This window comes from Rhipicephalus sanguineus, chromosome 1 (assembly GCF_013339695.2).
Source record: "Rhipicephalus sanguineus isolate Rsan-2018 chromosome 1, BIME_Rsan_1.4, whole genome shotgun sequence".
NCBI lineage: Eukaryota > Metazoa > Arthropoda > Arachnida > Ixodida > Ixodidae > Rhipicephalus > Rhipicephalus sanguineus.
The window spans coordinates 130,413,017-130,485,105 of NC_051176.1; the positions used below are offsets into that span (position 1 = coordinate 130,413,017).

General features: G+C 47.6%; 2 protein-coding genes across 3 annotated transcripts; one reads left to right on the plus strand and one right to left on the minus strand.

Annotated features, from left to right (window-relative positions):
* Positions 1-19,713: 19,713 nt before the first annotated feature.
* On the minus strand, positions 19,714-39,698 carry LOC119386723 (uncharacterized). 2 transcript variants are annotated; one of them, XM_049416451.1, is made up of 4 exons: positions 39,574-39,698; positions 30,527-30,724; positions 24,041-24,300; positions 19,714-19,926 (listed from the first exon to the last, which is right to left on the minus strand). In XM_049416451.1, the coding sequence occupies exons 2-4, from the start codon at positions 30,611-30,613 to the stop codon at positions 19,887-19,889; spliced, it is 387 nt and encodes a 128-aa protein (XP_049272408.1). In that variant the 5' UTR covers positions 30,614-30,724; positions 39,574-39,698; the 3' UTR covers positions 19,714-19,886. The 2 variants fall into 2 exon arrangements, with proteins under 2 accessions (XP_049272408.1, XP_049272407.1); XM_049416450.1 differs by having other exon boundaries at positions 39,523-39,698.
* Positions 39,699-66,212: 26,514 nt separating this feature from the next.
* LOC119397988 (uncharacterized) lies at positions 66,213-71,829 on the plus strand. Its single transcript, XM_037665269.2, has 3 exons — positions 66,213-66,394; positions 69,517-69,647; positions 71,491-71,829. Exons 1-3 carry the CDS (start codon positions 66,274-66,276, stop codon positions 71,827-71,829), a joined length of 591 nt encoding a protein of 196 aa, XP_037521197.2. The 5' UTR covers positions 66,213-66,273.
* Positions 71,830-72,089: the final 260 nt, after the last annotated feature.

Genomic DNA, 72,089 nt, shown 5'->3' on the forward strand with positions numbered 1-72,089 from the left:
ATAACGGGTGCCCCAGCTATCTTTAGCCAAGGGTTAAAATACAATATTAGAGGCAGGCGAGTGAAATCAGTTGCAAATTGCTGACAGTCATCTTGTGCACTACAGACAATTTTTTGTTTGGTAATTAATTTGTTAATTAGGATTATTCAACTAAATCGCTAAACATTCACTTTAGGCAGGAATTGCGACTTTCAAAGTTCGAGAGCGTCTTCAAAAACCCCAATTGCATTATTTGCTATAAAGAAAGTCACGTATACCATTTTCCCAAGCTGCAAAGGAAGCCCGCAAAATACAAAAAGAACCACATGACTAGCGCATTCGCGCGCAGCGAACATGCTGCTCTCAGCAGTGGTTTGAGCTAACGAAATCTGCTGTGGCCGCGACACGCCGGCTCCGTTGCAGCGGTAGGCCGATAGGTTAACGGTGGTTTCTTGGCCGCGTCAGCCACTTGGCGCGCGTGACGGTGCAAGTTGTACCGAGTGCGGGCCAAGAAACCACCGTTAACTTATCGGCCAGAATACAATCTGGCACGCATCTACGAAGTTTAGTTCTGGGTGACCATCTAGTCTTTGTTCTTTGCATGCAAGAGATGATTTCAACTTCGTGAAGTGTGCAATACCTTCCTGCATGACGAAAAATACCAGAGGGGCACTAACGCACCTTATCGTACCTAATTTGTAGAGCACTACATGCACTTCAATCTATTTCCAGTGTATTCCACAGAATAGAGAATTTTCATTACACTAAAGGGTTAGTTGATTCGGCGCAAAATGCTTATGTTCTGCCATAAAAAACAAACTAGCGCGACTAAGACGACTGGTCGACGGCACTGAACCTGCGGTCAGATTGTTTCAATGTTTGCCAACGGTGCGGCTACATTTATCGGCAGTGGTAACAGATATGCACCATATAAAGGAAACCACGCCAGGACAAAAGTTACGGCGCCGATTTCTAAGCTTTGGAACTCGCAGAATCCGCGAAAAGAGTGCAAACACGCGACTACCTTCAACCAAAACTGAAGTGAACACATCACGGTATCGCAGTCAAGTTACCTTACTCGGTAGGCTTTGAACACATTTCTTGTAATCGTTGGCGCAAATGTCACGGTATCGCACTCAAGTTACCTTACTCGGTAGGCTTTGTGATGTATAGGACGGCAACATGCTAGGTGTCGACGGAAGCCGGTCGAGTTGAAAGAAGCGTCCCAAATTCTTCGCAGGAGCAAATAAATGAAAGAATAACAGGACTACTGTGTATTATTAAAGCACTGCTCTCATCGTCAGATTTCTTTCTCTACGAGAGTAACTATGTGCTGCTTTTTTGTTGGCCCGTTATCTGTTACTATACTGAAGCGCGTTCCTCATATTAATATTGTGGTTCTGGCACGTAAAACCCGATGAATTGTTATTACTCTTGAAGGCTTTTTATGCTAACGTCAAATTTTTGTATTACCACTCTACTCTGAACAAATGAAACTTCGTTGCCACCTGCAGCGGAACACGAGTGCTCCAACTAAAATATTACAACGCATAACTCACCTTCATTTAGAGCGCTGTTGGTGGAACCATGAGGCCTGGCTCCTGGTACGCAGACACCAAGCCATGACGATATACGCAGATGCTCGATCGGTGAATCGGTCGTCCAAGCACATCTGCAGGAACACGCGAAGTGCCCACCGCGGGAAGAAGCCGCACGGATCGTTGCCAACACCGAGTTAAACCGCTGTTACTTGTCGACTATGCGGCTTTGCCTTTTATACCAATGTCGCTCTCACACGCATGCGCAAACTGCTTCAAGAATGGAACATTCGTCACGCTTTTTTTTTTTGGCTGCTGTACGCAAAGTCTGGTTTGACATGAACGCTGTCAGAATCCAGTCGTAATTTGTTTTTTTTTATTTAAATTTTCGTTTTTATTTGCCCAGCAAGTGTCACAATTTCTTTGGGCTGATCAGCTGCCGATGTTGCCTGTACGCGCGACTGAAGAACAACGCACGCGCTTTTACGTGACCGTAGTATAACTTCGTGCAGTTTGCATGTCTTAAAGGAGGGGTGACAGAAAATTTGTGAACCTCTTTTTTTTTCTCCCAATCAGAGGTGACAGTCTCGTTAATAACGGCAACGAAACTCATTTGCCCCAGCGCGAGACGAATGTTTATTTATATGCTCGTATATTAGGACTTGAGGCAGTTTCGATTTCGAAAAGCACTCCAGGGTCCCGTGACGTAGCCGGCCTACTCGTTAAAGAAGTACTGACATGAATTTTAAACATTTTCGAATGGTTGCTCCAAATAAAAATTCGGCAGATCCCATGCTTTCTGGGAATCGGTTTCATGCGAAGCAGTCAGCGAGTACTTCTATGCTGTATTTTATGGCTTTGAGCCAAGCGTTACGAGGTTGATCAAGGTGATTTGTAAGTGTAGTAGCTGTGTGCACATATTGGGCTTACCAGGCACGTCGACAACACTGGCGTTTAAAGTGTAACTTATGGTGCGACGTAACGTCAGCCCTCACGTTAGAGTACATACGCCAGTATTATCGAAACTAAATGCACTTTACGGTGCAATCATGAGAATATCATACGTAACTTTCCTTAATGTATTCTTCCGGGGTCGAGCAATCCTTCATTATAGCTTGCTGAACCATGGGAATACAAATGTAATGTTTATTAGACTGCTATAAAAGCGGAGCCAACACTGAAACCAGAGACGTTAACCTGACATGCCGCCTGTATCGTAGGAGTACATGTTTATTGCATTGTTATACAATCATATACCCAGCACCACAAGCACAATTCATGTTGCACCGACATTACGCCTGCATTGGGTGTTTTTCCAAAGTAGCTTCTAGACCTGGCGTGGCTCTGTGGTAGAATGCCTGGCTGCCACGCAGAATCCTTGGGTTCGATTCCTGCTGAGATCCTAACTTTTATTATTTCCATTCGAGGTCAACGCTGCCGATGTCGGTTTTTTTTAATGCTCCGGCATTTAAATTACTAATGTGTGTTCTCGCCGTTCCTGGGTAGATATGAAGTGGCAATCACCTGTGGCGCATACCATTACACCGCGGCCCGTGGTAAACGGGTGTGTGCCACACGTGTCTGGAGGAAAGGGTTTGACGATGTACGCGACAGGATTTTCATAGTATTCATGTCATGACCCGACAGTCATATTCGTCACACGCAAAAAAAAAAATAATATATATATATATATATATATATATATATATATATATATATATATATATATATATATATATATATATATATATATATATATATATATATATATATATATATATATATATATATATATATATGTATATATAACGCCATAAATTTCCTTCAAGTGCTGTAAAACGCTCCTGCATGAAACTGGGACTCTGTCAGTATTTTTTCGAGGAGTTATATACTACTGCCTGTAGTGAGCCCGCAATGAGAAAAAAAAAACGACGTGTCGAATCACCTTACCCCGAAGAAACAAAAGCGGAGGAGCAGTGATAATCAAAATATTTTTTCCTGTGTCTGCAAATTTAACCGTGTTGCGTGCTCGGCTGTTTTGAGTCCTTAGAAGATCTCAAAATTAGCAACCAGTGTTAGAACCTGCGCGAGAGCATGTACATCGACACCAATAACTAAAAGGATAACCTACTCATGAAACGAAAATTCGCCGATGATGGGCTGGAGTGCTTGAGATAGACATTCCTAAGTCATGACAGGCAATTCACCGCTATTCGTAAAGCGGGATGTATACAACAATTGCGCATAGGTCGGCGAAAAAATTGGAGCTCACTCAAACTCTCTGAAGAAATACATTTTGCTCCGAAGGCTCACTCGGACTCAGATTCACTAAATGTTTTATCAACCGGACTAACTCGGACTCAACCTCACCAACATATTACGCAGCCGGACTCTCTCAGACTCACACTCACGGCTTGACCTGTGTCTGAGTGAATCTGAGTGAGTCGATTCATGAGTCTGTTAGCGTTAAATTAGCTTTTTCGGTCATGGTGCCGATGCTCTTTAACGCCAATATCTCACGTAATCAGTGCTCTACGATGCGCCTTTTGATCTTGCACCATCAAACACGTATTATAAGTGGCTGAAATCATGCAAGGACAGTTTTATGAAATACTCGACTCACACGAGATATATTATCAAGAACTTCCCGTGAAAGAGTTTCCACGGGGAGGGAGACCCCCCCCCCCCCCCACACACACACGCCTCAAACCTCTGATCAATAAATATTGAGGTGGCGCATTAACGCTCGTGCGTTGACATATGTGTGAATAGACTTGGGTATAATGGTAAGCCGATATAAGACTGGTAGTAATGCTGAAGATGAGTAGATATGACCATAGGTCGGCATTAGACGGTCTAGCCCACTCAGACTCAGTCAAGAAATATATTTTGTGCTTAGGGCTCACTCGTACTCAGACTCGCCAGTATGTTTCTCAACCGAACGCACCTGCACTCAGGCTCACTAAAATTTTCCTCAGTCGAACTCACTCCGACTCAAACACACCAAAACATTACTTACCCGGCCTCGCTCAGAGTCAGACTCATGGCCCGATCTGAGTCTGAATGAGTTTGAGTGAGTCGACTCATAAGTGAGTTTGCCAACCTGTGCAATATCGTATTATTGGTAGTAACATACGGGGCTGAAAACTTGAAGGATAACAAGGACACTCGAGAAAAAAGTGAAGTACCACGCAATGTATGACGGAAGAAAAAAATCACCCGCATTAAGACACCGAACGATACGTAGAGAAAATAAGGGAACAAACAGGCGTTGCCGACATCCTAGTTAACATCATCAGAAAAAAGTGGACTTGGTCAGGTCACTAATACGAAGGACCGATAATTCATTTGCCGTTAGTGCGGCGTAATGGATACCAAGAGAACAGAAACGAAGTCAATGACAGCAGAGTGTTAGGTCGAGTTGATGAAATTAAGAATGTCGCAGGAATAAAGTGCAATCAACTGTCACAGGATAGAGCGAATGGGAGATCGTTAGAGAAAACCCCAGTTCTGAAGTGGTCACTGAATAGGCTGAAGATGATGACAATTATGTTTATGATATGCTCACAGAGGCGTTTCTTGGACTGACCAAAAGAAGGCTTAATCACAGCTGAATGAACAGTGTGCCCTAGCTGTTGAATATACAAGTTAACTGGATTTAACGTAACCTAGCGTTCTAAGCTTAGGCCCTGATGAAATACGTCAAATCAGTTAAAACGGTCGTTTTTTAATTGTCAACTCAAACTTCTAATGTGATAGTTTACACTTAATTGTAATGGCAAAAATGAAAGCTGAGAAGCTTTCCATTGAAGCTGGTTCAACATTGTCTGCTCGGTGCACCGGTGTATGAACAATGAGCTACACAAGTATTGAGCCTCTAATCATGCTGTGGATTTCCCAACCTATGGCGCGAGGAAGAAAAAGAAACGCGGATACCATGAGAATAAATTGCTTGACTCGTATCCCACGAAGTAAAATGCACTGCATTGAAACATTTCACGTGCAACAGCAGCGCCAGAAGACAGCCTATATAGGGAGCAGAAGCAAGATTGGAGGGGCGGGATAAACATCCGCCGTGATGACTGCAATACGTTATCGCGAAGCAATAGCGTCGGTAATCTGGAAAAGTTCACATGCGCATAGCATGTGCATGTGAAATTTTCCAGATTACGTGCGGACTAACTTATGCTTGCAATAGAACATTCCCAAGCTTAATTTCGGCGAAGCTAAGTGCGTGACACTCCTGCGTTAACGACGAAGCATAAATGTGTGGTCGTGTTCAACGGGTCGTATCTTTTTGCCCTCCAGTGGCCCATGTCGGCGACTTTTCACTAATAAATGTTAGTACTGCCCTCTGAATTTTGTGAATTGCTTATTGGTAGTATCGCATGACTGAATTTGTGAAGATGAGGGACAGCGTAGTCAAAGGCACCGAATAGGTGTGCTATAGAGGTTGTCTGAACAGGAAAAACTCAGAGGGTCCCTTATGCAATTGCCTAAGAAGACTCGAAGGCGAAAGCCATTTTCTTGTTCTTTTTCTTCTCGGTCGACGTGCTGATCCTCCCCTCCACCGTAACATTCAAAAGCTTTCCGAGTTCAACGTGCTTTTGTACTGCCTCCCGGATCGGAGGCACTACAAGCTTTCTGCTCCTGACAGGGTTTTGCAGAGCCTCCGTGATCGGCCCGCCTTTAATCAAGTGACGATGCCCTTCGATGTCGCCACTACGATGTGTCAAATTCTGGCGATATGTGACGTCATGCTGACGTCATGTTACACTGAGGTCATGTGGCTTTTGGTACGCCGACACACACACACACACACACACACACACACACACACACACACACACACACACACACACACACACACACACACACATATTCACTTGAGTATCATGTAACGCTGAACCCACATTTATTACTTTTTTTTTGCATCCTTCAACGCCAACGCCGGTCTCGGGAAGTATCGAGAGATATTGCCAAATCTCGAAGACGCCGACGGTCAGTTTTCGCGTTTGATGAGGCATCTAAGGCTTTCGCCATAATAGGGGCCTCATACCGGTTAGCTGATATTTCGATGGGTGGTATATTCGTCAAAGGCACCATATGTTTGGAAGGGTTGGTCATTGACGCCTTTGACTAAGATAGGCTCACCTACGAAAACATCGGCTAGCCTGCCTTATGCCCTTATTCCTCCCCTGCACTTCGGATTTTCTCACTATGATCAGTGCGCACTACAAATAAATGGGTAGTACACATCATTCTGTAGTGATTGTGTCTACAAAACATGAGTGGCTGCTTCGCAGAAGGGCGGCCAAAATTTGATACAGAAGGTCATGCCTTTCTGAGGGAGCCGGGCTTTCTGCGAATGTGAGCCACGGGCTGCAGCGCAGTGATCGAGCCACTATGACACGCAACTTCAGTTAACCCTCTTATCTGAGACGCTCAGTAACAACACTAGAATGGTGCCGCAATGAAAAATGGCGATAAACACATGCGGGGCCCATCACGTGAATATTACAACGTACTGAGGCTACAGTGTCCACAGGAAAGCAGGGAAAAAAAATACGCTTGCGGACTCTTGCCGAGGCAAAGATATAGAGTGCCTGAGTTGTCAGTGGCGCTGATCTTCTGGAAATGCGGTAATAGGACAGTTCAACATCTTGCAACTCTTCCTACAATTAACTAATTTACAAAAAAATCATTCTTAAAATCTCAGCTAGATGGCATCTACAACTTTAGGTGCAATCGAAACAATGTCTTGCAAAGAACACGCACTTTTTTCACGGTAAACAAGCATTCATCATAGAGAAGAAGAAGACATGCATTTCGAGATTCTTGCAGTTGCCTTGTTTACATAAGCAACAGAAAACTTTCAAAATGTAACAAATGTTTTCAATGGATTTCGTGAAGGGCCTGTTGACGTACGTTGTCACGTAAAGAAACATGTTTTTGTTTCCGTTTTTTTTTTCCTGCTTTAAACAGGCCGCAATAGCTTGGTTTCAATCCATGACTTCGCACAAATCTGCAGACTAGCTAGCAGATATCCATTGAGGCATTTAGGTGGGATCTGTCAGTTTATTTTATTTAATTTCATTTTAAGAAACACTGAGAAGAAAGGCGAGGGCGGGCTGTAAATTTTGTACTGTGCTTAGGAACATAAGTTATTTAGGGCGTATTTTATTATAAGTTTGAGAAAGGAAAGCCACACGGTTCAAACTATGGCGCCTAATTAAAATACTTCAACGAAAGCTACTGAATAATAATGAGTATTCAAATAAATTTGTGCCTTAGTTCTGTCGCTTATTGAACACGAAAAAGCGAAGTCTAGCGACTGTACCACACGGCTTGGCGCTTTCACCCAGTTGAGCAATATAATGGGTTTGTAAACTGACGCCAACGAAAATGAGGGAAGTCAAGCCTGAGTATGCACAGTCCGAAACGCACGACCATCATCATATTTTAAGATGGTATTATTTCTCAAAATTAGCTTCTATGATTCAAAACATGGCAGCGACAAAAGGCGTGCTCGCCCCGCCACGGTGGTCTAGTGGTTATGGCGCTCGACTGCTGACCCGAAGCTCGCGGGATCGAATCCCGGCCGCGGCGGCTGCATTTTCGATGGAGGCGAAAATGTCTGAGGCCCGTGTACTTAGATTTAGGTGCACGTTAAAGAAACCCAGGTGGTCGAAATTTCCGGAGCCCTCCACTACGGCGTCTCTCATAATCATATGGTGGTTTTGGGACGTTAAACCCCAGATATTATTATTATAAAGGCGTGCTCGCCAACTTTAAAAGGAACGAGGGGAGGCCAACGGCAGTACGATCGAACGAAAAATATTGAAGAAACTCGGAAAATATTCAAAGAAAAATGAGAGGAAGGGCAGGACGCCTTTTCCAGATTCCGTCGTCTTGAAGAAGGACCGAGCCACTTTGCAACAAAACTAGTGCCGATTCACAGTTGAGCAGCGCGCCGCCCGCTCGTCGCATGCATTGCGGTTATCAGTCGGCGATTGCCGGTTCGCGCGCGGTGGTGAAAGCTGATATTGTCGTCTGTCTTTGTGTCCGCTACGCTGTCGGAGTCATAGCGGGAATTACGAATCTTTAAGGTCCGTACGCCACGTGGTGCCAAAAACCGCGAACTGAAAGCGATGTCCGGAATTGCTGGGTATGGTTGTAGCTATATATAGATAACGTTCCACATGAGTTTGTCTGCGGCACGATTTTAATATCGATCTTTTGCTTCTCATTACGCGAATTTTCGAAGGTTGTCACACGTACAGTGCATCTTCGATCGTTACCCAGCCACATCGGGATGAAAATTTTCGACGATTGACTCCGTTATCCGCCAATCGCGATCGAAAAATACGGTCCCGATCGGGCTCGATCGCTATAGCAAATGCACCGTGTGCCGGCCAGCCGTATTACTTTCGCATTTGAATGGCAATGCTGCAAGGTGTAGCTTACCGTGGTCTAAATGGCAATTTTATGTTGCAGTGAAAATACCAGCGTCCAGCATTTATAAAGCTTCATTGAAAAGCAGTATGACACTTCGCGGCTACTGTTAGAAGGTGAATCAGTGTTTGAAGCTGGCCATGTTTTCGCCTGTAGCGTAAAACAACATAGAAAAGAACAAGTGACACTGGCTATGGACTCATTTTACAGAAATAATCTATAAGTAAGAAACCCATGAGCTGAAGTCAAGAGTCTGAAGGAAACCTGTGTGGTCGGGAAAAGACACGAGGACAATTAAAATGGACATGAGCGCGAGGGGATGGGAGGGGGGCGCAAATTGCGGTGGAAGTTACATCGGCGAGACAGGTAACTTTCAGCAAAGACTCAAGTAGCACATGTATGACGTAAGAAATGTTTCATCTAACTCGCTGGCCGAACACGTAGAAGCACTGACCACGAAATAGACCGGGAGAAGGCAAAGCTAACGGAAAGAGAAATGAACTGGACTTCTCGGCTTTATCTTGAATCTCTGACAATCCAGACAACGGCGCGCACGCTTAATCGTCATGATGGCAACTTTCCACACATGTCCGCACGTTGCCTACGTCATATTTTAAAACATACATAACCGAACTGTTTGCGCATTCATTTTTAACTATGAACAAGGCTCCCGTGCGGGAGCCGGAACGTCTTGCTTTTATAAATATTCGTGGTCGGTGTCCATTTTAACACCATAAACTTGAAATAACGAAAAAGAAAGACAGGTGATTGCGGCATCATGCTCGTGAAAAACAGGGTAGCGGTAAAAGTGAAAGCTCACTCCTGGCCACTCGCGTACGTAGTGCATGCACTGTGGCACGGAGCAGAAATGTACCAGGCCGCCGATATATTTACTGCACTTTAGCGGATTGTGTAGTCTCTGGGGGTCCACACACAAGAAGTGAAAGCAAAGCAGCGCTGTTCAAACGCGAAAACGCCGCGAAATTGCGGTTAAAAACAACGAATTCAACCGTCCGCTTCCCTTCGCCAGAGCGAGGCGAGGTCACGTGATCCAACCCCTGCATGTCACAGCGATTGCAGCGCCCGCGTCTCCAGTGGTGGGCCTCGCGCCCAATACTTCTAGACATATACAGGCGCCAGACAGTTCGTCGGCGTTCCAGACGAGATGCCCAGACGTGATAACAGCGCCCGCGTTGATTCTGCTAAACTTTATGTGCTTTTTCTTTATGAACCGGCGAGACCAAGGGCTTTCACATACGCCGACGTTCTGCTTTCTCAGTTGCCAGTGGAGTCGGCATGATTTGTTAAGTGTGGGCACGAACAAAAATAAATTAACGCAGCTCGCACAATGTCGCGCAAGGCTGGGTCACAGCAGAGCTGGTGGACTGGTGGTGGACAAATCGGCGCACGTACGTGTTCTGGGAGCGAAGCAGAAGAGGAAGAAGATAATGAAGAGAGAGCGTGCCGGTTCACGAGTGAGTGAGTAAAAACTTTATTGAACATGCCCGGCGTCATTGAGCGGGGTGGGGCTACAAGCACCCCGGCCTAGGTGACGGCCTCGAGTCCTTGGACCCGGGTTCATGAAGAAGATAGTTTTTCTACGCCACGCAGCAGTTTATACTTGCTGTACTTTACTATACATGGCTATGCTTTCTCTATTTTTTTTTCTATCATCTTTTTTTGTGTTTGTTGCTTTCTATCTCGTTCTCTCTCTCTCTCTCTCTCTCTATTTTATTGCGATAGCAATTATATGGACACTCTCGGCTGATTTTTGCCGTCGCCGTCGCCATCATGCCCCGGATATGTATATGTATGTATATATAAATAAAACCAACAACAAAATAAATCACAAGAAAAAAAGTGCGCCACCGGGACTTGAACCTACGACCCCTGGCTCCTCAGTGCACCACTTTAAACAACTCGGCCACGTGCCACCAGTTGTGCAGAGTAGTAACGGTGAGCTATTTATATACACCATTTAAAGCTGGCGGTATGCAGACCTCGGAGGTGCTTCCGCGTGTGCAGTATCACCCGTGAGATTGCTCGCAGGGTGCGCTTTAAAGCAATGATAGATTTTGCTTCTGTTTGAAAACTGCCCTTGAGACGCACATTAAAAAGTGGCCCATTTCTCTACCCACACGCGAAGTGGAACGCCGGGTAAACAATGCGTTGAACGCCACCGCGCGGCAGGAGACGCGGAGGGGCCACACCACGCGTCGCAGTTTTCAAGAAAACAAAAATGTCTGAGAGCGTTGGGTTGTAGCGCGCCGCTCAAACACGAATAAGTAACTGGGATAGTTGTTAGTTCGTGCTCGTCCTGTGTATACTTGTGCGTTCTTTTCGAGCGTCCCTCGTTGTGTTTGAGCAGCGCAGCGCGCTGCAGGTGTCGAGCTGTTACCGTTGTTAGTTCGTGGTCATCCTGTGCGTGTTCTTTTCGTGAGCCATTTGCGGTTGATGGGCGTGCTGCAAGTATCGAGCTGCTTGGCGTTCTTCTTGTGACTTCGTAATTTGTTGCTACGCATTCATTGCTTCGGCTTTGCGGCAAAACTGTGACTTTTCGTTCTCTGTCTTTGTCTTTTTCTCACTTTCTTCCCGCTTTTCTTTTTTTTCCCTTTCTATGTTTTTGTTTCTCTATCTCTCATGAACTTTCTCCTTCTATGTCTTCGTTTCTCTTATCTCTCAAGCATGCACTTTGATCGGCCGGGCACCGTGTCGCGCGCCGTATCTTGACAGGGATCAGCAGACGGCTCATACCTTTGAGCGTGCCGTGTAGTTTGCGTTGAAGAGAGAGACAGCGCGAAGGTCGCTTCGCTCGCTGCAGCGGCCGTGTTACGCGAGCGTTTTGTTGAGTTACGCCAGATTTATTGTAAAAGAGTTAGCTGCTAGCCTTCATTCGTACACCTTCCTATTTGTTGCTATCGCATTTCTTGCTGTGCCCTTGCGGCGAAACTGACTTTTCTTTTCTGACAAACACACCCTGAACACGCTAGAATGACGCCGCTTATGCTCCACACATTGCAACCACAAGATGTGGAAATTGCTTAATTACTGCTATGATCTGATCCTCAAGGACACATACTCGTAGGGCGTTGATGTGTAGCACACACAGTCGACCTGACAATCTGTATGGATTTTTTTAACGCGATAGCGTTAAAGAGCTCGTTTAGCTGAAATTGCGGTGTGGGCGTCGGTGCCGGTGTCGGCGTCGTGGGTTGTGAGCGAAAAATCAGCGTTGTCCGCGACCGAAAAATGGAGAAACATGCACACAAAATAAATAATAAAAAACTTCGGTTCAAGTCAGAATCGAACCCAGGCCTGCGCGGCAATCAGGTGTTCTACCACAGAGCCAAGTCATTACTTAAAACCAACGTTTTTAGATTATTTCAGTTTGCAAACTAGCTTCGAGAGGCGGCCAGGTTTTGTCGCCGTCGCGAAAGGTGGCGCTGGCCTAGCGTTGAGACTAGAGTCACTGGAAAATCAGAGTACCGCAAAGGTAGGCTGCACGCGGGCAACATCGGGTGGCGGCGGCCATGTCCCTTCCAGACCGTCCGGCGCGTTGGTAGCGTGTGTTGAGAAGTGACCGATCTTTTAGCCCCAGTGCCGTGTTACTCGGCAGAACGGCGTTATATGTGTGTGTTTCTTCAAGAGGATATTAGAAGTGATTTCGAGTCATCGACAGGTATGGATCGACTGCGCGGTTAGCGGTGTAACTATATAATGAAACATACGGCGAATGTTGCCATGTGCTCGCGAACTCTTCATGGCTTCATTGGTCTCTTTTCGTGTCACGCCCGGGCGTGTTCGCTAGGTCAGGATCTGTAAACATCGTTGCATTAGAGCAGTGACATCGTGCGAGATGTCATTTACTTCGACATTTGGTGAATCTTGATTGTTTGCGCTAGCCTTGCAGTCGGTGTTCAGGTTCACTGCACTAGAGAACGTTATCGAACAACATCGAGAACATTCAACATTGCGTCCTTCAACTGATCGCTGACGCATAGCTTGCTTGTGCACCGTGCTTGCTGTTCAACTGGTTGATATGTGTAATAGAAGTTGTGTGTGTACGGTAATTGGAAGTTGTGCGCGACGTCTTGATTCGGAACGCCAGCAGCCGAACGCACGGGCGAATCGGCGTGCGGTAGGTAAGGTGCATCTTATCTTACGATACGTAGAAAATAGGCCATCAAAAATGATTGACATTACTACCTAATTGTTTCATTTCGTGTTTCTTGTCTCCTCAATATTCCCAACGTTGCAATGAATTTGCAAATATTTTGCTGTTTCCGACAAGACATTTCTTTTTTTTGGCGTTGCCAACGCGTAAACAGCTGGGGTTCGGTTTCTGCACTGCTACACTTTTTTTTCATCATGCACTGTTATTAAAACTTCCTCGGCACGGTGCTTTATGTTCTTTTGATCAGAAATAGCACATCCCGGAATTTTCAAAGCGCATGCTACTGCAACACAGTATGTATATAGACCTAGGGCTCGCATAAAATCGACTCCCTCAATGCGTGGGATCTGCTTTTTTTTTTTTTTTGCTGTGACGATTTCTCCCCAACTATACAGTATTTTAAGGGTACGCTCGGTGCAATGCAGCATTAGCGGCATTTTTTTTTTTGCAACAAATTTAAAAATACGCTTGATAACATTGCCTTATACCAAGTTTATCAACGGAGTTCCACGCTTCTGTTTTGTGCAATGCCAAATATCATGCCACAATTGCCTTCAAGGTATACCAGTAAACAGTTATTATTTTATTAAGTCTTCGACTTCGCTCTCGTGCGTGGCACGCTTATAACTCGGATAGCATGCGTAATCTGTTCAACAGATCGAGATATAAACGGCCGAGCAAATAGAAAGGTATGTAGTTTGCAATATCGCTGACCATAGCGAACCGAAAAGGTGAAATATCCTGTCGCATAAGATCTTTTCCAGCAAAATTAATGTAGTTCACTGCAGGAAGGAGTGTTATTCGAGGGGGGCGAATTCGTTCAGGCCAACTATGCAGCCACATAGAACGGCTATCTTTGACATTAATCTTTCCCACACGGCAAACGAGATTCCCAGAGTAGCTCACCAGTAACGTTCGATTGATGGTGAGCTACTCTCTTCTGGCATCTGCATGCAGTGGCGGATTCATGGGGTGGCACACCGAGCCGTGCCCCCCCCCCCCGAAAAAAATGTCTCCTTGCGCCCCTGTCTGCATGACGCGTTTAAAAAAGCGACGAAGTACTTCTGGGGACCGCGGTACTGCTAAATGTCCGGCCACGCTCTGCATTGAACGCGCCTGCACCCAAAGCGCTTGGAAGGGATATGGCGGCGAGAGGTCACGTGATGCGAATAAGCCAATCGCGGCGGCGGCGGCGCGCGGAAAACAGATGCGATACTCTGAAAATTTTCTAGTGACTCTAGTTGAGATCGGTTGAGATGCGGTACGAAGGGCGACGCTTGCTTCAGCCGCATGCTTTTGCTGCGTTGTTCGTGCTCGCACGTTAATCACTCATGTATTCTGAGGTTTCTCGCGTTCCACCAATGCACGTTGCTGTGATAGTGCGTACGTATTTGAGTAGATACCGCGAAATGTAAGCGCCGATTCTCGACATGCCGAGGTGCAGCGCGCCGTGTTGTTCGGGGTACGCTTCGGCTTCGGCAAGTCCCGTACCGCGACATTTCTTCATGCGAGCTTTTTTTATGTTTAGAGGGATTAAAACCAAGTTGTTTTCAGGTTAGCTGCAAATGAACTGGGTCTGTTTCGACACTTTTTGAACACTTGTTGGCGCACTTCGGGACTGTGATGTGACAAAATAAGTGTCTGTTGTCCCGTTCACAAGGACACCATTGCTAGTAATTTGCTACAATAATATCTGGGGTATTTACGTGCCAAAACCACGATCGACATGATAATGAAGCACGTCGTTGTATTGCCTCCGGAAATTTAGACCATCAGGTGTTCAACGTGCAGTGACATCACACATCACACGGTCCTCTAGCACATCCATCGAAATGCGATCGCAGCGGCTAGGATCGAACCCGCGACCTTCGGGTCATCCGTCGAGCACCATAACCACTGCACCACCGAGGCGGACCACCACTGCTGCAGAGCATTTTGCTGCCAAAGACGCTTGCAAACGCCTAAGGTCTTCAGAAAAGGTCGCATCCGCAAAAAAGAAATTAAAGCTATATAATGTGAAGGCTTACCGTACAGTTCCGTCGTCGTAACCAGCTTGAACCGACGTAATGGTTGCGGGGTGTGCGAATAGTGATTTTTGAGGCCGAATGGAATATTGACAGAAGCGAATAGAATTGAACAAGGTATACTTTTTGAATAAGCCACGAATTCATGAAACAGCCGTTCTTAATTAGATTAAATGTAAATTGATGTTCACGTCCTCGTATTCATTCATTCATTCATTCATTCATTCATTCATTTCGCGCTGTTTATTATCGGTATGAATATCCAACCAGCCCAGTCAGCTACCTTAGTAACTCGGCAAGTTTCAGGAAATTATAATGAGCCAATGAGGTGAAAATTTATTTATTTATTTATTTATTTATTTATTTATTTATTTATTTATTTATTTAATTATTTATTTATTTATTTATTATACTCAAAGGCCTCAAAACTAGACATTACATGAGAAGTAATTTCAGAAAGAAAGGTCGGTTAGGACGATGGCAGATAGAAGTGCATTCCATTTTTTTTTTTTTTAAGTATACAGCAGGCCCTTCACGGCCCGTGTGAGTGGGTACATAAATACATGAAAGTATATACATCGCCCAAAATTCATGTTGAAAATTTTGGTTTCGCCCACACTCATATACAGCTTTGCTGTAAAATAAGGTCGATACGTATTAGAATGGGCACATGCTATAGGTGCACAGCATTTGTAGGTGTATGGCGGGAGGAACGCACTGGAATAACAGTTACAGGGATGACAGTTATGGTACTCTTGCGCCAATTTTGACCTTGAGTCATTGCAGTTGACATTTTGAAATATTCATGAAATATTCGGGCTTACAAATGACTGCTATTCGATTCGATGGTAGAATCGAAGAAGGCACTGTGCCATTTCAATATCGAAATTTTCGAATACTCGCACACACCCGTAAATACGTCACTGCAAATAATGTACCTGTTGCATTCTGTTTCACGAAATCGAATGAAAACGACAGGACGTGTTTTTCTGGCTTTCTTGTTGGTTTTTCATTTGCTGGCTTTTCAACAGCAGGCGTAATACATATTCGGGTAATTTTGGAATGTGATTGAGCATTACGGGAGCCTAAGATGATTTGCGCATATACTGGCGAGAAATTAATGCCGGTTACAACGGGTAACGGAATGAAGGTAAGCGCACTGTGCGTGTGTACTTTGTCTTTATAACTTTTTTTTTTTTCATGTCCTGTCTTACATGCTGCTTGTTTCTTGTTATAATGCTCAGATACAACTAAAACGCGCGTTTCACTCGATCCAAGTGAAATGAGAGCCACTATCACATCGAGTTAATCGTTGTGGTAGTAGCTTGTGGGCCCCTTTCAGTCAGTAGAGCAGTAGCAGACGACGCGCCGAGACCAATCCTAACGCGAACGCAGCGCCCCCGCCTGGTTGGCGATCGCGGCGAGCCGCTCCGCGCCACTGGAAAGCCGCGCTCTTTGCCAACTGAAGTAATCTAAAAACGTTGCTTAAAACTGCTTCAGAAAAAAACACAAAATGTGAATGTCATGTAGTGGGAGGAGTCTCCTTAACGCGTGTAATATTGCGCGGAAGAAGCGTAGAACCGTCCCAGGCGTCGAAACATATGAATTGTGCAACGAGTGGTTGTTTCAAAGGCCCACCCATTACAAAACGCTCAGGTATATTTAATCATCATCAGCATGCAAAAGCATCAACAAAGGCAGCAGCTGCGTACGTTGACGTGTTTCTTTCCGGGCGCGCAGTAAAAGGAATCATCATTCGCGAAAGGAAGAACTATGGTGTAGTGCTAGTGGGCATTTCGCAACAGTATACTTCCAGCAGGCAAACAGCCAATGTTAGGCGCACAGACGCTCGTTTCCTCGCGGCACGGTTGAGGCATGCACCGAGCACCGAAACCAAGCTAGCAGGGCCCGTATTCTCAAAAGGCGACAATCGCAAAAGTATCGCCTTTGGTGCGCGCTGATTGGCTATTGAGCAAACCGGAAAAGTTAGCGCGCCCTCTGGTAATTCCGCCGACGTCAATTTTGCGTCATGGTGCTCGACGGTGCTCTCGACATGTTTGCAACAAACGAAGGCACCGTTAACCGTCGGTTCGTGGTGAAGTCTAGCATTTCAGTGATGTAGGCGGTAGCTTCTAGTATTCAATCCTCGGTGGATATACGCAGCATTTTTTACGCTGAAGCTTCCATCGAGCATTACCTTGGGGTGTTATCAGCACTCGTTCTTTGCCAGCGCGTGTTTTTTCGTGGTTTGAACGTCCCAGGAACATGAACCGTGCGTTGCTCGCGTGGCTTATCGCGAGCCGGCTACATGTTGAGATCCTGAGGCGATGTCGGTGCGGCGGCACGCTACAGCTGAACTCTCCGAGTACGCCGTGTTAAATTCTCAACGAAAATACGTTTCAGGCAAAGTTGCGTTCTTTAAATATTATACTGTGCATTAAATAATCGAACAAAAAAACGTTGAAAGCACTTTCAACACGTCTTATACTTCAAGTAGCCACAGCCAAGCCGGCCAAGCCTGGCCACTGCGTAGAAGCAGCAGCACACGCTCGAAAACGCCGCACTCGGGTTGCTCTGCGCTCGTACGGTGCGCTCACTCCTGTGTTGTGAGACATTCGTAATACCAACGGCCAGTTGCAACAATGACGTCACAGGCAAGTGTTTTTTTACTTATTGAATGCATCAAATTCTACGTCACCAAACGCGATACTATCGCCTTTTTCGATCGTTTGAGAATACGGGCCCAGTTGAGAAGGCGATACGCACGGCGCCCGATTACGCTTGAAGGCTTCTACTCTTGAAGGCGAAGCTCAAGCGTCCTCAAGTTTTTTTCGGAATAGAGAATGCGTTGAACTTATTCTGTTTAGAGACGAGGAAACGGCGCGCTGTAGAACAAGGGCAATATTGATCTTTTCTGCACATCTTGGCCTCAAAGCACGCGAGGAAGGTGCACGCGCCGTATTTGTTCCTAACCAAGAGTGAAGCAACGAGATGACGAGTCGGGCTACTTAATTAAGATTCATGCTAAACCGATCTTGATGCGCGCCAGTACAGAGACGAAAAGTTAGATAAAATACATACAAAATATTCCTGTTGGAGTATCTGTAACCTTTTCACTGTGTAGACGGATATACGAGAAAAAAAAACAAGAATCTACGAAAACTGGGCGGCAAGTCCGAATTCACATGAAACAAAGACTCATTATGGATCTCAGGCGACTACTAAACCCAAGCATACGGACGGGGACACTATAGTGGCGACCATTACCTTGTGGCTGACGCATCACATCCACAGCTGCTCTTGCGCCAGGAAGCTCAGCGTATCGCTGCAACAACAGGATCAGGCACATCAAGCGATATTGGACATGCCAAATTTCCGAATTTTGAGGCTGGTGTTAAAGTGATCGCACAATTACATTTGTCGCATGTATGCGTTCTAATAACCCATCCTCGCGGTGCAGAAGGGATATTTCGACGACTTTCAACGACGTCACGAAACTATCAAATGGGCAGTAGGTCATTACCACTCGCACACGAAAAGTTGTCTCGGCCACAGGCAATCTCTCTTCGCATGCTTCAGATGGGAACATACCCCAGCCTCTCCATTTACAGTCATTAGTCAGATATTTCTGCACTTTGTACAGACTGTAGATATCGCAGTTATTTTAGACATGTTCTGGAGGTGCTCCTCTTTACAGGGAAAGCATCAAGACCTCTGAAGATGAATTTTTTTTTCCATGGTCGAGAGCCAGATTTAAAACAACTCAAGGCGTTCCAGAAGGCCCACGACACGGCGGTGAGGCTAGACCTCCCCGTCTCTGGGAGTGGCCCGCGATCCTCCCCCTGTAAAACGGGGAGCGTATTCCTTCAAGACCTCAATAAAATTAGTTATCTACCTGTCTGAGGTAGTGAATGACAACACTGCTTTTTCGGTGGAGTCCACGTAATTGCGCAGAAATTAAATTTGTTTAATCCGCAGACAAGCGTGCTTAATTTTTGTCTTAAACAAATATAAAGACCACCTCAAAGCACCATATATATTGGGAAAGCAGAGCTTTGTTATACACTACCAGCGAACATTTGCAAGAAAACTTTACAACAGCCAGACGATTACACATATCCACGTACTATAGCCGTGGTAGCCGAAGGATTGTAGCGTCCATTTCCTGCTGCAATCGTCGCTTGAAATTGGTGTCGAATGCCCTAAAATCAGTCTGCACCAGTTTTTGAAGTGCCTCACAACAAATGTCATGTGGCTAGCTCGAGTTTCTTTGAAAATTCGGCGCTCGCCACGTTATACTATCAAGAATATTTTGTGACGCTGATAGCGAGCACGCCGTTCGTGACCTGAAACTGCCGGCCGCATAGCATTTGAGTATACGGAATGGCACGCAAGACGACGGTTATCGTTGTGGGACACAAAGATGCCCCAAACGGCGCAACTGTTTTTGGAATATCCGCTTTCTCAGAGACTGGGTTATAGCGTCACAGACCAGGTCCAATCGCTAGTGCAGAAAAAAAGGTAATGAGAAAGATGACAGATAATGATGACATTAAATTTATTCTGTAAAATATAAATAAGGATTTAAAATAATAAAAGTCAAAACTTAGTCAAAACATGCACTCGGCAGGGGTATTGACTACGTCGCGCGATGTTGCCTCTTCGCAGCCGTGGCGACTCTACTCGGTTGGAAGGAGCCCTGACAGGCGTTGCAGCTCAGACGTATTGGTAGGGCCGGAGCCTCTTATTTGTGGTCCTGAAAAGACAAGAGCAGAGGTCGCATGGCTTTACGCACAAAACTCTTGTGTAATGATGTGCAGTCATAACGAAAAAAATCGCAGCATATCCACGGGGTGAATGATGATGAGTGGGGCGAAGCTCCGGAGGGAATCATCGGTAAACCGTGAAACTCTTCCGTGAAATTCACCCAGTACATCATATAAAGAGTGTGAAACACCGTGTATATATTAAACATCAAACTTTTATTGTACTATTGGTTTACGTGGTCCCTTCATTATCACCGCTTTGTGATCGGTGAAATGCAGGGAAAGTGTCCGCTCCCGAGCGAAAGAGAAAGCGCGCCAAGAGCGAGCGCCTTGTCTGCCTCCATCCGGCGACTCCGAGCGAAAGAGAAAGCGCGCCAATGGCGAGCGCCTTGTCTGCCTCCATCCGGCGACTCCGCGCGAAAGAGAAAGCACGCCAAGAGCGAGCGCTCTTTACGATCGCAGGCATCCAATGACATGCGCCATTCGCATTATACAAGCGCCATCTGTCATCTTTAAACAGCAACTCTAAGAAATACATGAAACGCCATCTAGTGAGCAATTCATTAAACTAGAGCTGGCTACATACATACATACTACTACTACTACAGAGGAGGGAACGACCCACACCTTAAGCAGCTTCGCCCCTAAAAACACGGATACTTGCAGCGAAAGAAATGGCGATATAAACTTGGCACCGCTTGCCAACATGACGGCAATAGATGTTTGCTTGTACTATCGGCGTCAAATGAAGCGCGAGCAGCGGAGCGCGTGGCCCTAGCATTAGCAAAGGTTTAGTGCGCGCCGTCCAGTCACTGCCAGGCGCGCACATCCGGTTTGGCATCACTGTGCATGCGATCCCCTTATTGTGCGATTTTTCGCTTCTGTCTAGTTCTGATATTGCGATAAAGGCGGGCGGCGTGCCATGCCAGGCGTATTTGGCCGTTTCACTTTTTTGTTCGTTTATACCTTTTATTTTTTTCTTTCAAATGTCAGAACTAGAACAGAAGCAAAAATCTTACACTATAGGGGAATCGCGCAGTGCTGCCACACCGGATGTGCGCGCCTTTCAATCGTGATGACATGGACGTCACTTATGCTCGTGGCATGCGCTCCGCTGTTCGCGTTTCATTTGACGCCGATAGTAGACGCGTTTCATAGCTTTTAGTCTTCTGTGAAAGCGCTTCCATTACTAGGCATATAAATAGTGTATCCAACAAATCGTGACCACGCTACCGGTGCGAACCAGACAGCTCTCTAATCCTCTAAGCTCTCTAATAAAGACAGCTCTCTAAGCTCTCTAATTGTTGGGGTTTTGCGTCCCAAAACCGCGATATGATTATGAGAGACGCCGTAGTGGAGGGCTCCGGAAATTTCGACCACCTGGGGTTCTTTAACGTGCACATAAATCTAAGCACACGGGTCTCTCTAGCACTTCGCCTCCACCAAAATGCGGCCGCCGCGGCCTCAGATTCTTGACACAATGCATCTAAACACGATGCAAGCACTTTGGTATATTAACTGGGAGGTTACCGCATAATTTTACACGTTCAGACAACATAACACCACGCCACTCGATTCACTGTGTGTAGCATCGTCGTATGCAACAAGAATCATCGCTTTTCTTTTTAATCTATCGAAGCTCTCCTATACTACGCCGCTCCTAATCTCAGCGCCATAATAGGTACGTTCCGGCGGCAGGATTACACAAGTCGATCTTTCCAGCCACGGGCCACGCTCCACGTGCTTCACACGTTAACTAACTTGATATGCAATCTACAAAACACACACAAGAGGAGGTGCCTGTACACAAGAATAGCGCTATTTTAGTTATATCTTGGGGTTTTCAACATGCCGAAGGCATCAGATACCGGAGTCCACATTTCCACCATTTCTTCGTGCAGTGTTTCGGTAAACACTTGTTTGTGAGGATGACTTATTGTCAGAAAGTATTCTCCTCGAGTGTGGCACGTGCCCGCAGATCCACTTCAAAGAGAACGGAATGGAACTCGAGAGTGATCTTGTTAGCGTCTTTCTGACCTGCAGTCCAACTTTTCACTCAAGTCGCCGGTCTTACGTGGGAAGTTTTGCTTCGGCGAATGTAACAGAGAATAAAATGATACTCTCTTTCTGTACAGTGGGCAAATAAAATATCACACAGATCATACAAAAGTTTTAAGTTTATGGAAAATAATAAGCTACCACGGGGTTGCAGAGCGATCACGCAGGCGGGAAACAGTATTCATATATAGCTTTCAGGAACTACAGTCAGTTCCCTACTAAAAGAAATTGCACTAAGAGTACGTACACAATGGTCTGGCATATTGAGTACAAACACTTTACAGACTGCTAAAGATTGCGAGGACCATTGTCAAGACATGCATGATATTTCACATCCCACCGAATAAGTTCGCCAGAAAAGCAGCAGCGTTCGCACGCCGTGCGCAGGTTCGGGATTCTGGTCCCACGCGTGGGTTGTTTCGAGCACTAAATCTCACTGTCCATTTATGACACATATCAATAGAAATGCGAGATCGGCGTCCCCTATTAATTGCTGAGCCCCTTCGTCAGAGTCCACTTTCGTTGCCTAATAGCTGTACATGCTGGGGTTCGTTGTATATACGTATACGTTTATATCACCAGATCCGAGTCTACATTTTTCCACGTCATAGTGGAAGCAAACTGCACTTGTGTGCATGCTGTTTTGCAGAAATGACTAGGTCGACATAATTACTTGGGCGAAGCGAATGGCATGTCAGTGAGTTAATGTTTGTGCCATCAAAGACATCCACGTTTACAGCGCTATATATTGACACTACTTCGGCTATTAATGCAACAGAAGCACACTCCGCAACGAACGGGACAATGCTGTTTAACGCGAGAACCACACTGCTCGGAAGGAACCCTTAGCCTTTCTTACAGTACTTAGCAAGTTTATAGGCACAATACTTCTTTGTCTCGTCTATCCTAAACGACCTGGTAAGACATTTGCGTTTGAATAAAGAATGCGCCACTAATTAGCAATAAAGCTACCCTGTTGCGAAAAACAATAAAGCGAAGTCAGATAGGGCAGCAGAGGTACAAATATTTCGAGTAACTCGACATATTAGCGTAAGGTTAGAAAACATGCTAATTTCTGCAAACCATAAGACAGAATGGAGCAGCGTCGAGGGGAGAGGAGTGGACGATAGAAGAGAGCGGAAAGAAGCGGCCACCTTCTCGAGATGCGGTGTCAAAAAGACCGCAGCGGTGACGAAGTAGTAGAACGCCCTTCTCCATTAGGTTAGATTCTAGATTCTACACATCTCTCCCCCCCCCCCTTTTTTTTTCGCCGTACGCGAGGTGGAATAACTGACAACGCAACAAAGTTAGAATACGGACAGAAGAAGAGAAAGATCAGCGCTGTGTCCTCTACTTCTGTCCGTATTCTAACTCTGTTGCGCTGTCAGTTATTACACGATGAACATCCACCAATAAGGCCAGCTCGCGATTCTGATCCCTTTTCTCTGCTGAGGCGCCGCTAACTGTCTTTCCAACCACTGCAAAAAAAAAGGGGGGGGGGGGCGCAAGGCAAGGGACATCTCTGCGAAATTATGCTACTGCTGGCTGACCGTCAACGTGTCCACGCACTGACACGTAGAGTCGGAGGTTCAGCAGAAATTCTTGCTCGGCGACTTGATAAATACGCACTTGTAAGTGAACAGGAAACCCACGAATAGAACGCGTTTAAGTCGACTGTTCCTCATGTCAACTTCTGTGGTTGCGCACGTGTCTTCATCAATACATTCCGGCTCATTTACAAGGACACTATGGGTCATTGGAAATGGCGCGTGACTGACAACTATGTAGCACGCACACTAACTCAGAGAGGGTGCTAGAATTTATGGCCTATGCGCCGTCTAGTCAGCAGTCACCACGCTGTCAACGCACTTTTACGTCGAACAAATCTGTTGGGTAAACGATATATTAAGAAAGACAGCGAGAAAGAGTGATACCGGGAGGAGTACTTGTGATTGGCTACCCTGTCCGGGGTAATGGAGTACAGGGATAATGAGAAAGGCGAGAAATGTGATATAGTTGAACAACGCGCATTCATAACCGCTGAACTTACTAGGGCTGGAAGTGTTGATGGCACCTGCGAAGAACGACTTAAAATCGCTGATGCACTCTTTCAACGAGTTTCTGTGTCTTGGTTCAAGGACTCTGTCGAGAAATTGCTGGCTGTCCTCCTTGCTGTACGTTGACACATCACACCCGAGTGATGACCCTACGTCATACGGCTCGGAGAGCGTGAAGAGATTGTCCGGCTCGCACTTCGACTCATCCAGGCGCTGCGAGGCGTTCTGGCGCGAGAGGGCTGCTGTTAGCTGCAAAATCTAAAAAAATCATTGGTAAAAGCGTTACGCATGAGTACACAGGGTTAGTTACTGAACTGCTACATTTCACATAATTATATTGGTAGCCTTTGCTTAACTAATTTTGCCCCTTGGGTACCATTATTGCCAGTCCCTTTCAAGCGCCATGGATCTCCCGTTGGAGTGATTGGGTGGTCCAAAGTAAAATTAGAATAACAATTGCGCGCGATAAGGAATGTGTAGAAAACTGCACTAATCAGTAATAATATGTGCGTTTTTACATGCCAAAACCACGATATGATTATGAGGCCCGCCATAGTGGAGGGCCTCTAGCATTTCGCCTCCATCGGAATGCGGCCGCCGCGGCGGGGATCGAGCCTGCCACTTCGGGTCAGCAGCCGAGCACCGTAACTATTGTATTCTGTTTTCACATCGTGATTTTGTGTTCCGTACCCGCAGAAAACTCTTCGTTATCGATGGTGAGGTTTTGTTCGGTGCCACAATGCCGCACATACTGCACAGAGCCAGGGATAAGCTTCCATTTTTATCCCACCGACGCGGAACGTCGCCGACTGTGGCTCGTTAGGCTTCGTAACGGCAGGACGCCTTCCAAGTACGCGATGGCGTGCAGCAAGCACTTCGAAGACGGTTCATTCGCATTCGCAGACGAGAAAGAATGGTGAGTAGTCAGCGATAACTTCGCTAATGTGTGCATTTATATGCTTGTTGCTGCTGTGCACTACGAGCGTGAAGACTGTCGCAGTAAGCGAACGCTCGGGGAAGCTTCCCTGTGCTTTGATTTTCCTACACTTCCGCAGGAAAATTAAGCAAGAATCAATCGAGAAAGAAGAAAATTAATTCATGGAATTTATTCTTTGTCATTCATGTACCGCCTGCGCTATGAATGCAAAGTTTGTTCGCGCTTGGCTATGAGTCCGTTTAAACGAGAGTCCCCGAGCCCTTTTGTAGTTCGCGCATGTTCCATTGTGTTTACACGGCCGCGAGAACAGTTCTCAGTATTCCGCAGGGCAAGTACGTGCACCGAAACGCGGCAAGTGTGTATGCATGATCTGGTGCATAGTAAAGGGTATCGTTTTATGAGCCCTCACACGCCACGTAAGCGATGAAAATGCGCGAGCGAGTTTATCGCCACTGCTTGTCTTGATGAATATATTTTACTGGCTCTCTCTCTTTAAGTGGTTTTCGCGGAAGAGATTGAGGCCTAACGCACTTCCGACACTGAACTTCCCATAGCGAAAATTTGACAGGCATAAGCTACCTCGCAAGTACACGGGTGTCTTTGTATACATTTCGCCACAAGTTATAATTGCGCAAGGCAACTCAGTTTTGCGATTTCCGTGTCATTCCATTTTCTGTTCTGTTTAGGGGACAATGTAAGTACGGAAGTGTCAGACGTGACTTGACAGAAATATTTCTCTGCAGTGGGACCAGGACCGTACACAACTGAAGCTCGTCGCGTAACCTATAAACGACAGTCCCGAAGTTATACACCTAACCACAACGCACAAGTGCATGAGAGCCTCTTTTTTTTAACCACCGAGCCGCTAAAAGGCTATATTCACATGAGATTTAATACTTCTCATCTTTAGGACAACGCCAAGTGCACTTTGCAATGCGCTTGAACCACAGAGCGGCACCTACACTGATATGACTCTCGTGAACGGACGGTACGACGACCACACACAGCACTCTCGACAAGTGCACTCACTGATCTTATTACAATACATATACAGCCGATCAAGGCCAAATGCTTCTTTACATGTTGTTAGGCATACGTACGAGCGGTTCAAGTTGCACCAACGCAACGGAACAAACCGACTTTTGAGGCCCTGCATGACGTACGCGCACATGCAAACACAACGCGGCTAGCAGACGACGCATGGAGCGATCCACACTAGGCGTGCTTCAGCCAGTAGCCGCCAGGCAGCGACTCCGCTCGATCTCGCGGCCAATTGATCGACCTATAGGTGGCAGCACCGTCGCCGTGTTAGTGTGGAGAGGCAGTCTTAGGCGCGTATACAAATGCACACAGCGGCGCTTCGTTGTGAGCGGTTTGAGCCGATTGTCGGCGAATAAAATGCGTCCATTGCAGCTTACTGGTAATATATACGCTCTTCATTGTTGAATCGATGCACGAAGAACATCCAATGTTACTATTACTCGTGAGAGAAGCGCAATCTGCCGATGAAAGGGATGCTCGGCCTGGATGACAGTCTGCGCTTACGCACTATATGACGTTTTTGTTGTTTTCTCTGTACGTGTTTAGCTTGTGTTTTGTGTACTACGCACTGCAGTAGCACGACTGAACTATTTAAGTGTTTACTTCTTGTTCATTTGTATACCAGCCCATATTCCTGTGCAATGAGTTCAATAGCACTGTTCACGCGAATACGCATATATACGCAGGTAAGAGTTTAGCACATAGCTTTCATCGATTGATTACGTGCACGACAATGATGCAACAAAGGTCTGTTTATTTTATAAAACAAAAATGTCTTTTTTTTTTTCAACTAATAATGTCCGCTGCCTTCCATCAATTTATAACAACTACACACAAACGCTCAAGATAATGTAAAAAGAAAGGTTGAGGTTTTGCGTGAAATTATACGACACAAATGTAAGGCACGTCATCGGGATTAATTTATAACATTTGGGTCCTTCAAAGCGTACCTAAATCTAAGCACACGAGTGGTTCTGCATAAATTTCGCCCCAAGTTAAAACTGCGCGCGACAACTCCGTTTTATCACTGCCGTGTCATTCCATTGTCTGTTTTTTGTTTTCTTTTTTTGAGTACCGAAGTCTCAGGCTTCACTTGATAGAAATCTTTCGCTGTCGCGGGACCACGAGCGTACAGTACAATAAAAGGACATCTTAAGCACAACTAAAGCTCATCATGAACTGGAGTGCCGCGGTTATACACCTAACAAGAAAGCGAAAGTGCATGAGCCTCGTTTTCGTTTACCACCGAGTCGCTGAAGCGCTGCATTCACACACGAGTTAATGTTCCTCATGTTTGGGACTATGCCAAGCGCACTTTAGGGTGTGCTGGAACCAGAAAGCGGCCCCAACACTGAAATCATTCTGGCGAACGAAGGGTACGACACCAATACACAGCCCTCTCGAAAGTCGCACTCATCGATATTACAATGCGCGTGCAGCCGAGCAAACCAGTTTGTTTCTGTACACCATGTTAGGTATACGTACGAGCAGTTAAACTCGCGCTAACATAACAGAACAAACCGCCCTTTGAGAACGTGCAGGACGTACGCGCACATGCAAACACGACGTGGCTAGCAGACGACGCAGGGAGCAATCCACACTAGGCGCGCTTCAGGGAGTAGCCGCCAGGCGGCGACTCCGCTCGATCTCGCGGCCAATAGCGGTATCCCAAAGGGGTACTGAGACGGAAATTTTCAGCTGTCATATTCTTGCGTCAAATAAAAGTCGAAGCCCTTACGAGCCTAGATGTGCTGGTAAGCGTGAGTGCGCCCTGAAAAATTAGCTATAACATGTTTATTAAAGCTAGTTTCGGTTCCCATTGTACCCTGACGTCACGAAACGGTATGAACTTCTCGTCACGTGCTCGCGCAAGATACCGTGACGTTTTCACGGTCGCTCCGCGCCGTGGCACCATTCGCGAAGCATATAAGCGGCCATTTTGTATGTTTTGGTACTTGACGTCAGCACAACAAGCCATACCGCTACGTGAAGTCACCAGAATTGTTAATGTAGCCTGACGTCACGCTATTGTCAACGTCAGTAGGTAAGCCATGTGAAAATTTACTTTAATGTCAAAATAAAATATCTTAGCATTTCCTGAGCTTCACACTTACCCAGAGCCGTCGCTGTATACAGGAGACTTGTATGATGGAGTAAAATCAGCTTTGAAAACTGGTATCGGTAACCCCTTTAAACCATCCAAATAAAATAAAAGAAACGCCAGAACCTTAAACAAATAAAGGTAACCATCGGTATGCTTTGTGGTCAATAAAATGCTAGGAAATATTTAATGACATCGCTTCCACGGCTGTCGAAGACATTTGAACGCTTTTCTACGAATGCGTAGGCCCATGCGAACATACGCCTTTCCATATGTTCATTAGGACGTCTGCAAAGCGCGTCTTCGGCGCCTTAACTAACTGCAATGTCCCGTGAAGATGCCTTGATGGCTCCTGGCACACATAATTGTGATTTTTTTATCACTGTCACAGGGTCGAATCAAATGAGGCAAGTTGAACCTCTCATTTCTGGGGTCCAAGAAACTACAGCAGCTGCTGAAGCAGCTGCCGACGATATATCTTTGATAGCAGACAGCGGGGACATGGCACAGCAGAGAACTCGAGTGTCTGCACCACCAAATTTTGTGCGGAGCACGGTGGTGCGGAGTAAGCTTTCTAATAGCAGTTGCTATAGTGCCGCATGTTTCACGGCCATTAACATAATTAGGCTATCCAGCGGAACCTACCATATAGCAAAGAAACAAATACGAAATGTTCACAGCGCAACGTGAAACCAAGTAAACTTGCGATGCAGATCATACATTTCTGAGGGGCTTTTACGTGGCAAAACCATACACGATCTCAATGTGAAGCTCGTTCTATTTGGGAACTCTTGATAGATTGTGACCCAACTAGGCTTCCTTAACGTGGAACCAATGCACGGCGCAAGAGGGCATTTATGCATTTTGCCCCCATCAGAATGCGACCAAGATACAACACGGTATACCTCGTGCATAATCAGCAACGCAAAGCCATAGCCGTTGAGGCACCAGCTATTTTGGATTATTCGCACGCTACCTTGTTCATGGGTGTAACGTTAAGGGGCAAGAAGAAAGCACATTAGGTCAGGGAACAAACTCGTGTTAAGGACATCTTAGTCGAAATCAAGAAATAGACATGGCCAGGACATGCAGCGAGAAGCGAAGATAACCGCTGGTCATTAATCGTTTGCTCATCAAGAAGTTTGCGGTGATAATGCGGCCGCGGAAAACACCTGATCGGATTATTTGGAGAAACATGGGAATGACCTACAGTGGGCGTAGTCAGAATGATCTCGTTCATTATGGGCTTCTCGTGCCCTTCGTCTGGTTTCCACTATTCTTGTATTCTATTATAGCAACGTTTAACCTTAGTGCATGAATCGTATTCGGCGCTGCATGGACACGCAAACTCGGCTTGCGTAATCTTGCAATGCGCGCCTTCGAGCTAACAGGGCACGAGCTCCCAAATGTACAATATAAAGAGAGACCGTATACGCTACTGGTGCAACGCATTCTGTAAATAAATGCGAGCTTCGCTACCATTTGTTTCCACAAAATACCCCTGAAAGATCCTGCTCGCTTGCTGATGCAGGTCTTGCCGAGGATACTACAAGGACTCTGATACTACTTCGGCCACTCGGTCAGACAACTGTGGACTCTGGGCATTTCCAGCTGCATGCGAAAATTTTTGTCCTATCCTTCAGAATAGGTAAAGGGGGCTGGGTGAACAGATACCAGAATAGATAAACGGAGCAAGAGGCAAGGTGTCTGAAAAAAAAAAACAGTCGAGTCCATAGAAAAATAACAAGTGAAGGAAACAAAGTGAGACCAGGACATGCACTTATTAAGGGAGTTAACTAAAACAGAAGTAAAGAAGTGATGTTGACATTTGCGTAAACGTGAAAGTTAGCAGCGTATTTTCTAAGCTTGTTGGTAGATCTTTTAAAACAGCAGAATATTGGACACCGGAAACGCAGGACGAAAAAAAGAAGCACAGTGCCGCCTACGCAGGCAACAAAGTTGTTTCGACGTCGAAATAAGTTTGCGATGTTCTTAGGCGGCACTGGCGCTCTCTGCCCACTGATTTTATTCGTACTAGTGTCGCCCCTTTCAAAATTGTGCTGCGTGAGATGAATAAGAGTTCACTTTTCACCGATTCAAACGTATGCGTGGAAACCGCAATTTTTTTATAATTATTCGGGAATATCAGGGCGCACTTTACAACGTTTTTATAATGCGAACACTTTTTTTTTCGCCATGCGGGCTTTATCAAGGGTGTTTGCAAGGGTAAACAAACATTGACATCTGAGAAAAAGAAAAGCCAAGCTGTGTCACTCGCAATATGTATTGAGCCTTTTTTGTGTGTTCAAAGCGGTGATTATGTAGTGTAGTCGGCGACTTGCAGGAAGAGACTGCGATGAGCCCTCATTTCAGACGCATCGGATGCAAGCACTCACCTCTATGGTGGCAGTGTCAGCAGTTGCCTTCGCCTTCCTTTTGAGCGGTAGTCTTCGTGAGTACAGCAGTGGTGGCGGCGTCGCCATGCCGATTCCGGACAGCTCGAGGTCACCAAGGAAGGAGTCTAACGACAGCGTCCGGCTTCGAGGCGAGCACGTCGCTTCCCAGGTCTCCGCTTCCTTGGCTGACGAGGCGGGCTGCTCGCACTGTCCAAGTACGGGTACGAAAGATTAAAGCATCGATTCCGCTGTTAACTTGAGTTGACATAAATGAATTCCGTGATTTTACATGCCAAAGCCGCGATATCATTATGAGGCACATCATAGCGAGGTGACTCCAGGTTAATTTTTGACCAGCTGGGGTTTTTTGACGCGCACATATTAGATCTATGTACACGGGTGTTTTGCATTTCGTCGCCATCGAAATGCGTCCGCCGAGGTCGGCAATCCAGCCCAAGTCATCATGCTTAGCCGAGCAACGTCATAGCCGTCAAGCCACCTTCTCGAGAAAGGAAGAGGTGGCACCGGGGCCTAAAGTCAGGGGAGCTCGGGGGGCCCCCCCTTCCATTTCTTAAGGAGGGGCTGTATGTATGTGTGCATGTATGTATACGTATGTAGGTCGCCGCCCTCTGAGCCCCCCCCCCCCCCCCCATCTCCAATGAAGGGAGACATTAAGCCCTGGGTGGCACTCTGCCATCTCAAAACGCGCACCTTCTCAAATCTCTGCCTCTATATACATAAGTTGTTTTACCATGACTACTACGCACTCTTGCACCGGCTGTGGTAGCTCGCCAATGTCTTTCCGTGTTACGGTGGATTGCACCGCAAAATTATTACCTCCCCTGCCCTTAATCCTGCAAACCTTCCACAGCAGAGTTGTGGCACAATGACCTCTGCGACGGGCCTCCGAAAATTCGCGGGGACCTAATCCAACGGTCCCGTGAAGTCAGAGGTCGTCGTAGGGACCTCGTACTTGGGACTCCAAACACTCTTCTTCTACATTTAAGCGTAGGAAGAGAGCCTCGCTCTCTTCTTGTCTGCAATAAATTTACTGCAACAAGTAACCTCATCATATAGTCGGTACAGAAAAGGGAAGCAGACAGAACAGTTGCCACAACCAGTAACTGCACCGTGCGCGTGAGCATACGTTAAGCAGAGTCCTTCAGTGTCCGAAGTGTATTGACCCCCCAACCCCTCGATTTTGAAAGAGCAGTGAGCGGTGGCGTGTGTACTGGAATACCATATTTACCCGCGTACTGCCGGCACCTGGCCAACCGCATTTACTCGCATATCACCGGCAGTGGTTAGTATACTGGTCAAGTCAGCTAATCACCTACATTGGCTAAGTTATGGCTAATGTCGTCTTACGGTGGCTAAATGATTACTCATGTCGGGTAATGTCGTTGGATACCGATGGCTAACGCTGGATAAATGACGTCTTAACAGAACTGCAAATTGTGCTAGATGGTGAGGATTCATTGTGGGCGAAGCGCAAGAAACGTAGACGGAAGAGAGGAGAACGACACAAGACAAGCGCTACACTTCAACTGGTTTTTAATCGCAGAAATCACACGCAAGAAAACTAACAAACAAAGCAACCACGGCAAAGCCCAGCCTGAAATCAAAAGAACGAGCAACACATTCAACTATCTGAATAGCAAAGGAACGTGCGCCACCAGGGTGACGTGTCCCTGTGCAAACAAAAAGTTTTGTGAAAAGTGTTGTGCAAAACTTTTAAGAAGCCTCAAGTCAGTAGAGTGCGTGAAAAAAGTGGCCAGGAATTACAAGGTTGACGTGGTTTTCACGTCGCGTCCTAAATTAGGAACAATTTGTGCTGCAGTTTCTAGAAAAGGCCGTGACAATTCATCCGAGCGAGCCGCATGTAATGTGAAGCACAAAATGAAATTCGTGCCTTGTGAGCGCGGGGTGGTATACCGCTTGCCCACCAGTTGTGGGAAGGTATACGTAGGCCAAACTGGCAGGTGCCTGAATATAAGATTACGTGAGCATCATAGCTCACTGAAGGGCGCACCGTATTCTCATTTGGCCATGCAAGAGTTGCGGCTGCGCACCGGTCTTCGGTGAAACTTCCGTGATCTTTCGTCATAGAAACCAGAGGGCACGTGAAGTGGTGGAAGCTTTCTAGATAAATAAACATGGAAATGCATGCACCAGCCAGTCGTCTGTGGCACTATCACATAATGAAATACACTTGTTGGAAAAGGGGTAGGCATGCGCGTAGTGCAGCAAGGTTGTTTGCAAAGGGGCACGTAATCCTTGTGGTGCACGTTCCTCTCCCATTGAGATAGTTGAATGTGTTGCTCGTTCTTTTGTTATCAGGCTGGGCTTTGCCGTGGTTGCTTTGTTTGTTAGTTTTCCTGCGTGTGATTTCTGCGATTAAAAACCAGTTGAAGTGTAGCGCCTGTCTTGCGTCGTTCTCTTTTCCGTCGACGTTTCTTGCGCTTCGCCCACAATAAATGACGTCTAACGTCTGCTAGTGTTGCCGTGTGTTGGTTAATTGATGCAATTACAATAATGCTTACGATCTATGAAAATTTCCCATTATATGGGGAGTTTCTACCAAATTTTCCCTTCATTTCGAGATCGCACTCAATGCGAAGTCGCAATGAAGGGTGGTATACATTTATGACTATATTACTCGTGCAGCTGCAGCACTATAGCGAACCAGACTCAAAACTAGGGACATATCGCGCTAATTATTCATTAAGCTACAGAAGTATCTGCGACACACGGGGGCTGACGACAAAGGTCGTCAAATAGTGACGCGTACACGATGCGCTCGTACCTTCATCCGCCGCACATATCCACAGATATCGACCTTCTCTGTGTTTGAGATGCTGCCCCGCTCTGCGTGCTCGCCGTGGCCGAAGGATGCGTTGCTGAGCCCATCTATTTCCTTGCCTGCGCATAATGCATTTGAATAGTTCGTTTATCTGTAAATATCTACCAATCAGAGGAATCGGTTACGGGAAGGGGTAGGGCACCGAGGGCGCTCCTCCGCCCCCCCCCCTCCCTTCCACACGGGCCTTATACCATAGCAACCTCAATTAAAGGGACACTAAAGAGAAACAATGAATTGGTTTAGATTGATAAAGTGTGCTTGGAGAACTCTTTTGTAGTTTATTTCACCACCATAGGTTTATTATTGGAGGAGAAAACCAAGTTCAAAGTTTCATTTTTAAATTTCGCGCCGCACTTTGTAATTCGTGACGTAAAAGGTTTCAAAGAGCATTTAACGTATTTTGGCGCCACTGGCTCGACGAAATTTCTACAAACTCGTTATGTCAAGTCTCTGGCCCCTTCAGAGGACAATGTACTTCGATTTAACCGATTAGGAACTACGTATACGCCCAAGCAGGCGCCGTCAAAAATATGTGACGCCACGGCAAATGGTGCGGGAATTCCAAGGTGCCGTCGCCACCTGTATTTTCTTTTTGCGCGTTTTCTCGCTTATTAAGAGTCTTCTCGCAGCAAGCGTGGTGTTTTTGGTATCGTGGAAAGCTACTTTACTAATGCGAGAAAAATCGTTTTGCTCTTTAGTATCCCTTTAACGGCTGCATTCATTTCTAGGCATGTAGTATACGCGTAACGCTGGAGTGAACCTTGCACAAACTAACCAAATATTGATCACAACAGTGACAGAATAATTTCCTGCACCTGACTCAATGCAGTTAGCCCGGCTTGACGGTACATTTTAGAGCATGCGCCGCCTAACAGACATGCAGAACTGCTTTTATTTACAATTAGAATTGTTGAAAAGTTCCTTCGTTTACCGGAGTATATCTGTGCCCACGTGCAACATCAGCAGCTTCCCCTTCCCCGTTGCCACGCAGTGAGCCCACTACCCATCTGATAGTTCACTGTAGCCGTGAAAAAGCCGTCCGCGCGTGCGCTGCTCGTACTTCTCAGAGAGTGTCGCTTCGCCTGCTTACGTCACCAGTTGCTCTTCTGGTTGTGCCGTGGTATAATAAACTAGAAAAGGGGTAGCAGGATCACTGGCATCGAACGCGTGACGCCGCCCATGTCTCCATGGGCACTAAGGAATACACCAGAGCACACGAACGCCGACGGGCGAGTGCCAATATAGCAGGCACCGGAGTGAAGGATTAGGATCGCCTCCAGATTTTTTTTTTACCCATCGATGATATTCACATTTCGTGCGAATATCGAGCAACTATGTAGCGAATAAAATAACAGAAAATAAAATGTGAGGTCCACACGTAGTAACTCTAGGACCAAACCGCGAGTGTAAGACGCACAGTAAGAACTGTTCATTACGCCGAAGCGATACGCCAGCGATAAGCAGCGTTTCTTCCCACAACCACCACGATAACGCAAGCAAAGGAAAAAGAAAAGCCATGTATGGGAGCACAACTGTGCTCATTGTTAGCTCATGAAGGTATATTTCACTAACTGCTGAAACAACGACAATAAAGCGACTAAGAACGTTAAATGAAAGTGCACCTGAGCGACACATCAGGAGCGTGCGCTTCGCCCGCGGCTTTCTGCTGCTGAGCATGATGTTACGTTACAGATCCGGTGACAATTTCGACTGCATCGGAGTGCGAAAAGCGTACGCATATAGTGCTTTGGACGCACGTGAAGGCCCAGGAGGTTGGAAATATTCCCGAGCTCGCGAAGACGAAAGGGCGCGCATGTTCGGTGACATGTCTCGACGCCAGGAGTTTGCTTTTTTAGAGTAAGCAACAAGTGCTGTTTGGCACGCACTCACATATTCGGCGAAATCGTGCCCCCCCCCCCCCATCGTACGTTTGTGAAGTCAATAAAGCGCGATGCTTATGTCGCGCGATCACACGGTGACACGTCATCGTTAATAATAATAACGTCCCAAAACCACGATATGATTGTAAGGGACGCCGTAGTGGAGGGCTCCGGGAATTTCGCTGGGGTTCTTTATAATAACAGAGAGCTGAGCTAGTTGGTAAGTGTACATTCTAAAAAGACAGGGCGTGCAAACACGGACACAAGAAAGAAGTAAGGACCAGGGTGTCGGAACAAAATGTTTTTCGTTTCGGTTTTAGTTTCGTTTCACCGCAAAAAGTTCCGTTTCGTTTCTGTTCCGGAACGAAAAAAAAAAAAAAACGTTCCGTAACGGTTCGTAACGGTTTTTTTTTCTTTGTATAAAAAAAGAAACTATGAAAAAGGTAAAGCAATCATTAAAAAAAACATTGGATTTATGATGTAGTTACTTGCCCTCCTCATAAGAAAGTAGGACAAAGGTAAAACACGTTCTTCAGAGGAGCGGAAGTAACTGTACCACGTATTCCTACCAACTAGCACAAACCAGTATTCATTTCAAAGTAATAGTATTTATTTTCTCACAAGACAAATACGAATTTTTTTAGTTGGCTTAGTTCTTTGTGTCAAGGGAGTGAGCACGATCTCAGAAGCAGCACGTCATTCAGTGTACTCTCTGATGTGAGAGACCGCTGTTCTGATAAAAAGACCGCCAGGCCTGCGTGAAACACGCAGCAAGTCACAGCAAAAGCTAGAAGAGCGGACTTTGTAGAGCCCGTTGTTATCTCTTGGGGCAACTAATACAAGTAAACATGCAACGTACCCACTACGTTATAAATCGTCGCAAGTTTTCTGAAGTAGCGAAGTTTCCACTCATTTTTCGTCATTCTTCGGAGAATCGCGGTACCCGCTACACATCTGTAAGGCATTATCTGCACTTTGTGCTGTGGCTGATAATGAAGAATTATGGCTGAGCACTTTGCAGTGGGTGGGAAGGTGTTGCGGAATGGGCGCCTCCATTCGATTCCAATTCCATTCCGGGGAATTAGAACTTGCCGCAATTCCATTCCTTTCAATTCCTCGGAATGAAAAAAACTTAGCTCATTGGCACTCAGGGAATGGCCTGGCAGTCCGATTCCATTCCTGTAATTCCTCAACGTAGGAAAGGCATCTTGATAGTTTTATCGAGTTAAGAATGAACGCTCCATAAAGCTGATGTCATCAAATGCATTAAGAACTGCAAGAGTACGCAAAACACGTTGCCAAGGTCGAGGAATAGTAGCTTGGTGGCATATCTCGTGCAGTACAACCACCCTACTAATTCCCATAGGGGCAGTTCACCCGCTACCGATAGTATTTGCGTGGTCAACATGTTTGAACAAATGGTGGTGTTTCAATATTGTTTAAGCTTAAATCTGTTAATGCTAAAATGACGACATAGCGTATTTTTATGCTGACAAAAGTGCCTTTGCATCGAATACGGAACACTGGGCCGCACTGCCCGTCAGCACTCCCGCTTGTCATGCGCGCCTCGCAAGCATGGATGGGGTGAGGAGAACTTTCTGTGTTCGCCTATGCGCAGGTATGCAATGTCTTCCTTGTCGCAAAGGTTATTTACGTGTGTCAGGTACTAAACTGCTCGTGAGATAAAGATCAGGCTGTGCATAGAGTATTCGCCACTTTCGGGTGGGGGTATCAATGGGAACCAACGTGCAGGGGCAATTTGTTTCTCCCTTCGGTATCTGCTGGGATAATGCATTTGTTTGTACACTAACTTATGCCTCCGTTTGTAGTAGGCGCGTTGCTTATAAATGTACCGTGCTTGTAATCAGCTAAGCCATTTTAAAAATACTGCTTTAGTGTTAACTTGCGAGGCTCTGACTTACTAACGTTTGAAGCTTTAAAAACAGCACGTAGGCGAAAACGTCCTCTATTTTCGGAAAAAGACGTAATTCCATTCCCATTCCATTCTTCCGAGCATTGTCCCCATTTCATTGCGGGGTCGCGAAAATGTAGAAGATTCCGAAGTCATTCCAATTCCGTAAGGGTAACTCCGCAACACTGGTGGGAAGCATTAAACCACGCACTCTTTGCGCTATTAGCGTTGTGTGATGACTGGTTGTTATTTTACTCTTCTGCCACGCTATATTACATATGTTAACGCGATTCCTTGCCCGATATCACGCCTGTAGAGTATTTTTGCGATGGAGTTTTAAGCACCAGCGTGACACTGTGGTGGAAGACCCGACTGCCACGCAGAGGGCGCGGATCCTAGAAATTTGTTTCTCATTAAATTTTTTCTTATACCACGCGATAGCGGTCACGTAGACCGGCGGCTGCGGACAACTATGGAGCCAAAATCGGCTGTTGTGATCTCATAACAGCTTTCGCTGTAACAAACTGCAGCGCCGACAATGCCCTCTCCACTTTGGCCGGCTTGACAGGCGCGCAAAAGTCCACTTGCGTTAATATAAACATCTCTGGTTGCCACCGTTCTCGTTTTTCGCACAATTTCAACATATCTTTGCTTCGGATTTCCTGTCTGAGGTACGCGCTAATACTATACCCTGAGATATGCTCACATTGCATGAGCTCAGTTGTTCCGGATTGCGAAATTTTCTCGTGAACCGAAAAACGATTGAAAAAATTTCGGTTTCACTCCGGAACGAAATAATAAATAACGTTTCGGTTACGTTTTCGTTCCGGTGAAAAATATCGTTTTTTTTTTTCGTTTTTCGTTCCGTTCCGACACTCTGGTCAGGACACCACAAACGCCGGCTAACAACTGAAGAGACGCACAACGGCGGAAAAGAAAGAAAGCACGAAAACTTATCTGCGCATGCCCATGCAATAGGCCAGCCTATCGATCCGGCACGCGCGGGGGTCTACGTGGAAGATAACTGTTAAGGCGTTTGATTTCATCTTTATGCAAGTTAATCGACAGTTGGCTCACGCATGCGCTACCACTATTCTCGATATGCCATGCTTCAATCATCAGGCTCGTTTCTTCATTTCTATTCCAGTACAACACTGCGCATTCATCTAATTTTGGCGTGGAATTACAATCTCGACAATGTAAGGATAGATTAGAAGGTGAGCCTCCGGTTAGCGACCTCTCGTGTTCCAATAATCTCTGGTTAATGCAGTGGCCTTGTGTCCGTGTTCGCACGCCCTGTCTTTTTAGGAAATGATCAATAAATGCACTGACATGTATGTGGCGGTGGCACTGCAAAAATAGTCACAAGCGCTCACAAGCGTTCCTTTTTTTTTTTGCTCCCCCCCTCTCTCTCTGTCTCTCCCATCTTTCCACTCCCCTTCCCTTTCCCCCGGCGTAGGGTAGCCAACCGGACTGCTGTCTGGTTAACCTCCCTGCCTTCTCCCTTTCGTACCCCCCCCCCCTGTCTTTTTAGAATGGGTTCTTTAACGTGCACCTAAATCTGCACGTCATCGTTCCCGGTGGACGTAAAGCAGCAACAGACCAATTTCCAAATACGAGAAATTAGCAAGGGCGTTCTCAGGTTATGCCCAAAACGACCCATTGTGTTCACTGTTTGTCAGAGCATGAAACGCCTTATCGTTCAATGTAGACAAGATCGGGGCGAACACTAAGAAACTACGAGTTTACCTTTCACGACTATAATTGACTTTGCTAACCTGCACGGTGCACATGATGGATGCCGTTGCATGACACTCCGAGTTAATTGGCCATTCCACAGAAACGTAGCCGCCGAAATTAACATACGTTACCAGGGGCGGCGCCAGCGGGGGGCGCGATGGGAGCAGCTACCCCCCCCCCCCCCCCCCCCACACGAAGATATTCAACACTGCAAAGGTATTCAACACACACTGCAAATATATTGCAAAGATATTCAATACACAACGCATAAGTTGCCCGCCTCCTTGCCCCCGTAAAAGACCCCCCCCCCCCCCAGTAAAAAAAAATCCTGGCGCCGCCCCTGTATACGTTACCGTTTGAACATCGCCGACCCTTTATTTCATTGCTTCCCAACCTTTTAAGCTGGCCATGATGGCCTTAAGTTATCAAGCACGAAGAGATTCGGACCACTGCAGTATTCAGCTCGTTTCCTCCCACACGCGCAAGTAATTAAAAGACAAACTGAACGACATGATTGCGTTCCAAAAGTTCGAACTGCATAGCAAGGGCAGGAAAAACGAAGGTTTCCGCGTTATCGTGTAAAACCCGTTCTTTAGCTCACCCCAAGGCAACTCCTGAACACTATCGTCGATGCTTTGATCAGGGACCTCACCGAATCGGCCCGGGCTACCGCATGACGATCGACCCTTAGGCTCCGACATGTCGTGCATCACATCTTCCATGGCGTGTTCCGATCGCGGTCTTCCAGTAAACTGATGATACTGTTTGAATCCCGCCAGGCGGGAACACGAGAGCGTGCGGCTTCTGCTACACGCATCACAGACGCGGTACAGTAACGCATGCGTATTGGGTAGTTGGCGATTTGTAGGCGCAAGTATACGTCACGTATATATGCGCCCCTGAGTCGCCACCTACACGCTTTTCATCTGTTACTTGCGAACATATAGAATTGGTCGGCAGAAGTTGAGTGCTGGAAGCTCGAATTCACGAGTTCGATCCGGGACATGGTGGTTTCATTTCGATGAGGGCGAAATGTAAAAGCACCGGTGTACTTACATTACGGTGCACGTTAAAAACACCTGGCCGTCAAAGTTAATCGGGACCATCCTACTACGGTGCGCTTCCTGAACCAATCGCACTTTTGGCGTGTAAAACGCAATACTCTTACAGCGAATCTGTGTGAGGCTAGGCGAAACCAAAATTCGTCCGTCCTATGTACGCAAACGAAGGTGGCCGACCAGCGAAGCTGTGCGGCACGGGGGTATCGCTGCAAGTTTCGCATCATCCCATACAAGAAGCATCGCACCGTTGTTTTAAGCGCACTCGCCCTCACGTTGTGAAGTGAGTTTGAGGATTTATTTTTTTTAATGGTGTAGTTGGGATAAGGGAGGGCGAAGGTAGGGATGTGAGGGCGCGAGAAGAGGCTCTGGCAATGTGAGGGTGAATGAGGAAGAGGAGATTCATTTAGCTTATGTGCAGAAAAGTCGAGAACCTCCGAATACCTGGAGCTTCTCCGCAGATGTTCTGTTAATAAATGTTTTCACCACCACTCAGAGAAGTCATTTAGTTCGCTTGCGTGATTGTTTTAAGGCCTAAAGTTTTGAAGCGCACTGGCAGGAAGGCTCTCGGGCTTATAACCATGACAAAATTCCGCTTGTAACTGATCTTAGATGTAAATGGTTGTTGATGCTATAGTCACTGATATTATCACTGAGATATTCAATGACTGAGATAGTCACTGATGATATTCTCAAGTGCTTTCTCCCAGAAGGTTTACAAAAAGTCAGTATAGCCAAGTCAGTAAGCCAAGCTTCCCAATTCAAGTAATTATTAATGGCTAAATAGCTTCAATATAACAAAACTTGAAATTCGGCGAGATGGTGCATAGCTGATGGGAAACTTTGTGCGCAAAAACCAGACAATTCACAAGACGAGATAGACAGGACGGGCGCTACTTTCATCTAACTTTATTTGCGGCTTCGCCAGCAAATATATGAAGAATACACACATGCGCAGAAATCAAATGCATTGTCATAACCACGTAATCACACCTCTGCCCAGAATTTTTATCTCATCCAGTTTCGGCTCACATGCATCGCAACTCGCGCAATGCTCAGCCAAATTAGTACCCCCACTCTTAATAACCCGTAAATGCTCCCCCGCCCGGTCATTAATACACCGACCCGTCTGGTCTATATAGGGAACCCAAGCTCAAGTTTGCGGCGCGACGACAGCGCCGCGCCAGCCGCGCTGCGGCTCTGTCGGAAAACACTGAACCGTCGCGCGGCCGACTCAGCCCCATCTCAGCCCCTTTCACGGTAGCGGTAGCGCACGTGCGCTCGCGTTCTTGTCTCGGTGCGGGTAACTGTGGGGCCGTCAGCTCGGCACGTTGATCCGAGAGGCTTGCTGTGCGAAGCTGCGCATTTCCACGATGGCAGAAGCGACCCCACGGAAGCGCAAGCGTGGCCCGAAGTATTGCGGTTTAGTGGCCAACCACAACAGTGCAGACAAGGCACACGATTCACGTGTTAAACTATCGGTTCCCGGGCGTGTCGCACGAGAAATAAAGGCGGCAAGCGTGGATAGCTGACAGCGCTGTCTCGCCGTCTATTTTGGCTGTCTGAGTTCATCGCTTTCGTTCGTTCCGACTACCTGAATCGGTAAGTAACGGGGCGCATGCACGCAGCGACTACAGTAATGATTACTCGCTGTCTTCTCGCATTGTTAAAGTCCAGTTACGGTTGTAGGTGAAGCAACTGTGTGTTTTGATTCCCCGTGCTCGTGAGACCTACCCGTCGTTGTTGAACGTTCACATTCGCGTTATACCGTTAGCGTTGCGCGGTTGGTTGAATTCAACTGAACTCCGCACATTGTCAGAAGTTCGGCGCCTGCATTTCACGCGTCGGGAAGGCTGCTTTATCACGCCGGAACGGACGTCTGTGCATTTTCAGCAAGCTTTCACATCGTTCTGCAGGTTTGCTTTGTTTTTGTCACTTTATTGGGGTGATATATATTTAAGCCGCTAAATATAACTGGCACTTCATACATGCTTTGCAATTGCAACCTTGAAGTAACCACCTTCTGACTTTGTGCGATTTTCTAGCCGCGTTCACGCAACAGGTTTTATACGCCTGTCAAGTCGGTATCATAAAAAGAGACTGCAAGCATGACGCGAGAGCCGAAAAAACGAGGCGAGCAGTTCATCTTGCTTCACAGTGCTTAAAGCTCAGCTAGCTGCCTCGCGTCTTAATCGGCGGATGATTCTCGAGCGGCACGGAGGACTTGACTGTAACCTTCTCAGGAAACAGGGCCATGGCCGTGTAATTTCTTTTCTTCGCACGGCGCAAACGTTTGTTCACGAAAGTACATGGCTGCTACTGTTAAGCATGCCATATCAAAACAACAATCATATGATTCGTAGTCCACGCCGCAGACATCGATAGCGTGTACGCTTCATTTCGGAGTGCATGTGGACCATTATTCATCTTTAACGTGACAGAATTAGACTTACCTCGAGGTATACGTCCTACACGGTGTAATCGCGACTTGGGAAATGCATTTCGCTTTGAGTCGGGCGTGGTTGTCGTCGATCGTCTGCTCTTCACGTTAACGTGATTGACGAGCTTTCCTCATTTTATCAAGTTCGCTTTGCGGAAGTGCCAGTCAAGCTTGAAGATCCTTTTGAAGCCGCACTGCACGCGGTACATTGTGAGACGCCGCAAGTGCACCGCGAGAGCTCTGCACGCGCACGGAAGCGAGCGGCAACGCGGTGGCGAGAAGGGAAAGCGCTCGCTGATCACGCCCCAGTTTCTCTTTTTCTGCCAGAGATGGCGCTGCCTAGATCAAGGGCTTATGTAGATAAGGTATTAGGCCAACATGAAACAAGGAAGCTTTTTTTCTTTCTTTTTTTTTTTCTTCGAGCCTGGTGGCAGACATGTCACCGCCCCGTTTTAAAGGGGACGCTCATAGCATCCATCCAGCAGCGCCGCTAAGCGTTGCTTGGGAAGCCTATACTGTTGCGACCAGGTATTTAGATCCAACCCACCAGTTGTTGCGACCGGTATATACATCCGTCCCTTCTCGGCAACCAGGTTGTTGCTACGATATTGCAGCGTCATACCCGGACTCCGTTTGGTAGCGTAGTCGAGTCTCCGGGTTGAGGAACTGATGCTAGCAAGATGGGAAAACAATAACAAGTTTACTGGCACTTTTCGTACACTCAATTACATCGTGACAAGGTCAGAGTTCAGCGACGAGCGAATTGGATGAGCCTGTTACGGAGGGCTCAGAGCCCCATTTCTCACTTAGCACCGTCGTTTTAACCCCTCAGGCTGGCTCCTCCTTCTTGATGACCACCAATCCCACACACGACCCCACCCACCATGGCACAGTCCATTTCACTGTCGCTGAGGGGTCATTGCACTCTTGAAACAGCAAGGGTCAGGTGGTCGACGGCACGCTTGTGGGAGAAGCAAGGCGACAGGTTCCTCAGGCTTGTTCCTAGGACTCTTCCCCGAAGGGCAGGAAAGGGTCTGCGGCGACTCCTGTCAAAACATACAGGTCAAGTCGTTTCGGCAGCACACCAAGCCAAGCCCAGGTGGCCCATTGTCTCCGGCTTTGCCGTCCCCGACTTTGAGGTCGAGACTCTTCCTTTGTCGGTCGCTTCGCGTACAGAGTCCGTTTCTGCGATGGATGCAGGTGTTCTAGCAGTGTGAGAACGCATCGCTCGCCCATTCTCAGGGTCAGCGCGTCGCCACGTTTCATATTGCCACATGCCATCATGTATGAGCCATCCGCTGTGGCACGTACACGCGAGTGGAAGAAGAAGAGAACGTTGTTGTTGCTGGTCTGGTTCTGGGGAAGACGTCAACACCTGGCTGTCTGTCTTATTTCGCCCGTGACACTGGTGGAGGTGCTGGGTACATGCACCTTGGCTCTCAATTTCCAGCCGTGACTCCTAGCAACTTGGAGACAGCCACAGCTCCCACAGCAAGAAGCAGCCGCCGCCTGCTAGGACTACCCCCCGAATTCGGTCCCTTGTCAAGACTTGACAAGATGACAACCTCGACTATAAGCCAGGCGAGTCAAACCAACGGCGCCTATTCTTCTCCGCTCTCGCATGTTTTTCATGCACCGCAGACACCACGGTCTTTCCACGGAGACATTTTTGAGGATGTTTATGACTGGCTCGACCACTTTGATCGAGTTGCCAGCATCAATGAATGGGATGAAGGTCGCAAGCTGCGGAGGGTTTACTTCGCATTAGAAGACTCTGCCAAAACATGGTACGAGAACCACGAGGGTTCCTTTGCGACGTGGCAAGAGTTTAGCCGCCAGCTCCGCGACGCGTACCGCAACGCCGAAAGGAAGGAGAGAGCGGAACAAGCCATCTCGTCTAGGAACCAGCGACCAAACGAGAGAGTTTCGATGTCTTTCGAGGACATGCTTCGACTCTTCAGGCGGGCCGACCCTGCGATGTCCGAGGAAAAGAAGGTGCGGCATTTGATGCGTGGGGTTAAAGAACAGCTCTTCGCCGGGCTAGTACGCAATCCACCAAGGACCGTGGCTGAGTTCATCAGTGAGGCGACCACGATGGAACGTACTCTCCAGCAGCGGTCGTCACAGTACGAACGCCACGACATAACGGCCACGGCATGCTCTATCGGGTCTGACAGCGAGAGGCAGGCCCTCGCAGACTTCATAAGAAGTGTCGTGCGGGACGAGCTCCGCCAACTCGAAGCAGTGGGACCTCAACCAACCGCGCCAGCATTCGTGGACGTCATCAGAAATGAAATCAGACAGGCGGTCGCACCACTCGCACCACCAAGACCTGAGGTCCCTGTCCTGACTTATGCGGCGGCCCTACGATCTCCTGCACCACACGCTACTGGTCCTACTTTGCGGACAATGGACCCGCCTAGTCATCTATTCCAGGACGCCTCTTCGACTTCGCCCCCTGCGTCAAGGTTCCCGAGCGCACCCACGTATCAGCCGTCCGGCTCAAGACAGAACGCTACCAAGGCAAGCGTGTGGCGCACGTCGGATAACCGTCCGCTATGTTACCACTATGGCGAGGCGGGCCACGTGTATCGTACTTGTCAGTGCCGCCAACTCGGTCTACGCGGCTTCCACCCTGATGCTCGGTGCCCACGCTACGGTGAGCGCCCCCGTGAAATCGAAGCGTACCTTACGGGCCAGCAAATTCCTCCCCCTGTTCAACGCCGCCAATCACGATCACCGTCGCCTCGCCGCTCCATGTCACCTAGTTTGCCCTCGTCGTCCTACGCTCCTTTCAGAAGCCGGTCACCGAGTCCCCACAGGGAAAACTAGGAACCGCGGCTTCTGGGGGTGAAGTCGCTTCCCAACGAACTGTCAAAGCGCCTCCCTCGACGCAACGACCCGATGATGACCGCTCAGATTTTTCGTTATTTTCAGAGAGTAGCAAGACTGTTTCTGCCGACATCGCCGTATTCGTCGATAATCATGCTGTCACTGCCCTCGTCGACACTGGCGCCGATTATTCAGTTATGAGCGGCGCCCTGGCATCTAAACTGAGGAAAGTTACGACCGCATGGCAAGGACCCCCGTTGCGCACGGCAGGTGGCCATCTGGTGAAGCCTACTGGAATGTGCACAGATTCGGATACGTGCATCGACGTTCACGGGCTCCTTCCTCGTATTACCTGTGTGCTCCCGTCCGCTCATTCTGGGACTGGACTTTCTTCGTGAATACGGCGCAATCATTAATCTACGTGAGTTGCTAGTGTCGTTCGAGGACCCCTTTCATCCTGAAGCTGAGGCTGACAACACCCACTTCTCGAAGACAGCCCTACGCGTATCCGCCGAATCTGTGACTGCCTCCTCGTAGCAGCCTCTTTGTCAGCGTTGAATGTGAGCAGGACGTCCCCGACACTGTAATCGCGGAGGGAAATTTGTCTCTCCTTCTTGCACAGCAAATCTGCGTCGCCCGAGGTCTTGTTCAACCCAGAAATAGACAGACTCGCCTACTAGTCACGAACTTCAGCGAGGAGTATCGCCATCTTACAAGGCGCACCGCAATCGCATACCTTGAAGACATTGCCGACGTCTCGGGTCCCTCAACATTAGCTGCCCTTTCGTCGTGCGACCATTCCGGCATGCCATTCGCAAGCACTCTCGACGTAAACCAGGATCTACCTTCCGCACAACGGGCGCGTCTTTTGGATATACTCGATTCATTTCGAGATTGCTTCGCTACAACATCGAAGGTCAAACAGACGCCGCTTGCCAAGCATCGTATCATCACCGAGCCTACCGAGAGACCTGTTCGACAACATGCCTACAGGGTGTCGCAAAAAGAACAAGACGCCATACGTCAGCAAGTCCAGCAGATGCTCAAGGACGACGTCATCCAGCCATCGACTAGTCCCTGGGCTTCCCCTGTTGTGTTGGTGAAGAAAAAAGACGGTACCCTGCGCTTTTGCGTTGATTATCGAAAGTTGAACAAGATCACGAAGAAGGACGTTTATCCTTTACCCCGAATAGATGACTCCTTGGACCGCATACGGAACGCTCGATACTTTTCTTCCATGGATCTACGCAGCGGCTACTGGCAAATTGCAGTTGACGAGCGTGGCCGTGAAAAGACTGCTTTTATTACTCCTGACGGCCTCTACGAGTTCAAAGTCCTTCCTTTCGGCTTATGTTCAGCCCCGGCTACTTTTCAAAGAATGATGGACACGGTTCTTTCTGGGCACAAATGGCAATCATGTCTTGTCTACCTAGACGACGTGGTGGTCTTCTCGGACACCTTTGAACAGCACATCCAGCGCCTCCAGACAGTTCTTGAGGCGATTCGAACAGCCGGACTTTCTCTCAAACCTGAGAAATGTCATTTTGCCTACGAGGAACTCAAGTTTCTTGGTCACGTCGTGAGTCACGCTGGTATCCGCCCAGACCCTGAGAAAACAAGCGCCGTCGCCGCATTTCCCGTGCCAACAAACAAGCGCGATCTACGCCGATTCCTGGGGCTGTGCGCTTACTACCGACGCTTTGTCAACGGTTTTTCCAAAATCGCTGAACCCCTCAACCACCTTACGAAAGAAGGCGTACCGTTTGTTTGGGGTCAGGAACAACGACAGGCCTTCGATACCCTGCGAAGCCATCTCCTGGCTCCCCCTGTACGCGGTCACTTTGACGAGACCGCTGCCACAGAGCTACACACCGATGCCAGCAACGTCGGACTTGGAGCTGTATTAGTTCAATGGCAAAATGGCCTAGAACGTGTGATTGCCTATGCCAGCCGAACATTATCATCAGCAGAGAAAAACTACTCTGCAACAGAAAAAGAATGATTAGCTGTTGTTTGGGCTATAACAAAGTTTCGACCACACTTGTACGGACGCCCATTCAGAGTAGTTAGCGACCACCATTCTCTATGCTGGCTCGCCAATCTCAAAGACCCTTCAGGTCGTCTGGCACGGTGGAGCCTTCGGCTGCAAGAATTTGACGTTACCATCATTCACAAGTCAGGACGCAAACACACCGACGCTGACTGTCTCTCACGTGCACCAGTCGGAAGTGCCAACGCAGACCTTGATGAGGACGACACTTTCCTCTGTATCAGCAACCGACTTGGCTCAACAACAGCGCGACGACTTGGAGCTCAGCCCACTAATTGACTATCTGGAAGGGCGCACATCTAGTCTTCCTCGAAATTTCGCACGCTCGCTAGCCTCCTTTTGTTTCCGGGATGGAGTCCTTTATAAGAAGAACTTCGACCATACGCAAGCTACTTACCTGCTAGTTGCGCCGACCTCGCTTCGTGACGATATTTTACATGCTTGCCACGACGAACCATCGGCCGGACACCTTGGCTACACGCGCACATTGCAACGAATTCGTCGCTCCTATTACTGGCCACGTCTCACGAAGACTGTCAAGCATTACGTTCGCACATGTCGCGACTACCAACGTCGTAAGACTCCACCTGTCCGACAAGCGGGACTTTTACAACCAATCGCCACACCGAAAGCACCATTTCATCAGGTTGGCATGGACTTGCTGGGATCATTCCCTACGTCTGCGTCTGGAAATCGGTGGATTGTGGTCGCCACCGATTATTTAACACGATACTGCGAAACAAAGGCCCTGCCCAAAGCTACCGCAGCTGACATCGCCCACTTTTTCGTCAACAATATCGTCCTCCGTCACGGAGCGCCAGCTGTCATAATTACTGATCGTGGAACAGCTTTCACCGCAGAGATGCTACAGGAAGTATTGAGGCTCAGTGGCACAGAACATCGCAAAACCACGGCTTATCACCCCCAAACAAATGGACTCACTGAACGGCTGAACAAGACCATTGCAGACATGCTGTCAATGTATGTGGCCATTGACCACAAGAAGTGGGATGATATCCTCCCTTACGTAACTTTTGCTTACAACACTGCGGTGCAAGAAAGTACAGGTTTCACCCCATTCCGCTTAGTGCATGGTCGAGAGGTCACTACAATGCTCGACGCAATGCTCCTCCCCGACAACCAGGGACTGTTTAACACGGATGCTGCCACGTTCGCTCAACGCGCCGAGGAGGCCCGTCAACTCGCCCGATGCCGTATTGAGAGTCGCCAAACTGCAGACGCACGCCGCTACAATCTTCGGCACCGAGATGTTACCTTCAAACCAGGCGATGAAGTCTGGGTGTGGACCCCAATCCGACAGCGCGGCCGGTCAGAGAAGTTACTGCGGCGCTACTTCGGCCCCTACAAGGTTCTACGCCGACTCAGCGACGTAACCTACGAGGTTCTCCCAGAAGGCACCCCAAGACGTTCCCATCGGCTTCCAGCTCTAACAAGATGAAATGACGCCCAGTCACGCCAAAATTATGACATTTCTGTTTTATTCAATGGTCACAATAACGCAATTTTATTACACTGCAGACAATGAGCACCAAGTGTGGTAACAAGTACGAAAAGTGTGTGGACACTACGTGCACTATGTTTTGCCTTATCCTCCGATAAATTGCCGTTACGTGTGACGTATACAGGCATGCAAATTGGGGCGCGATAGATCACTTGGCGATCTGCTCACCGATAGCAGGAATAACAGTAAGCACTGCGTGTTCACCAAGGTAACCGGGCCGAAGGAATACTTATTCACGAAAATCCAGCGAGCACAGTACTCCGAACCGATGCCCCGGTTTCTTATCTAGAAGACATGGGTCGCCAGGCGTATACGTGTGTTGCTATTGCATCCTTGCACGGTACATCGTTTCCGCGGGTACCGAGGCAAACGCTCGGGGTTAAATGTTATCCGCATCGTGCCGTTGACCGTTGGACACCGTCCTGAACACGTTCGCCAACGATGAAACACAGCTAACAATTCCGCGCATAGCAAAAATTAAATTCTCACCACAATATTTCAAAGAGCGCATGCAAGTGTGGAACACCAAAACACACGAGAGGGCGTGTCGCCGCAGTCGAACGGTCGAACTTTGCGAGCACGCATCAAGCACGCATTTCCAAAGACCGCAAGGGCAGCACTGAACAACAATGACGTGCACCTCTCTTCAGAGGGCGCTAAGAAAAAGTTTTTTTGTAATAATTAGACGCTCATAAAATCTTTTCACGTTGATTCTACGCTAAAATTCGGCAGATCCCACGTCTTGTGGGAATCGGTTTCACGCGAAGCAGTCAGCAAGTACTACTTACTTTTATGCTGCATTTAATGGCTCTGGGCCAAGCGTTACGAGGCGGATCGGCGTGTTTTTGTAAGTGTAGTGGTTGTGTGCACATTTTGGGCTTAACGAGGCACGTCGACAACACTGGCGTTTAAAGGGTAACTTATGGTAGAGCGTACAAGAACAGGGGAGTGCTCGGAACGGCCGCAGCACCAATGCACAGAAAGTGAAGCCCAAACAGGGTCAATCTGCTTGTTGCGCTGTGATCGGTAGTCTGCAATGTGTCGTCGTTTAACAGTAGCGCGCGGCTCCGACAAAGTGGCGCAGGGGTAGAATGCCCGCATCCCACTCAAAAGGCGCGGGTTCGAATCGCAGCTGTAGATGGTGGGTCTTTATTCTTAGTGTCACCTTTTATAGCTGTATTGGTTTTGCTTTGTTTCTTTAAACTAGCTTCTGTTGCTACATATTGCTACAAAAAGTAACGTAAAATGTGAAATTGTGTTTCGAGTTTCGTATGCTCCAAAATCTCGGAGGCCATATTTTACGTTTTTGTTAAATCCCGGGCGGTGGCGCTGCAAATAACTACGCTCATGCACTGTCAAATTTCTTCTATTTCGCTGCACATTTTGTGTTACTTTTTGAAGTAACGCGTAGCAACTGAAGCTAATTTTAAGAAACAAAGGAAAACCAATGCAGCTATAAAAGGTGACGCTAAGAATAAAAACCCACCATCTACAGCTGCGATTTGAACCAGGGCCTTTTGAGTGGGAAGCGAACACTCCCCTGTTCTAGTACACTCTAGTTCCACTGAGTTTGCGAATTCTGCGTTCTGCATGCAGCCTAAATCGCAAAAGTCACTGTCGGGGTCGCTGGACGACAATCCACTCATTGTTGTTTGCGTGCACCATAAGCAGATGACAGATCTGCTGCTAGTACGTCGCGAGTTGCTGTCTTCCCGTGACGTCACACTGCGTTGACACGTCACTGAGAAGCCGCCCCCTCGATATCGAAACCGAAAGTGTTTTTTTTTAAGGTAGCGGTATTAAAAATGTATTCGATGCACTCCCAGGCACCGCAATACTCTGTTTAGGGTTCTCGACACCAGTGCTTTTAATTAGAGCAACAATCAGAAACTATTTAAAATTCGTGTCGTACCCCTTTAAGTTGTTCGAAAGAATTAAACACAGAAAAGTGAAACTTGAACCCTGAAACGTATAGAGTTAAAAAAAAGCAAGAAGGCAAAAAGAAAGCAAAACATATTAGTTCATAGCGAGCAAATAAAACCGGCACGAGAACCCCTGTTATATATATATATATATATATATATATATATATATATATATATATATATATATATACTGTTGGGTGCATATTCAAACTAAACCCACTTATACCGCTTTGGCTTAGGAAAAAGATATACTACGCTCTTTTTTACTCGCGTTTGAATTATAGCATCCTGGTATGGGGCACTACAAGTGAGAATAACTTAAATAAATTAGAAGTCTTAAAGAAAAAAGTGCTCCTTCTATTTGAAGATTATTATGGCAACCCAAGGGAGATGTCTAGCAGTCCACTATTTATAAAACACGGCATACTCAAAGCAAGGCAGATCTACGAATACAAATTATTACTTTACATATATAAAAACAAGCTTCACAATATGACAGTACACGAGATCACAAACAAATACTCACTGCGTAGGCAACGAATTCACGTTCCTGCTACCAGGACTGGGTATGGTAGAGCCCTAATTACATATCGAGCACCACTGTTGCTAAATCGCTTTGGTGAGCAATTAAACTTCAACATGTCATTAACTCAGTTCAAACGTCATATCAAGGATCTACTTGTGAATGAATTTCTGTAAATATTATGTCTCCTATGAATGACAGGCCAGGTTCCTCCAACCTGTTTCTCACTTTTACGTACCATATGCATGTGTACGTAGATGTACATATATGAATGTATATATAGTGTGTGTATGTATGTAGACGGTGTGCGTATGCATAAATGCGTGTATGTATATAGCATTGCCTTTATGGGCCTTTTGTATTTTAAAGACGATAGTCTTTCTTGGGGAACTTAAACGCAGAAATTTTGGTCTGTCTGTCTTCCTGTCTGTCTTTCTGTTTGTCGGCACGTCCCTCGATTCAGCCACTCGGCCAAAGTTGAACCCCTTGCACAAGGGCCAGCCATCGTGAACGGCTCACTAGGTTCATACTTGTCTACATCGTTGATCAAAAAGCAAACATTACGCATATCTGAGGCGCAACATCACTAGATAAGTATTAGGTGGTGTGTTCCTTTAATAGAAAATACATAGATACGTAATTCTAGAGACCCTAGTTTCTTAAGCTGCGCTGAAAATGCGACTGCGCCGAAACTTGCCTTCCTCCGTGCCCTCTGCACGAACTCATTGTTGTGTTTCGGTTTCGGTTCAGTATTGCACTGTACGAATGCCATGGGGCGCCGCTTTGGCATTCCTGTTTTACCCAGGCGACGTGTAAATAAAAGAGTGTGTGGAGAGTACTCGTTGAGTGCGGACGTTTCTGCTGCTTCGGCGCATCGCGCCAAACCGCGTGTTCGGGCTGGCTGGCGTCCCCGCCGGTCGCGTTGGTCACCGCCGGTCTTGCCTGCTGCTGCGCCGGGACTACCAGCCCGCAACACAGCATTCACGTTTCCCGACGTATTGCCAGATGGCGTTCATATCTCACGCAGCGCCTCTTCTATCGTCTTTACACGACATTTGCAGCGAAGCACGCAGATACGCGGCCAATTTTTCTTTTTTATATATAATGAAAACAGACACGATGTCTGAATTTCGTATGCCTATGTAGCTTATGTTGCAAATTTTCATGCAAATGTGTTCTAGTTATTTATTTTGCTGCTCCATACATGTTGACAATTGGTATATCATGTCGCACTGTTTGCTGGACGTTTAAATGTTGTACGCTTCACGTAGCGAAGCCACGTCAGGCTGAATGGCCTTTAGCTTCGCTTCGTTTTAGGGGCGAAGCTCCTTAAGGCGGCACCCGTTCGTCCCTCGTCGTGCTCGTAGTAGTGAGTAACAAGTCTTACCCTTTGACCTCCAAGGTGGTGCCGGTGGGAGATTTCTCCTGTGCGTTGTTGAACAATAAAAAATTCGCAGCGTGCGCGTTAACTAAAAGCCGAATTCTTCTGTCTCTGTAGAAGTGTAAGTGTTAGCTAAAAGCCGACTTCTTCTGTCTCTCATTCCCATTAGCAGCCATTGTTTACCTCCAAGGTAGTGCCTGGTGAGATTTCTCCTGTGCGTGATTAAACAATAAAAATTTTGTTCAAAACGCCGTTGATTGATGAAATAAACCAACGAAAGACGCCAGATGTTTTGTAAAAACAAAACGAAAGAACGCCAGATGTTTCTAAAGCAAAACGAAAAAGACGCCAGCTGCTTAACGAAAGACGCAAGGTGTTTTCTAAAGCAATGGTTTTCTAAACAATGAAAATTCACAGCGTACATGTAAAATTAAAGTGAGCTGCAAGTCGTCATAACTCATCGAACCTTTAGTATAAACGCGCCCGATCTCACGTCGGTGATGATGTACTGGGCAGAATTCACGGAAGATTCACGGTTTACCGATGAACCTCCGCAGCTTCGCCCACTCATCATCATTCACTCCGTGGATATGCTGTGATTTTTTCTGTATGTTTTCCAGAAATAAAATTTGTTCATTCATTCATTCATTCATATATATATATATATATATATATATATATATATATATATATATATATATATATATATATATATATATATATATATATATATATATATATCCTCTTCAGACCCCGCGTGCATTAAAATGTACATTTGTTTTTTCCCGGTTCTCGAAATTCGCGCCACTATTAGAGCCAACATTCTTGGTGCAATCGCATGCTCTATCATGTTGTGCCATCTGGTCAGCAATACAAGAAGCATACTACAGTGGAAGCCCCGTTTTCCCGCTTTTAAACATGGCGTCATTCTCGTCTTCGACGTTCTGCTCACGGCGTCCAAGTAATTCACCAATTGCTGAATAATCATCGTGGCATATTTCTCAATTGTTGTTTAAATCTACTTAGGAAGGGTTTAGGGATAATTTCCACACGTCATGTAACCCTAAGGGCGAGTATATTTGTTATCGCAAGCTGTTTTCTTCAAATGTGCATTATAATGCACACTCGGTCTCAATGGCTGCTTTTCCTGCGCATGTTTGCCAATCTGATGCGGCTCGTTACTCTGGCATTAAGCTTTGGCGTTTGTTTTACCTAGGAATCAATGATAAAGAAACGTGTTCTTAAGTCAATGACCAGCAACGACATCTCGGACCTAGAATTCTCATACGATGAGGCTGTCCCTTCCCCATTACCTGTTGCCGGAAGACAGGTGTGGTGCAGAATTTGACAATAGGCAGTTTTCGAATAGTGTACGCTAAGTTCGCGTTAGCGTTTCCGGCCCGCTATTTCTATCACTTAACGGGAGCCCGCAAGCGGAAGCGTACGACGCATGCGCAGTTGCGCGAAAAGCCAACGTAAAGCTTTGCATACGCTACTTGAAAGCTCCCTAATGAGTCACCACAAAAGCTGCTGAAAGACAAGGTTGGGCCCATGCCTGCTCAGCCAAGAACTGCGCAAGCAAGCCACATGTCAGAGCTTGGGAACTAGGGATCCTCCTCGAGGTGCCAAAACCCAGGATATTCTCAGCGCAATAAGCGTGCGCAAAGGGGGGAGGGTCGGCCGCTCCCCCTAGTCACCTAAAAGGGGGGGGGCACAAAATCTGCCCCATACGTTGACCCCCCCTAGTCACCTAAGAGGGGGGGGGCGCAAAATCTGCCTCGTACATTGACTTAGTAGGGCGGGACGCTGCGATGAATCTTCAACCCCCCCCTGATGAGGAACCCTGCGCGCGCCTATGCTCAGCACACAAAGTTCCGGGGCATCACGTGCAACATTGTTCTTTGCATCACATCCGCGCGAAACTTCTGCAGGCAGTTTCACAACAAATAAGCGTGCTTATCGCGAGCAAATGTAAAATTTCGTTGTAGGCGAGTGTCGTTGATTTTCCGTGCATTGAGACCCAGTGTGCATTATAATGCACACACTGCTGTGCAAAAACTGTTTGCCGTACAGACGCAATGTTTCTCTGGTTTAATACAGCATGTCTGTGCATTCCAAAAATGTGTTTTGATTTGACCTGTGTGGCCACAAATTTGCTCAGGTCTCAGGAGGTTATATATATATATATATATATATATATATATATTGTCACGCAAAGGTCAAGAAGCACACTTTAATTAATAGCTTAAACTGGGCGAACTTGTGCCCTATAAAAAAAACAAGTTAGATAAAACAATGGCTGTGTCTATCCAGCAGGAACGCCTTCCTCTTGTTCACCAGAGTTCGGCACCTCTTCTTCTTTTCTTGTCCCGTGCAGTTCGCACGTGCCTGAGTTGTCAGCGGTGATCCTGGCGTGCTCCATCGACGCTTTGCTTCCTCTGTTTCCCACGCACGCCGTAGACGACGTGGAGGGCGTAGCAACTGCTGGGGCGCGTAATCTGAATGTATCTTGCGTCATTATTCCCCTTCCGAGAATGCATCGTCCCGATGCTTGTTTTGTTTGCAGGCTGGTATTTAAAGTAATTGCCGGTAGAAACAGGAATCAACCGGCAGTGGTGCTTGATACATTATGGCCTTTCGTAGTATGGCGTCATTCGGACGACGTGCACAGTTTCTGTGCGATGCCGCCGTCTCGCTGATGTTACTTGCTCTTCTGGGACAACTTCATAGTTCAATGGACCAAGCTGGCGAAGTACCTTGTAAGGACCAAAATAACGCCGAAGTAGCTTTTCGGAGAGCCCACGTACGCGTACGGGTGTCCATACCCATACTTTATCTCCAGGAGCGTACTTGACGTCTCTTCGTCGCAAATTATACCGATTGGCATCGTCTTTTTGTTGCTGCCGAATGCGATGTCGCGCAAGCTGCCTTGCTTCTTCAGCTCTTTGCGTGAAGTCGCTGGTACTATCGTCGTGATCGGAGTTGTTATCGACCGGTAGCATTGCATCCAGGGGGGTGGTAACAGTTCTGCCAAAAACAAGTTGAAATGGTGTCATTCGCGTCGTCTCTTGCACAGCGGTATTGTATGCGAATGTTGCGTACGGTAATATTTTGTCCCATGTTCGGTGCTCTACGTCCACGTACATCGACAGCATGTCAGTCAACGTTCTATTCAGCCGCTCTGTCAGTCCATTCGCTTGGGGATGATACGCTGTTGTTTTTCTATGGCAGGTGTGCGTCAATTTCATAATGGAATTTGTCAACTCAGCTGTAAACGCTGTTCCTCGGTCCGTGATCAGCACTGTAGGAGCGCCATGCCGCAGTACGATGTTGGTCACAAAGAATTCGGCCACTTCGACGGCCGTTCCCCGAACAAGAGACGCTGTCTCAGCATATCGCGTTAAATAGTCCGTTGCAACAATGATCCATCGCTTCCCTGACAACGAAGTGGGAAATGGGTCAAGTAAGTCCATACCCACTTGTGCGAAAGGGGCTTCTGGTGGCTCTATAGGTTGGAGGAGACCTGCTGGCTTCAGTGGTGGTGTTTTACGTCTTTGGCAATCCCGGCAAGTTCTTACGTAGTGCTGCACAGAATTTTGTGGCATGCTTCCAAGATCTCGGATCGTAACGCTGTAGGAACGACAAGCAGGAATGTCTCTGTGCTATGTTCGAAATTTCTCTTATACAAGACGTCATTTCGGAGGACGAACGACGACAAGCCACGGGAAAAAGCACGCGGAATATTGACGGGCTCGACAAGCCACGGGAAAAAGCACGCGGAATATTGACGGGCTGTCCCTCTAAGTACTTGATAAGGAGCACTAATTCAGGGTCAGCTTTCTGGTGCTGTGCCATTTGCGACGAAGTCACGGCTCCCAAAAAAGGAATGTCTAGTCCACTTTCCGTGGGGGCGGCTTCCGTGCATTCAACTGGTGCACGTGACAAACAGTCAGCATCACTATGCTTGCGACCGGACTTGTAGACAACCGTTATGTCGTATTCCTGCAATCGCAGGCTCCATCTCGCAAGACGTCCTGACGGATCTTTAAGATTTGCCAGCCAGCAGAGTGAATGGTGGTCACTGATGGCTCGGAAAGGTCTGCCGTATAAGTATGGCCGAAACTTACTGATGGCCCAAACTACCGCGAGACATTCTTTTTCTGTCGTCGAGTAGTTGATCTCGGCCTTCGAAAGTGTACGACTAGCGTACGCAATGACCCGCTCTACACCATTCTGCCGCTGAATGAGCACGGCCCCTAGACCTAAGTTGCTTGCGTCTGTGTGAATATCAGTCTTGGCTTTCTCGTCAAAATGTGCGAGGACTGGGTGGCTCTGAAGGCGCTGTCGCAGTTCGTTGAAGGCATCCTGCTGTTCCTTCAGCCAAATGAAAGGCGCGTCGTCCTTTGTCAGCCGCGTTAGTGGTTCGGCAATCTTCGAAAAAATTTTGACAAAGCGACGGTAACAAGCGCAAAGTCCCAGGAACCGTCTAAGCGCTTTTTTGTCCGTTGGTTGTGGAAATTTTTCTACTGCCGCTGTCTTCTCAGGGTCCGGACGAATGCCTTCAGCACTGACGACATGGCCAAGAAAGAGGAGCTCTTGGAAACCGAAGTGACATTTCTGTGGCTTTATCGTCAGATCTGCCGTACTAATGGTTTTCAGCACAGATCGCAGTCGTTCTACATGCTGCTCAAAGGTAGCAGAAAAAACCACAACATCATCAAGATAAACGAGACAGGACTGCCACTTTAGTCCGGAGAGCACACTGTCCATCATCCGCTGAAACGTTGCGGGAGCTGAACAAAGGCCGAATGGAAGTACCTTGAATTCGTATAGCCCGTCCGGTGTCACGAATGCAGTCTTCTCGCGATCTCGTTCGTCCACTTCGATCTGCCAGTATCCGCTTTTTAGGTCTAGGGAAGAAAAGAACTTCGCATCTCTTAGTCTATCCAGAGTATCATCAATTCTCGGAAGAGGATAAACATCTCGCTTAGTGATGGAGTTCAGCTTTCGGTAGTCAATACAGAAGCGCAGGGACTGGTCTTTTTTCTTTACAAGTACCACCGGCGACGCCCACGGACTGGCGGATGGCTGAATTACGTCGTCTCTGAGCATTTCCTCGACCTGATTTCCGATAGCTTCTCTTTCTTTTTGTGACACCCTGTAGGGGCGCTGGTAGATAGGTCTGGCTGACTCGTCGACAATGATGCGATGTTTGGTAATAGGCGTTCGTCGGACTTTGGATGACATTGAAAAGCATGCGACGAATTCTCCCACGAGGTTCTCTATTTGTTCTTTCTGGCTTGGCAATAGTCGCTGGTCGATGTCAATGGACTCGAGTACAGAATCCACGTCTTGGGAATCAGGTGGTGACGTCTCACAGGCGCTCAGGTCCGCAACTTGGACGAAGTCATGGATGCTTGCAATGACGGTTCCCTTTGCTAGGTGCTGTACCTCATTTCCAAAGTTTGTGAGCAAGACGTTAGCACATCCGTCACGAAGCTGGACAAGGCCTCTTGCCATGCAGATTCCCTTTTTGAGTATGAGTCCAGTGTTGCTGTCGGCGAGCCCTTTATGATCACTGAACGCGTTGCTCCTTACTGTAACAGCTATGCTGGACCTCGGAGGTACCACCACGTCGTCGTCCGCAATGCAAAGATCATTCACTTTTTCTTCTGTGTCAAACGTTGCAATCGCGTGCCTCGTGGAAAATGAGACGCATGATTCCGGCAAGTTAATTACAGCGCCGTTAGCCTTCAGGAAGTCCATACCAATAATTAAGTCTCTAGAGCATTCCGGAAGCACCACGAAACTTGCGACGTATGTAAAGCCCCTTATTCCTATTCTAGCCGTACACATTCCCGTCGGGTCGATGAGGTGTCCCCCTGCGGTGCGAACTTGCGGTCTATTCCAAGGAGTCAGTACCTTGTTCAGTGTCCTGGCAAGGTCGCCACTGATTACTGAGTAATCCGCACCTGTATCCACTAGTGCGTTCACTTCGTAGCCGTCGACGAATACACGCAAGTCGGAAGCGACGTCGCGATCACTGCAGCGGCTTCTTAGTCCGTCGTCGTCGTTCGGAGTCAGCGATGGAGGTTCTTCTGTTTCAGCGTCGGCAGCGGCCTTACCTCCACAGGTCGCTGACTCTAGTTTTCCCGACGCGGACTCTGTGAACGGCGCCTTGGAGTGGGAGAGGCTGATGATCGACGGGGGCTCGGCGACCGATATCTCAATGGCGCTGTGGAGCGAGGCTGATGTTGCTGAAGGTCATGCGGGCCCTGACGAGTTGACAGGTATTGCTCAATTTCGAAAGGACGCTCACCGTTTCGAGGCCGAGGTGCATTCACTGCGAAACCACGAAGCCCTGCCTGGCGATATTGGCACATTCGATAGAGGTGGCCGGCCTCTCCACAGTGGTAGCAGAGAGGTACTCTGTCAGGAGTGCGCCATATATCTGTCTTCCTTGGTCTCCTATCCGGTGGCGGGGGCGTGCTCGATGGCGCAGTGCTGTACACCGAAGTGGCTGCGATGTCCATACGGGCGGGAGGCCCTTGCAGTAGAGCGTCGGCATATGAGGATCTCTGCCGCCGCTGCGGTGGCGCTTCTGTCTGGGCGTATTGCTGTGGTCCCCGAATGGGTTGGGGATCCCGAACGGCCATTCTCACTTCCTCACGCACCACGTCGGCCAGTGACGACACAGCTGGAGCGCTATGGTCCAACCGCTGCCTCTGGAGCTCCTCTCGCACTACAGATCGCACCAGTTCACGCAAGAACTCCACGCTGTTTCCAAATACAGCCGGCACTGAGTCTATGGAGGCAATGCCCAGATCCCGGTTGTACATCCTCGCTCGTTGCTGAAGCGTTCTTTCCATTGTGGCTGCCTCAGAGCGGAACTCAGCGACGGTAGACGGTGGACTCCGAACCAAACCAGCAAACAGTTCCTGTTTCACACCTCGCATTAGATGGCGAAGCTTTTTGTCCTCGCTCATGTTCGGATCTGCTCGGCGGAAGAGACGGGACATGTCCTCTACATACATGGCCACACTTTCATTATTCCGCTGGTTTCTTGCTTGTAGAGCAGCTTCGGCTCTCTCCCTGCGATCAGTACTCGGGTAGGTGGCAAGCAGCTCCCGTCGGAAGTCATCCCAGGACAAGATGGCAGCCTCGTGGTTTTCAAACCACGTTCGTGCAGAGTCTTCCAGCGCAAAGTAAACACGTCGTAGCTTGCGATCCACATCCCAGCCGTTGACCTTCGCGACGCGCTCAAAGCGTTCGAGCCAGTCCTCTGCGTCTTCGTATGCGTCGCCGTGGAAAGGTTCGGGCGTCATCGGCGGATCCACTATAATTTGTGCTGGCGTGACCTGAGAAGTCATTTTGGTAGCGTCTTCGCTGACAGCTGCTGCTGTTCTTGCGCAACACAAAGGTGAAAACTCGGGAACCTCACCGCGTAGGCAACGACTGCTGCGCTGATGAACAGGAGTCAGCTCGGCGGGTCCAAGTCTTCTTTGCTCCGGGCTGCTTCCTCCAACTTCAGAAGAGCTTGGGTTCATACCCAGCACCTCCACCAGATTTGTCACGCAAAGGTCAAGAAGCACACTTTAATTAATAGCTTAAACTGGGTGAACTTGTGCCCTATAAACAAACAAGTTAGATAAAACAATGGCTGTGTCTATCCAGCAGGAACGCCTTCCTCTTGTTCACCAGAGTTCGGCACCTCTTCTTCTTTTCTTGTCCCGTGCAGTTCGCACGTGCCTGAGTTGTCAGCGGTGATCCTGGCGTGCTCCATCGACGCTTTGCTTCCTCTGTTTCCCACGCACGCCGTAGACGACGTGGAGGGCGTAGCAACTGCTGGGGCGCGTAATTTGAATGTATCTTGCGTCAATATATATATATATATATTATATATATATATATATATATATATATATATATATATATATATATATATATATATATATATATATATATTATCCTAACAGTTTCGGCAGGCGGTCCAGCCTTCTTCGGAGGATGTAATTGAAATGACACGGCCATGGCCCAACCCGCTGCACAAGGGCCGCCCACCCAGTTTGGGGGCCAAACGACACTTTCGAAAAAAAGTAGAAACGAAAAGAGAGAGAGCAAAAAAGAGAGAAAAAAATTGGCCGCTTATCTGCGTGCTTCGCTGCAAATGTCGTCTAAAGACTATAGAGGAGGCGCTGCGTGAGATATGGACGCCATCTGGCAATACGTCGAGAAACATGAGTGCTGTGGTGCGGCCTGGTAGTCCCGGCGCAGCAGCAGGCGAAGACCGGCGGTGACGAACGCGACCGGCGGGGACGCCAGCCAGCCCGAACACGTGGTTTGGCGCGATGCGCTGAAGCAGAAGAAACGTCCGCACTCAACGAGTACTCTCCACACACTCTTTTATTTACACGTCGCCTGTGTAAAACAGGAATGCCAGAGCGGCGCCCCTGGCTTTCGTACAGTGCAATACTGAACCGAAACACAACAATGAGCTTGTGCAGAGGGCACGGAGGAAGGCAAGTTATTTCCTTCCTCCGTGGCAGAGGGCTTTCGTCGGCGTGCATAGCGCCGCATTTTCAGCGCAGCTTAAGAATCTAGAGTCTTTAGAATTACGTATCGATGTATTTTCTATTAAAGGAACACATCACCTAATATTTGCCTAGTGATGTTGTGCCTCAGATATGCGTAATGTTTGATTTTTGATCGACAATGTACAGAAGTATGAACCTAGCCACCAGTGCAAGATATAGTCGGGCCTTCGGCAAGTGGTTCAACTTTGGCCGGGTGGCTGTAAATCGGACGCCGTGTGTCCAGAGTCTGACGTCTCCAGAGTCTGACGTCTATAGAGTAACAGAAAACGACAAGAGTGGACACACGAGCCTATAGACGTCAGACTCTGGAGTTTCCAAGATGTGTGGCGCCACCTGTCGGAGAAGTATTGAGTAGTGCATAGACCGACTCTCTCGCACAGTTTGCTATGGGACCAGGTGCAACTAGCGAGTGCGAAACACGATTGAGCTTAATATCGCGTGTGTTTGCGCATTTAGCACTCAGAACGAGAGCTGTGAATTGTTCTCTGCTAGTCGAACGCGCCACCGAGCCGTCGTGAAGTGCTTGCTGGATCACTCGCCTGAACGACGGCGAAAACAGCAGCAGACGAGAGCCCTCCGCACGCTACGAAGAAACTCCGCAAAAGACGCACTGTTGCGTTGTGAATTGCCACGGACGTAAAAGACTGAATAACAACGTTCAGTTTTACCGATTTCCATAGCTGTCGTACGAAGAAGAAAGGCGAGATCGCTGGATATGGGATGTTGCGAGCGTGTTGGGAAAGCGAAGTACCCGCGTTCTCCACAGCCGGTGGCATGAATGTGTGGCTCTGCTGTTGTTTTGCGTAGCCCTGATGCAAAACCGTGGTAACCTTGACTATGAAGCTCAGCAGAGGCTCTGACCGCGTTGCTTGTCGTGTAACACGAAGTGAGCAGCTAGAGGCAGACTCGAGACGCGTGATACGCACACCGCGACGAGTTGGTCGTCACAACACAGCATCGCGGACGTAGGTACGTTTTGAAGGGTCAGAGTTCTGGTTCTAACTAGCTAACACCACGTGCGTCATACAAGTAAATCGCAGAATGTTGGTCGTGACCCCCTTCAGGTTTGTTTCGCCCGTGTCCTCCGCGGTTGCCGTAGCTATCTCGGAGGCCACGGTTTTGCCTTTGGTTGTACCCCGCGAAAGTGGACGCGCACGTATCCCCATTTGCAGTACATACAAACGGAAGACGACCATCAAGAGACCATTTGAGGATGCGTAATAAAACACTCCAATGCACAGGAAGCGAGAGATGAATTAAGGGAGAATGCAACTGAAAAGGCGAAAATCGCCGGAGCCATTCGTCCCTGATGAACCGAGTTTTGCACCACTGATCGTAAGATGCATAGCTAAGTAAATTGATCGTGTATGTAGGTACTTTATCGCTGTGGCATACGTATATACCCGATTTTAACGCATTCAGGCTCTAGAGAACGGATGTCGGAGGGCTTGCCTCGAACTCGGTGTCGTGTGATGCTCGCTTGTACTTGCGAGTTGCAGCGAGCGGGAATAACTAAAACTTATTTTGCATTGTACTCGCAGTTCGCTTTGATCAGCTTCCTTTGTTTCTGAAGCGTGGATTGGCGGAAGAAGCTTTCCAGGTCCTTGATTTTCAGGAAACCGCGCCTCGACACCAACGAAAGAGGAGGGTTATATTGCGGCCTATGCACATTCGCTTGCGGGCGGCTCTCTTTGCACTACCCAGTCAGTGCCAGGGCTACGATGAGGGCGCTGGTGGCGGTGTTTTTCGCAGCGCCGCCTGGGCAGAGTCTGACGTCTATAAGCGGCGGAGCTACGTAGCTTCTCGCCAGCCGTTAGACGGCAGGACGTCACTCCCTGTTTCTAAGAGAACGCGCGTAGTTATCTACTTTGCAGTACCTTTTCTGGTTCACGATACATCTACTTGTCTTTGTCGGACTATGTGGCTGCGGCAGTGGCTTCCGCTGGCTCGCAGTGCGGCTCTAAATCCGTCTTTATTATCTGCGATTGGACAGTTCGAAATCATCGATTGGTAGCTGTCATGACCATATATGGTCAGGATTGCCGGCATGGCAAGACGACGCGGCATGAGCGGCAACGCATACAAAATTGGCTCTACCTGCTCCGTGGAATTCGCTGGGATCGTCTGCCGGGAAGTCACTCTGCTCTTCGGCTGCTTGGTAAGAACGTCTTCATTAGGTTCTTTTTTCCCTTCATTACTTTGCAATGTATTTGTCTCTACAGCTTTAAGTTGACATTTGACGCACTTTGTGTTTTAGCGCCGAAAGCTTCTTTGTGCTTCACGCTTCGCGTATGATGCTCGTGAATTGCTTTGCATTAAGAAATAGCAACTTGAAATGCTGCGCAGCACGTTAGCGAAGAAATCGTTTCTTGGCGCCAAAAATGAGTCGCCGCTGCGGTCGTAAGGTTTTTTTTTTTTTTTTTGTGCATACAATGCCGTTACACGGCAGTTCTAATTCACTGCATGGGTGTGCAAATGTGTGAAAGAGTGCAGTTATGCTTAGAATCGTTATTTGTGGTATTCGCAGTTTGCTTGACGCCTATGTTAAGAGCCGAATTAGAGAGAACTTGAGAAATGAGAACAGTGTTCGTTGGCCGTGGCTACGACGTAATATTCTCGTTAAATACTGCCTCAGTAGTTCATGCACCGAAGGTTGCTTTGTTTTCACTGCGGCAACTGCTTGGGACTATTTTTCGCGAAAGGGCGCTGAGAAGTGCGTCGGAGACAATTTGTGCGAAGGCCAGAGAAAATACGGTAAACTTTTTTTCTCTTTTGCCAGGTCATGCCGTCCGGAGTCAAGTACTACGGCAGCTACTGCTGCGCTGCGTGGTGCAACAACAACGGCAGGACAGGGAGAGAGCGTGGTACTAAGTGGTTCAGGATTCCGCGAGACGACAGGTAGCCCTTTGCACCTTTCCAAGATGTAATTTTGAAGTTGTGGTTGTCATTAGCTAACTATCAAAGTATGTCCGTATCTTTCGCACTATTTTGCCGTTCATCTAGTTAGTGTTTGGATGGTCATACATATTCTTAATTCGCTTAAATCGAGTGGCCCCTTTTCACTCTGAAAACTCGTCCCCTTTTCACTCTGAAATCCCCTTTTCCTCTGTGATGCTAATGCTGTCTTCTGCACTTTTATTGTATTGTGGGAATTTTCTAAATATCGCCTATTTATTCCTACCGTTGCAATTTCTCAACATGTGGCAGCTGTCTTGCATTGTTGCAGTGCACCCATCTTTTGTATGTGCTTACTGAGAATGTGACTTGAAATAAAATGTTTCGTCTCTCCCAACGATTGTCATGTCTGCATAAACAATGGCATTGTGTGCTCGCCGCTCTTACACGAAGCTACTTATGCATGCAAGTAACACGTTAAAAAAAAAAAAAAAAAAAAAATATATATATATATATATATATATATATATATATATATTATATATATATTATATATATATATATATATATATACATCACCTCCGAGGACAATCACACGAACAAAAGTGGTCTCGGGGGCCGTGTAATTTTAGCTATAACTAAATAATGGCCTCTGAGATCGGTATTTTTAATTTTTTTTGCAATTTCCGATCTCTGAGGTGGCTGTTAGGATTCCCCACTTCCGTTTGGTACGCTGCGAACCCAAATCAGCCGCAGGGGCCTACGGGAGTGTCCTCTCTTAACCTTTTTTATATTACTCTATGCTCCGTCTTTCCTCCCGCTGTCCTTTCCCTCCCTCGTTTTGCAGCCGCTGACGAACGACCCAGCAAAGCAATTGTCGCTGTTGCTTCCTTTGTTATTTCTCTCTTTCTTTTGCTCTTTTTCTTTCTCTCTTTCTTGCTCTGTCTTTTTTTTTTTTCGAAAGTGTCGTTTGGCCCCCAAACAGGGTGAGCGGCCCTTGTGCAGCGGGTTGGGCCATGGCCGTGTCATTTCAATTACATCTTCCGAAGAAGGCTGGACCGCCAGCTGAAATTGTTACGATAAAATAAATATTTGTTTTGTTTCCTGCATTGTAGTACGAAGTTTTTCACAATTTGTATGACAGTGTTTGAAAAAAAAAATGAAAAGAAAAAACGTTAAAAAACAATGTTACGCCAATTAAGGAAAGTTGCGAATGGCGTCAGTCGAAAGCTGAATGTTAGGGCAGCACGTGATTTTCTTACCATTACGATGACCGCCCTAGTTCTATCGCAGTGATCGTTTTTCCGTCGTTTTCCTAGACTCCCAGTGCAAGATCTTTAACTGCTGTGGGAACAAAATTGAAACTTTGCACAACATGATCACTGCAGTCGTCTCGTGCGTTTTGTTTCCCAGAAGCTCTCTGTAGTGCAAGTTTTTCAACACTCGCCCTGCACGCCTTATTATTTGCGAAAAACTCACTCATTCCATTGAAAGCGCGATAGCTTCTCACCGCAACTACATGTGGAGTTTGCAAAGGACAGTAAAATTGAAAAGAGGGCAAAAACAAAAAAAAAAAACTCTTTTCAAACTACATTTTTCCAAAATCGATTCAAGCGCTGTCCACACCACCATCTTCTACTACGTAATATCTTGCGCAGGCTAGGATAGTCTGTTGCAGCTAAGGTTGGCAGATATTTACGTCCGCGCTCCACGAGTCAACTGGCAGTGCAGCGCTCTCGTCTGCAACAGGGAACTGAGACGACGCCTGCACCTACGGAGTAGCGAGCCCAGGAGAACCCTGAATTGTTGCTGGTCGTGTCATGCACGAAGTCAAATCTAAGAGGGCGGTGCGCTGCACTGCGAAATAGAGGACAAAAGTGACGCACTCCTTCAACTGTAGCGCATGGTTAAAGTACAGCGAAATCGAGGAGGCCTCCAAATAGCTGACGACACAGTAGTTCACCAATGACGTAAAAAAAGTATTGCGCTGACAGTGGAATAATTGCGAGTCACGCACTGCGCGTGCGCGATATCTATATATGAAGCCGCACTCTCGTTTTGCCATGTTTTGCCGCCCAGTGTGATTACGATAGCGTCAGCGCACTGGGAGACGACGATCGGGCGCAGGTGCCATGGAAGGAACGATGCCTAACACATCGGAACCTAAGGCTCGTCATGCAGCTGCCCGTGCAGATTCGGGGAGGTCTCTTTCGTGCTTCAGCGTCGACGAGAATGTTCAGGATTTGCTTTGGGGTAAGCTAAAACATGCAGATTTTGCACAACATCGTGTCCTGTCTGCGTCTGTTCCCACCCTTGTTTCCATGGGCGTCGGCAGTATTTTATCTTGTGGGGCGTAAAGCCGTGTTGCATTGCTGGGGGTAGGAAAGGAGCGCCGGTGTAGCTTGTGTGGGGGGCAAGTGCCCATTTTGCACCTCCCTGCCGACGCTCATGCAGGTTTCTATGGTCCTAGTTCTGGAAAACTAGTAACTTGTCGAAATTCCAACTTTTACTGCGCAGGCAAACGACTCTGTGGTTTCAGTCACTTCGAGCCTTAGAGTGTTGAACTCTGACCGCGAGTTATATGGGGGAACAAAGAGATGGAAAACGAGGAGAGTTGACATGTTATTGCATGCGAACATCGGCGGCCGCGTTTGTGGAGTCGAACGCAGTGGTGAGCCGAGGTCTGCGTAATGTTTGGTAAAGAGGTGCTTCTTAAATGACGTCGTGTGGAAGCCACGCTCATCGCTCGGTCGGCTTGATTGCGCCACGAGGGACGGACTGGCGGAAAGGGCCGGCGGAGTGTTGACGTGTCTGGTGCGCCCCGCCGGACAAAAGGCTAGTGACCCGTGAGTTGGACAAGTTAGTTTCTGTGCGAAGTAACCCCGCAGTCACGTGCGAATATCAATTAAGAGCAGAGAAACTCCGTCCCTCGTATATAAATCCGAAGCATTAGGGCGCTAAGTGGAGTAAAGGGAAGTTGGCAGCGTGAATGCAAGTATCGAAAGCAATGCCCCTGGTGTGGTTTCTCGAGTGTTCGCTCGAAATTGCCGTTCATGTCCTCGCTTGTTACAATACGGTAAACGTAATGTGGCGCAGTCAATGCCGTAACGTGTTTCGAAATGGGGGTAAACCCGAATAAAGACCAGAAATAGTTGTATACTGTTCCACTTAAGCCGGCGCAATGTCGCCCCGCTGTGATGCCCCAATGTGAGCTCGCGACATACTATACGCTTAAGTGACTGCACGCGCAACGTTACGAATAAATGCGAGAGAACGTTTCCAGCTGCAATTTTCGCCTTCTGAAAAAAACAAACGACGTACTATACTGGCGTCGAGATATGACACCGCTTAGACTTACCCTTTATGTTGTTGCATGCTCAGTATCGCTGGCTTTTACGACTTGAGCTTCTTTAGCACGCGCCAAAAAGACGGACGTCATGGTCATCCGTCCCATCAGGAGTCGGCTGGTAGTCGAACCGGTGCTCTTGCACTCCTGCAGAAAGCTGTTAAATATCATTCGACATATTAGCAGAGCTCATAACGAACAGACCACACAGTCAGGACGGTCTTCCTCGTGCGGCCTGTTCGTTTTATAGAGCAGCTAAACAAATCCGCCAAGATCCAATAGCCCAGCTTTCCGATTTAGTGCCATAGGCTCGCAACCACCGAACCACCACTGCAGATGCAATCCCGTAATTCCCATTTGTGAACAGTGAAGTACGGTTTTAGCGAAAAAAATAGCGCGATTGACCGGCGTGGCAAGATTGTTACACTTGGCGATCTTCCCGAGAATGCCATACAAGAGCGGTAGGCGCAATGAATGTTTTAAAGCGGAGCTTACCGTCAGGAGGCAGCGCATCTATATTTAAACCACATTGCTAATGCTAGTCGAGATTTCACTACTCCAGTCATCGGTCAATTGTGGTCTCTCACAATGATGTCGTGGTTTTGGGACGTTAAACCCCAACAATTATTATCGGTCAATTGTCGCAGCTGTATGTGGCTTTCATTAAAGGCTGCGCAATCTAGCAGCGCTTTTGCACAGTGATCGTTAGAGGTTTCGGCTCTCGCACTCATGTTCTCAGGTTCCTCTCGGCATGTTACGGCAGTTTTCGGACGCGCCAGCCTGCCGTCGCTTGCACCTCCTCAGCTTAAAAATTCAGATTGGTAGCGTAAATTAAGGATTGTATGTTCCGAACAAATTAATTTCTCTCCATGACTGGTGCACAGCGACAATAATATCGGACAATATACAGCGACGACCATGCTCATGTACTGTCGCCTCGTTTTATGCGCCGGCTTAAGAGTGCTAAACGTATTATTAAAAGAAAACAAAAATTAGCCCATCAGGTGATACCGCGCCCGAAACATAACCGAAGGCACAGTGCTGCGCGACGTCGGCCAGTCATATTTCACATGCGCGCGCATACGGATATGTACGAGCCCCAGAGAGCCTGCTACTCATATGCTTAATTACATCATCAAACGCACTACCCCAAAATATTGCATATATGTATTGTCACGTAGTCGTGACTGTGAAGAAGACGGCACTCGGGCTATTAAAGACGAAACTCTTTATTTGGGCGAACGTGCCCGGGAAACGAAAAGTCGAAGCACGAGCAATGCACGCAGTACACTGATAGGGGGCGAACACAGCGTCGGTCGTCGGTAATCTAATCATCGCCGAGCGTTGCTAACACTTTTTGTGGGTGAAACCCAAATACATCAAAATAAACAAGAAACGGGCTGATAAGCACGAGGCCGTGCGCGGTTTCAGCATCTTAGCAGACGACGCTCAAGCAACGAATCCCGAATATCGCAACTAACCCACCTGGTGAATTTTGAAGACAGCGGGTGCTCAGATTTCATTCTCATTGTTGTGTGACTCACACCAGCCTCGACGAGTGCGAAGAAAACAAGATGAAATTAAAATCGTGACCCTTGCTTTGTACGTTTGAATGTCACGCGAGCCTTCCCGCGTTCTGGCATGTTCAAGACTGATCTCGATTGCGAGCATGCCAGGTCATACGGACCATGCGCATTTCGCCATTTCCACGTATGTCTCGTGCCTTGCAAATAGCGGTCAGGGGTCTTACAGATCAGGGGTCTCTTCTAATTTGCTTCTGCCTCTCGCCGGGCTGTCCTCCGGCGCATGATGTCAAGCTTTAGCCCAAGGTGTCTGTATATACGTTGTCGCAGCATACATACTGATACTTTGACGATTCTATACCGAGCGACACGCCAACGTAATAAACTGCATGGTTGTCTGCTCTTGCCGCCTTACCCGTTCTTTGCTTAGCAGGGCTCTGGTCAGTATTGATCCAAGATGTGCTTTCCAATATAGGCGTCCAACTAACTGCTCAATGTTCGCACAGACGAGGACGTCCAAATGGAGGAGCTCCTCGACTTCTCATTCGACCACATCGACAAGCTGGCAGAACGCCGGGGCAAGACAATCACGATCACCGAGAAGTGGCGCCTCTGGGATTACGTGCAGCGGATGAAGGTACGCGCACTAGGATAGCGTGTACTCGAGCTTCGGCCACCGTTTAGGATGACTATCAAATCTGCGAAATGCGTTGATAACCATTGTTCATAGCATCATCTATAGCTCTATTTTCAACTTCAGCCTGGTTCAATTTTGAGTGCTGTACACAGATAATATGCATGCATATGTGAATCCTAAATTGAGAAAAGGTCAAAATATCTGTCGGGCGTGTCCTCAATGAAACGTAGGAATCTAGTACATTTGTAAGATATGAGTGCGTATATTATTTCTCGCATTTTTTAAATACCAGCGTGGTCGATAGTGGCACTGTGAGACTTTAATTCGCTTTACGTCAAGTGCGCTGTCCTCAGTTGAATTTTTTTTAGGACCTTATCACCCGCCGACTCGGCCTTGGCAAGTAGTGTCGCGCTGCTAAGCCGGAGGACGTGGGTTTGAATACCGGCCGCGGTGAACGCATTTCAATGAGGGGCGAAATACAATAACACCAATGTACTTCGATTTAAGTGCGCGTTAAGGAACCCCCGGTGGTCAAAATGAATTCACAACCCGCTACAGCGTGCCTCACAATCATACTGTGGTGTTGACACGTGAAGTTCCGGAACTCTAGTCGCCCAGCTTATCAGACACTGTTATCCTGTGTCGTCCTGAGAGGTCATCGCGGATAAAGGCGACGAATGCAGTGCTCAAATTCTTGGAAGAAATCAGACTTGCAACGGTGGTTATAGACCAATGGCGATATCTTGACTGTGAGGTGTGTGACCTTGTGAGTGCGTGCTCCTCCTCTCTTTCTCTCTACCTCCATCTTTAAAACACCCCCATCCCTTCCCCTGTGTAGCGTAGCATACCAGTTTTGTAGCGTTAGCTACACTCGCCTAGCCGGAGCCGATTTCGCGTGGAGGGTCATGAGCCGTGCTGCGCATGTGCGAGGATCAGTGATGTTACACAGCTGGGTCACCGGAGCTGGCATCTCACGCGCTCTCAGACACCGCCGCGCGCGGCTCGCCGCTGCTGGTCTGCGCGTTCGGGAGGAGTGGCGTCGTAGCCGTGGCAGACACACTGGCGCCGGCTCGCCGCTGCTGGTCTGTGCCGCATTCGAGGGGAGTGACGTCTAGCCATAGACACAGTGGCGCCGGCGCGAGCGCAGCTATTGGCCTTCGCTGTGCAGTCGCCGTCTGACACTGCGTTGGGGCCGCTTGGTAGCGCCTCTTACTGGCGTTTGCAGGTGGTTAACGCCATGGAGAAGGAGAGCGCAAATGCTGCTCGACGGCGCAGAAGAGCCGAGAAGCTTATCTCCTCGGATCCCGAAGTAGTTGCCTGGCTACTAGCGGCTCAGCGTACGAAGAATGGACAGACTACTAATAATCCTAGATAATTTGGAAAGCTAACAATAATCAGCTGAACCTTTGCTAACGCTACGTATATCCTGGCATAGCCGAGCTAAGCCACTGTAAATTTTTTATAGACTGGTTAACATCCCGGCGTTTCCTTTCTCTCCCGTTCCTTCCTTTATATATCCTGAGGGCGCATGAAGGCAACGAAAGCGCTACTGAAATGCCTAAAGTCAACAGATCTGTGCGACCCCCTGTAGACATATGCTTCTTCAAGTGTGTGCGTGATTCTGACAGTCTCTTTTCTCCCCTTTATCCCTTCCCCCCGTGCACGGTAGCAAACCGGACGTAGTACGTCCGGTTAACCTGCCTGCCTTTCCTTGCTTCTTTCTCCCTCCCTTTTTATATATCCAAGTGGCGGCTGCACCAGTATGACGGCTTGCATTTAAACTAAACCTTCAAATTCACCAGCAGAATGGATGACGTTATCTTTTGTTCCTGAACTTCCAAAGCGCGAGCAGCCCTACTGGATAACCAAGGAGTCGGTGCCCTGGGATGAGCTCGAGGCCAAATACGCGCTCCACAGCCGCTCTCTGTCGTCCGACTCCTTGCGTGGTGACCTGCAGTTCTCGAGGAGTGGGCCGTCTACGCCCACGCCACTGATGCATTCGCTGAGGAAACCACTGGACAGGAAGGGGTCGGCAGCTTCTCGTGGTGGTGCCGCCACTGAGGCGAGTCTTAGCATGAAATGCATCGGAACTTCCAATTGCGGCACACACTTGCAGGCGGATAATATTCGTCGCTTCTTTCACTGTGCAATTAATGCGACTTTTCGTCAGCAATATTTATAGTAACTCTGCTTATTTTGTACCTCAACGAAACCTGGAACTCCTGGACGTCGAAATTTTCGGAGCCCTCCACTAAGGCGTCCCTCATAATCATATCATTGTTTTGGGACGTAAAACCCCAACAATTATTAATACTTTCATCGCCTAAATTCATCTTCCTTTGATAGTCCGTATTATCCGGTTCTTTTGTCTTCGTATCTCCTGTCGCGAGCTAATATCAGTAACATTAATTTGCACCGCCTGCTCGTTATCGGAGACTTCCC

Coding starts and splice junctions, on each gene's coding strand:
- LOC119386723 (XM_049416451.1), bottom strand. CDS start 30,613: ATGGCGACGCCGCCACCACTGCTGTACTCACGAAGACTACCGCTCAAA. Junction 24,301..30,526: donor CTGACACTGCCACCATAGAG/GTGAGTGCTTGC, acceptor TAGATTTTGCAG/CTAACAGCAGCCCTCTCGCG. Junction 19,927..24,040: donor AACACTTCCAGCCCTAGTAA/GTTCAGCGGTTA, acceptor TTGTCTTTTCAG/GACCACAAATAAGAGGCTCC.
- LOC119397988 (XM_037665269.2), top strand. CDS start 66,274: ATGGAAGGAACGATGCCTAACACATCGGAACCTAAGGCTCGTCATGCA. Junction 66,395..69,516: donor TGTTCAGGATTTGCTTTGGG/GTAAGCTAAAAC, acceptor ATGTTCGCACAG/ACGAGGACGTCCAAATGGAG. Junction 69,648..71,490: donor ATTACGTGCAGCGGATGAAG/GTACGCGCACTA, acceptor GAACTTCCAAAG/CGCGAGCAGCCCTACTGGAT.